Source organism: Stenella coeruleoalba, assembly GCF_951394435.1.
Source record: "Stenella coeruleoalba genome assembly, contig: scaffold_82, whole genome shotgun sequence".
Taxonomy (NCBI): Eukaryota; Metazoa; Chordata; class Mammalia; order Artiodactyla; family Delphinidae; genus Stenella; species Stenella coeruleoalba.
This window is the reverse complement of record NW_027646173.1, coordinates 1,329,389-1,401,477: the sequence shown is the minus strand read 5'-3', so window position 1 is coordinate 1,401,477 and position 72,089 is coordinate 1,329,389.

Below are 72,089 nucleotides of genomic sequence, written 5' to 3'. Positions count from 1 at the left end.
CTAACACTAACCCGCGCCCTCACACGCACGCTCCCCCTAAAGCGTTGCCGTACCCTCACCTGGAGCCGAAACCGTCCCCGTCCCCTAACCCTAACCCTAGCCCGAACCCTAACCCTAACCCTTCCCCGAAGCCTGACCCTCACCCATCCCCTAATCCTAACCCGTACGCTAACACTAACCCGTGCACTCACACGCACGCTCCCCCTAAAGCGTTGCCGTACCCTCACCTGGACCCTAAACCGTCCCCGTCCCCTAAACCTAACCCTAGCCCAAACCCTAACCCTAAACCTTCCCCGAAGCCTGACCCTCACCCGTCCCCTAATCCTAAGCCGTACGCTAACACTAACACGTGCCCTCACACCCACACTCCCCATAAAGCGTTGCCGTACCCTCACCTGGACCCTAAACCGTCCCCGTCCCCTAACCCTAACACTAGCCCGAACCCTAACCCTAACCCTTCCCCGAATTCTGACCCTCACCCGTCCCCTAATCCTAACCCGTACGCTAACACTAACCCGTGCCCTCACACGCACACTCCCCCTAAAGCGTTGCTGTACCCTCACCTGGACCCTAAACCGTCCCCGTCCCCTAAACCTAACCCTAACCCGAACCCTAACCCTAACCCTTCCCCGAAGCCTGACCCTCACCCGTCCCCTAATCCTAACGCATACCCTAACACTAACACGCGCCCTCACACGCACTCTCCCCCTAAAGCGTTGCCGTACCCTCACCTGGACCCTAAACTGTCCCCGTCCCCGAACCCTAACCCTAGCCCGAAACCAAACCCTAACGCTTCCCCGAAGCCTGACCCTCACCCGTCCCCTATTCCTAACCCGTACGCTAACACTAACCCGTGCCCTCACACGCACGCTCCCCGTAAAGCATTGCCGTACCCTCACCTGGACACTAAACGGTCCCCGTCCCCTAACACTAACCCTAGCCCGAACCCTAACCCTAACCCTTCCCCGAAGCCTGACCCTCACCCGTCCCCTAATCCTAACCCGTACGCTAACACTAACCCGCGCCCTCACACGCACCCTCCCCCTAAAGCATTGCCGTACCCTCACCTGGACCCTAAACCGTCCCCGTCCCCTAACCCTAACCCTAGCCCGAACCCTAACCCTAACCCTTCCCCGAAGCCTGACCCTCACCCGTCCCCTAATCCTAACCCCTACGCTAACACTAACCCGCGCCGTCACACGCACGCTCCCCCTAAAGCGTTGCCGTACCCTCACCTGGACCCTAAACCGTCCCCGTCCCCTAACCCTAACCCTAGCCCGAACCCTAACCCTAACCCTTCCCCGAAGCCTGACCCTCACCCGTCCCCTAATCCTAACCCGTACGCTAACACTAACCTGCGCCCTCACACGCACGCTCCCCCTAAAGCGTTGCCGTACCCTCACCTGGACCGTAAACCGTCCCCGTCCCCTAACCCTAACCCTAGCCCGAACCCTAACCCTAACCCTTCCCCGAAGCCTGACCCTCACCCGTCCCCTAATCCTAACCCGTACGCTAACAGTAACCCGCGCCCTCACACGCACGCTCCCCCTAAATCGTTGCCGTACCCTCACCTGGACCCTAAACCGTCCCCGTCCCCTAACCCTAACCCTAGCCCGAACCCTAACCCTAACCCTTCCCCGAAGCCTGACCCTCACCCGTCCCCTAATCCTAACCCGTACGCTAACACTAACCCGCGCCCTCACACGCACGCTCCCCCTAAAGCGTTGCCGTACCCTCACCTGGACCCTAAACCGTCCCCGTCCCCTTACCCTAACCCTAGCCCGAACCCTAACCCTAATAATTCTTCGAAGCCTGACCCTCACCCGTCCTATAATTCTAACCCGTACGCTAACACTAAACAGCGCCCTCACACGCACGCTCCCCGTAAAGCGTTGCCGTACCCTCACCTGGACCCTAAACCGTCCCCGTCCCCTAACCCTAACCCTAGCCTGAACCATAAACCTAACCCTTCCCAGAAGCCTGACCCGCACCCGTCGCCTAATCCTAACCCGTACGCTAACACTACCCCGCGCCCTCACACGCACGCTCACCCTAAAGCATTGCCGTACCCTCACATGGACCCTAAAGCATCCCCATCCCCTAAACGTAACCCTAGCCCGAACCCTAACCCTAACCCTTCCCCGAAGCCTGACCCTCACTCGTCCCCTAATCCTAACCCGTACGCTAACACTACCCCGCGCCCTCACACGCACGCTCCCCGTAAAGCGTTGCCGTACCCTCACCTGGACCCTAAACCGTCCCCGTCCCCTAACCCTATCCCTAGCCCGAACCCTAACCCTAACCCTTCCCCGAAGCCTGACCCTCACCCGTCCCCTAATCCTAACCCGCACGCTAACACTAACCCGCGCCCTCACACGCACGCTCCCCCTAAAGCGTTGCCGTACCCTCACCTGGAGCCGAAACCGTCCCCGTCCCCTAAGCCTAACCCTAGCCCGAACCCTAACCCTAACCCTTCCCCGAAGCCTGACCCTCACCCATCCCCTAATCCTAACCCGTACGCTAACACTAACCCATGCCCTCACACGCACGCTCCCCCTAAAGCGTTGCTGTACCCTCACCTGGACCCTAAACCGTCCCCGTCCCCTAAACCTAACCCTAACCCGAACCCTAACCCTAACCCTTCCCCGAAGCCTGACCCTCACACGTCCCCTAATCCTAACCCCTACGCTAACATTAACCCGCGCCGTCACACGCACGCTCCCCCTAAAGCGTTGCCGTACCCTCACCTGGACCCTAAACCGTCCCCGTCCCCTAACCCTAACCCTAACCCGAACCCTAACCCTAACCCTTCCCCGAAGCCTGACCCTCACCCGTCCCCTAATCCTAACCCGTACGCTAACACTAACCTGCGCCCTCACACGCACGCTCCCCCAAAAGCGTTGCCGTACCCTCACCTGGATCGTAAACCGTCCCCGTCCCCTAACCCTAACCCTAGCCCGAACCCTAACCCTAACCCTTCCCCGAAGCCTGACCCTCACCCGTCCCCTAATCCTAACCCGTACGCTAACACTAACCCGCGCCCTCACAGGCACGCTCCCCCTAAAACGTTGCCGTACCCTCACCTGGACCCTAAACCGTCCCCGTCCCCTAACCCTAACTCTAGCCCGAACCCTAACCCTAACCCTTCCCCGAAGCCTGACCCTCACCCGTCCCCTACTCCTAACCCGTACGCTAACACTAACCCGCGCCCTCACACGCACGCTCCCCCTAAAACGTTGCCGTACCCTCACCTGGACCCTAAACCGTCCCCGTCCCCTAACCCTAACCCTAGCCCGAACCCTAACCCTAACCCTTCCCCGAAGCCTGACCCTCACCCGTCCCCTAATCCTAACCCGTACGCTAACACTAACCCGCGCCCTCACACGCACGCTCCCCCTAAAGCGTTGCCGTACCCTCACCTGGAGCCGAAACCGTCCCCGTCCCCTAAACCTAACCCTAGCCCGAACCCTAACCCTAACCCTTCCCCGAAGCCTGACCCTCACCCGTCCCCTAATCCTAACCCGTACGCTAACACTAACCCGCGCCCTCACACTCACGCTCCCCCTAAAGTGTTGCTGTACCCTCACCTGGACCCTAAACCGTCCCTGTCCCCTAACCCTAACCCTAGCCCGAACCCTAAGCCTTACCCTTCCCCGAAGCCTGACCCTCACCCGTCCCCTAATCCTAAGCCGTACGCTAACACTAACGCGCGCCCTCACACGCACGCTCCCCCTAAAGCGTTGCCGTACCCTCACCTGGACCCTAAACCGTCCCCGTCCCCTAACCCTAACCCTAGCCCGAACCCTAACCCTAACCCTTCCCTGAAGCCTGACCCTCACCCGTCCCCTAATCCTAACCCGTACGCTAACACTAACCCTCGCCCTCACACGCACGCTCCCCCTAAAGCGTTGCCATACCCTCACCTGGACCCTAAACCGTCCCCGTCCCCGAACCCTAACCCTAGCCCGAAACCTAACCCTAACCCTTCCCCGAAGCCTGACCCTCTCACGTCCCCTAATCCTAACCCGTACGCTAACACTAACCCGCGCCCTCACACGCACGCTCCCCGTAAAGCGTTGCCGTACCCTCACCTGGACTCTAAACCGTCCCCGTCCCCTAACCCTATCCCTAGCCCGAACCCTAACCCTAACACTTCCCCGAAGCCTGACCCTCGCCCGTCCCCTAATCCTAACCCGTACGCTAACACTAACCCGCGCCCTCACACGCACGCTCCCCCTAAAGCGTTGCCGTACCCTCACCTGGACCCTAAACCGTCCCTGTCCCCTAAGCCTAACCCTAGCCCGAACCCTAACCCTAACCCTTCCCCGAAGCCTGACCCTCACCCGTCCCTTAATCCTAACCCGTACACTAACACTAACCCGCGCCCTCACACGCACGCTCCCCCTAAAGCGTCGCCGTACCCTCACCTGGACACTAAACCGTCCCCGTCCCCTAACCCTAACCCTAGCCTGAACCATAAACCTAACCCTTCCCAGAAGCCTGACCCGCACGCGTCGCCTAATCCTAAGCCGTAAATAACACTAACCCGCGCTCTCACACGCACTCTCCCCCTAAAGCGCTGCCGTACCCTCACCTGGACCCTAAACCATCCTCGTCCCCTAACACTAACCCTAGCCCGAAACCTAACCCTAATCCTTCCCCGAAGCCTGACCCTCACCCGTCCCCTAATCCTAACCAGTACGCTAACACTAACCCGTGCCCTCACACGCACGCTCCCCCTAAAGTGTTGCCGTACCCTCACCTGGACCCTAAAACGTCCCCGTCCCCTTACCCTAACCCTAGCCCGAACCCTAACCCTAACCCTTCCCCGAAGCCTGACCCTCACCCGTCCCATAATCCTAACCCGTACGCTAACACTACCCCGCGCCCTCACACGCACGCTCACCCTAAAGCATTGCCGTACCCTCACATGGACCCTAAAGCATCCCCATCCCCTAAACGTAACCCTAGCCCGAACCCTAACCCTAACACTTCCCCGAAGCCTGACCCCCACTCGTCCCCTAATCCTAACCCGTACGCTAACACTAACCCGCGCCCTCACACGCACGCTCCCCCTAAAGCATTGCCGTACCCTCACCTGGACCCTAAACCGTCCCCGTCCCCTTACCCTAACCCTAGCCCGAACCCTAACCCTAAAAATTCCTCGAAGCCTGACCCTCACCCGTCCCATAATTCTAACCCGTACGCTAACACTACCCCACGCCCTCACACGCACGCTCCCCCTAAAGCGTTGCCGTACCCTCACCTGGACCCTAAACCGTCCCCGTCCCCTAACCCTAACCCTAGCCCGTACCCTAACCCTAACCCTTCCCCGAAGCCTGAACCTAACCCGTCCCCTAATCCTAACCCGTACGCTAACACTAACCCGCACCCTCACACGCAGGCTCCCCCTAAAGTGTTGCCGTACACTCACCTGGACCCTAAACCATCCCCGTCCCCTAACCCTAACCCTAGCCCGAACCCTAACCCTAACACTTCCCCGAAGACTGACCCTCGCCCGTCCCCTAATCCTAACCCGTACGCTAACACTAACACGCGCCTTCACACGCACGCTCCCCCTAAAGCGTTGCCGTACCCTCACCTGGACCCTAAACCGTCCCCGTCCCCTAAGCCTAACCCTACCCCGTACCCTAACCCTAACCCTTCCCCGAAGCCTGACCCTCACCCGTCCCCTAATCCTAACCCGTACGCTAACACTAACCCGCGCCCTCACACTCACGCTCCCCCTAAAGTGTTGCTGTACCCTCACCTGGACCCTAAACCGTCCCTGTCCCCTAACCCTAACCCTAGCCCGAACCCTAAGCCTTACCCTTCCCCGAAGCCTGACCCTCACCCGTCCCCTAATCCTAAGCCGTACGCTAACACTAACGCGCGCCCTCACACGCACGCTCCCCCTAAAGCGTTGCCGTACCCTCACCTGGACCCTAAACCGTCCCCGTCCCCTAACCCTAACCCTAGCCCGAACCCTAACCCTAACCCTTCCCTGAAGCCTGACCCTCACCCGTCCCCTAATCCTAACCCGTACGCTAACACTAACCCTCGCCCTCACACGCACGCTCCCCCTAAAGCGTTGCCATACCCTCACCTGGACCCTAAACCGTCCCCGTCCCCGAACCCTAACCCTAGCCCGAAACCTAACCCTAACCCTTCCCCGAAGCCTGACCCTCTCACGTCCCCTAATCCTAACCCGTACGCTAACACTAACCCGCGCCCTCACACGCACGCTCCCCGTAAAGCGTTGCCGTACCCTCACCTGGACCCTAAACCGTCCCCGTCCCCTAACCCTATCCCTAGCCCGAACCCTAACCCTAACACTTCCCCGAAGCCTGACCCTCGCCCGTCCCCTAATGCTAACCCGTACGCTAACACTAACCCGCGCCCTCACACGCACGCTCCCCCTAAAGCGTTGCCGTACCCTCACCTGGACCCTAAACCGTCCCTGTCCCCTAAGCCTAACCCTAGCCCGAACCCTAACCCTAACCCTTCCCCGAAGCCTGACCCTCACCCGTCCCTTAATCCTAACCCGTACACTAACACTAACCCGCGCCCTCACACGCACGCTCCCCCTAAAGCGTCGCCGTACCCTCACCTGGACACTAAACCGTCCCCGTCCCCTAACCCTAACCCTAGCCTGAACCATAAACCTAACCCTTCCCAGAAGCCTGACCCGCACGCGTCGCCTAATCCTAAGCCGTAAATAACACTAACCCGCGCTCTCACACGCACTCTCCCCCTAAAGCGCTGCCGTACCCTCACCTGGACCCTAAACCATCCTCGTCCCCTAACCCTAACCCTAGCCCGAACCCTAACCCTAACCCTTCCCCGAAGCCTGACCCTCACCCGTCCCCTAATCCTAACCAGTACGCTAACACTAACCCGTGCCCTCACACGCACGCTCCCCCTAAAGTGTTGCCGTACCCTCACCTGGACCCTAAAACGTCCCCGTCCCCTTACCCTAACCCTAGCCCGAACCCTAACCCTAACCCTTCACCGAAGCCTGACCCTCACCCGTCCCATAATCCTAACCCGTACGCTAACACTACCCCGCGCCCTCACACGCACGCTCACCCTAAAGCATTGCCGTACCCTCACATGGACCCTAAAGCATCCCCATCCCCTAAACGTAACCCTAGCCCGAACCCTAACCCTAACACTTCCCCGAAGCCTGACCCCCACTCGTCCCCTAATCCTAACCCGTACGCTAACACTAACCCGCGCCCTCACACGCACGCTCCCCCTAAAGCATTGCCGTACCCTCACCTGGACCCTAAACCGTCCCCGTCCCCTTACCCTAACCCTAGCCCGAACCCTAACCCTAAAAATTCCTCGAAGCCTGACTCTCACCCGTCCCATAATTCTAACCCGTACGCTAACACTACCCCACGCCCTCACACGCACGCTCCCCCTAAAGCGTTGCCGTACCCTCACCTGGACCCTAAACCGTCCCCGTCCCCTAACCCTAACCCTAGCCCGTACCCTAACCCTAACCCTTCCCCGAAGCCTGAACCTAACCCGTCCCCTAATCCTAACCCGTACGCTAACACTAACCCGCACCCTCACACGCAGGCTCCCCCTAAAGTGTTGCCGTACACTCACCTGGACCCTAAACCATCCCCGTCCCCTAACCCTAACCCTAGCCCGAACCCTAACCCTAACACTTCCCCGAAGCCTGACCCTCACCCGTCCCTTAATCCTAACCCGTACACTAACACTAACCCGCGCCCTCACACGCACGCTCCCCCTAAAGCGTCGCCGTACCCTCACCTGGACACTAAACCGTCCCCGTCCCCTAACCCTAACCCTAGCCTGAACCATAAACCTAACCCTTCCCAGAAGCCTGACCCGCACGCGTCGCCTAATCCTAAGCCGTAAATAACACTAACCCGCGCTCTCACACGCACTCTCCCCCTAAAGCGCTGCCGTACCCTCACCTGGACCCTAAACCATCCTCGTCCCCTAACACTAACCCTAGCCCGAACCCTAACCCTAACCCTTCCCCGAAGCCTGACCCTCACCCGTCCCCTAATCCTAACCAGTACGCTAACACTAACCCGTGCCCTCACACGCACGCTCCCCCTAAAGTGTTGCCGTACCCTCACCTGGACCCTAAAACGTCCCCGTCCCCTTACCCTAACCCTAGCCCGAACCCTAACCCTAACCCTTCCCCGAAGCCTGACCCTCACCCGTCCCATAATCCTAACCCGTACGCTAACACTACCCCGCGCCCTCACACGCACGCTCACCCTAAAGCATTGCCGTACCCTCACATGGACCCTAAAGCATCCCCATCCCCTAAACGTAACCCTAGCCCGAACCCTAACCCTAACACTTCCCCGAAGCCTGACCCCCACTCGTCCCCTAATCCTAACCCGTACGCTAACACTAACCCGCGCCCTCACACGCACGCTCCCCCTAAAGCATTGCCGTACCCTCACCTGGACCCTAAACCGTCCCCGTCCCCTTACCCTAACCCTAGCCCGAACCCTAACCCTAAAAATTCCTCGAAGCCTGACCCTCACCCGTCCCATAATTCTAACCCGTACGCTAACACTACCCCACGCCCTCACACGCACGCTCCCCCTAAAGCGTTGCCGTACCCTCACCTGGACCCTAAACCGTCCCCGTCCCCTAACCCTAACCCTAGCCCGTACCCTAACCCTAACCCTTCCCCGAAGCCTGAACCTAACCCGTCCCCTAATCCTAACCCGTACGCTAACACTAACCCGCACCCTCACACGCAGGCTCCCCCTAAAGTGTTGCCGTACACTCACCTGGACCCTAAACCATCCCCGTCCCCTAACCCTAACCCTAGCCCGAACCCTAACCCTAACACTTCCCCGAAGCCTGACCCTCGCCCGTCCCCTAATCCTAACCCGTACGCTAACACTAACACGCGCCTTCACACGCACGCTCCCCCTAAAGCGTTGCCGTACCCTCACCTGGACCCTAAACCGTCCCCGTCCCCTAAGCCTAACCCTACCCCGTACCCTAACCCTAACCCTTCCCCGAAGCCTGACCCTCACCCGTCCCCTAATCCTAACCCGTACGCTAACACTAACCCGCGCCCTCACACTCACGCTCCCCCTAAAGTGTTGCTGTACCCTCACCTGGACCCTAAACCGTCCCTGTCCCCTAACCCTAACCCTAGCCCGAACCCTAAGCCTTACCCTTCCCCGAAGCCTGACCCTCACCCGTCCCCTAATCCTAAGCCGTACGCTAACACTAACGCGCGCCCTCACACGCACGCTCCCCCTAAAGCGTTGCCGTACCCTCACCTGGACCCTAAACCGTCCCCGTCCCCTAACCCTAACCCTAGCCCGAACCCTAACCCTAACCCTTCCCTGAAGCCTGACCCTCACCCGTCCCCTAATCCTAACCCGTACGCTAACACTAACCCTCGCCCTCACACGCACGCTCCCCCTAAAGCGTTGCCATACCCTCACCTGGACCCTAAACCGTCCCCGTCCCCGAACCCTAACCCTAGCCCGAAACCTAACCCTAACCCTTCCCCGAAGCCTGACCCTCTCACGTCCCCTAATCCTAACCCGTACGCTAACACTAACCCGCGCCATCACACGCACGCTCCCCCTAAAGCGTTGCCGTACCCTCACCTGGACCCTAAACCGTCCCCGTCCCCTAACCCTATCCCTAGCCCGAACCCTAACCCTAACACTTCCCCGAAGCCTGACCCTCGCCCGTCCCCTAATCCTAACCCGTACGCTAACACTAACCCGCGCCCTCACACGCACGCTCCCCCTAAAGCGTTGCCGTACCCTCACCTGGACCCTAAACCGTCCCTGTCCCCTAAGCCTAACCCTAGCCCGAACCCTAACCCTAACCCTTCCCCGAAGCCTGACCCTCACCCGTCCCTTAATCCTAACCCGTACACTAACACTAACCCGCGCCCTCACACGCACGCTCCCCCTAAAGCGTCGCCGTACCCTCACCTGGACACTAAACCGTCCCCGTCCCCTAACCCTAACCCTAGCCTGAACCATAAACCTAACCCTTCCCAGAAACCTGACCCGCACGCGTCGCCTAATCCTAAGCCGTAAATAACACTAACCCGCGCTCTCACACGCACTCTCCCCCTAAAGCGCTGCCGTACCCTCACCTGGACCCTAAACCATCCTCGTCCCCTAACACTAACCCTAGCCCGAACCCTAACCCTAACCCTTCCCCGAAGCCTGACCCTCACCCGTCCCCTAATCCTAACCAGTACGCTAACACCAACCCGTGCCCTCACACGCACGCTCCCCCTAAAGTGTTGCCGTACCCTCACCTGGACCCTAAAACGTCCCCGTCCCCTTACCCTAACCCTAGCCCGAACCCTAACCCTAACCCTTCCCCGAAGCCTGACCCTCACCCGTCCCATAATCCTAACCCGTACGCTAACACTACCCCGCGCCCTCACACGCACGCTCACCCTAAAGCATTGCCGTACCCTCACATGGACCCTAAAGCATCCCCATCCCCTAAACGTAACCCTAGCCCGAACCCTAACCCTAACACTTCCCCGAAGCCTGACCCCCACTCGTCCCCTAATCCTAACCCGTACGCTAACACTAACCCGCGCCCTCACACGCACGCTCCCCCTAAAGCATTGCCGTACCCTCACCTGGACCCTAAACCGTCCCCGTCCCCTTACCCTAACCCTAGCCCGAACCCTAACCCTAAAAATTCCTCGAAGCCTGACCCTCACCCGTCCCATAATTCTAACCCGTACGTTAACACTACCCCACGCCCTCACACGCACGCTCCCCCTAAAGCGTTGCCGTACCCTCACCTGGACCCTAAACCGTCCCCGTCCCCTAACCCTAACCCTAGCCCGTACCCTAACCCTAACCCTTCCCCGAAGCCTGAACCTAACCCGTCCCCTAATCCTAACCCGTACGCTAACACTAACCCGCACCCTCACACGCAGGCTCCCCCTAAAGTGTTGCCGTACACTCACCTGGACCCTAAACCATCCCCGTCCCCTAACCCTAACCCTAGCCCGAACCCTAACCCTAACACTTCCCCGAAGCCTGACCCTCGCCCGTCCCCTAATCCTAACCCGTACGCTAACACTAACACGCGCCTTCACACGCACGCTCCCCCTAAAGCGTTGCCGTACCCTCACCTGGACCCTAAACCGTCCCCGTCCCCTAAGCCTAACCCTACCCCGTACCCTAACCCTAACCCTTCCCCGAAACCTGACCCTCACCCGTCCCCTAATCCTAACCCGTACGCTAACACTAACCCGCGCCCTCACACGCACGCTCCCCCTAAAGCGTTGCCGTACCCTCACCTGGACCCTAAACCGTCTCCGGTCCTAACCCTAACCCTAGCCCGAACCCTAACCCTAACCCTTCCCCGAAGCCTGACCCTCACCCGTCCCCTAATCCTAACCCGTACGCTAACACTAACCCGCGCCCTCACACGCACTCTCCCCCTAAAGCGTTGCCGTACCCTCACCTGGACCCTAAACTATCCCCGTCCCCGAACCCTAACCCTAGCCTGAAACCAAACCCTAACCCTTCCCCGAAGCCTGACCCTCACCCGTTCCCTAATCCTAACCCGTACGCTAACACTAACCCGCGCCCTCACACGCACGCTCCCCCTAAAGCGTTGCCGTACCCTCACCAGGACCCTAAACCGTCCCCGTCCCCTAACACTAACCCTAGCCCGAACCCTAACCCTAACCCTTCCCCGAAGCCTGACCCTCACCCGTCCCCTAATCCTAACCCGTACGCTAACACTAACCCGCGCCCTCACACGCACGCTCCCCCTAAAGCATTGCAGTACCCTCACCTGGACCCTAAACCGTCCCCGTCCCCTAACCCTAACCCTAGCCCGAACCCTAACCCTAACCCTTCCCCGAAGCCTGACCCTCACCCGTCCCCTAATCCTAACCCCTACGCCAACACTAACCCGCGCCGTCACACGCACGCTCCCCCTAAAGCGTTGCCGTACCCTCACCTGGACCCTAAACCGTCCCCGTCCCCTAACCCTAACCCTAACCCGAACCCTAACCCTAACCCTTCCCCGAAGCCTGACCCTCACCCGTCCCCTAATCCTAACCCGTACGCTAACACTAACCTGCGCCCTCACACGCACGCTCCCCCAAAAGCGTTGCCGTACCCTCACCTGGACCGTAAACCGTCCCCGTCCCCTAACCCTAACCCTAGCCCGAACCCTAACCCTAACCCTTCCCCGAAGCCTGACCCTCACCCGTCCCCTAATCCTAACCCGTACGCTAACACTAACCCGCGCCCTCACACGCACGCTCCCCCTAAAACGTTGCCGTACCCTCACCTGGACCCTAAACCGTCCCCGTCCCCTAACCCTAACCCTAGCCCGAACCCTAACCCTAACCCTTCCCCGAAGCCTGACCCTCACCCGTCCCATAATCCTAACCCGTACGCTAAAACTAACCCGCGCCCTCACACGCACACTCCCCCTAAAGCGTTGCCGTACCCTCACCTGGACCCTAAACCGTCCCCGTCCCCTAACCCTAACCCTAGCCCGAACCCTAACCCTAACCCTTCCCCGAAGCCTGACCCTCACCCGTCCCCTAATCCTAACCCGTACGCTAACACTAACCCGCGCCCTCATACGCACGCTCCCCCTAAAGCGTTGCCATACCCTCACCTGGACCCTAAGCCGTCCCCGTCCCCGAACCCTAACCCTAGCCCGAAACCTAACCCTAACCCTTCCCCGAAGCCTGACCCTCTCACGTCCCCTAATCCTAACCCGTACGCTAACACTAACCCGCGCCCTCACACGCACGCTCCCCGTAAAGCGTTGCCGTACCCTCACCTGGACCCTAAACCGTCCCCGTCCCCTAACCCTATCCCTAGCCCGAACCCTAACCCTAACACTTCCCCGAAGCCTGACCCTCGCCCGTCCCCTAATCCTAACCCCTACGCTAACACTAACCCACGCCCTCACACGCACGCTGCCCCTAAAGCGTCGCCGTACCCTCACCTGGACACTAAACCGTCCCCGTCCCCTAACCCTAACCCTAGCCTGAACCATAAACCTAACCCTTCCCAGAAGCCTGACCCGCACCCGTCGCCTAATCCTATGCCGTAAATAACACTAACCCGCGCTCTCACACGCACTCTCCCCCTAAAGCGTTGCCGTACCCTCACCTGGACCCTAAACCATCCTCGTCCCCTAACACTTACCCTAGCCCGAACCCTAACCCTAACGCTTCCCCGAAGCCTGACCCTCACCCGTCCCCTAATCCTAACCCGTACGCTAACACTAACCCGCGCCCTCACACGCACGCTCCCCCTAAAGTGTTGCCGTACCCTCACCTGGACCCTAAAACGTCCCCGTCCCCTTACCCTAACCCTAGCACGAACCCTAACCCTAACCCTTCCCCGAAGCCTGACCCTCACCCATCCCCTAATCCTAACCCGTACGCTAACACTACCCCGCGCCCTCACACGCACGCTCACCCTAAAGCATTGCCGTACCCTCACATGGACCCTAAAGCATCCCCATCCCCTAAACGTAACCCTAGCCCGAACCCTAACCCTAACACTTCCCTGAAGCCTGACCCCCACTCGTCCCCTAATCCTAACCCGTACGCTAACACTAACCCGCGCCCTCACACGCACGCTCCCCCTAAAGCGTTGCCGTACCCTCACCTGGACCCTAAACCGTCCCCGTCCCCTAACCCTAACCCTAGCCCGAACCCTAACCCTAACTCTTCCCCGAAGCCTGACACTCACCTGTCCCCAAATCCTAACCCGTACGCTAACACTAACCCGCGCCCTCACACGCACGCTCCCCCTAAAACGTTGCCGTACCCTCACCTGGACCCTAAACCGTCCCCGTCCCCTAACCCTAACCCTAGCCCGAACCCTAATCCTAAACCTTCCCCGAAGCCTGACCCTCACCCATCCCCTAATCCTAACCCGTACGCTAACACTAACCCGTGCCCTCACATGCACGCTCCCCCTAAAGCGTTGCCGTACCCTCACCTGGACCCTAAACCGTCCCTGTCCCCTAACCCTAACCCTAGTCCGAACCCTAACCGTAACCCTTCCCCGAAGCCTGACCCTCACCCGTCCCCTAATCCTAACCCGTACGCTAACACTAACTTGCGCCCTCACACGCACGCTCCCCCTAAAGCGTTGCCGTACACTCACCTGGACCCTAAACCGTCCCCGTCCCCTAACCCTAACCCTAGCCCGAACCCTAACCCTAACACTTCCCCGAAGCCTCACCCTCACCCTTCCCATAATCCTAACCCGTACACTAACACTACCCCGCGCCCTCACACGCACGCTCCCCCTAAAGCGTTGCCGTACCCTCAACCTGGACCCTAAACCGTCCCCGTCCCCTAACCCTAACCCTAGCCCGAACCCTAACCCTAGCCCTTCCCCGAAGCCTGACCCTCACCCGTCCCCTAATCCTAACCCGTACGCTAACACTAACCCGCGCCCTCACACGCACGCTCCCCCTAAAGCGTTGCCGTACCCTCACCTGGACCCTAAACCGTCTCCGGTCCTAACCCTAACCCTAGCCCGAACCCTAACCCTAACCCTTCCCCGAAGCCTGACCCTCACCCGTCCCCTAATCCTAACCCGTACGCTAACACTAACCCGCGCCCTCACACGCACGCTCCCCCTAAAGCTTTGCCGTACCCTCACCTGGACCCTAAACCGTCCCTGTCCCCTAACCCTAACCCTAGACCGAACCCTAACCGTAACCCTTCCCCGAAGCCTGACCCTCACCCGTCCCCTAATCCTAACCCGTACGCTAACACTAACTCACGCCCTCACACGCACGCTCCCCCTAAAGCGTTGCCGTACCCTCACCTGGACCCTAAACCGTCCCCGTTCCCTAAACCTAACCCTAGCCCGAACCCTAACCCTAACTCTTCCCTGAAGCCTGACCCTCACCCGTTCCCTAATCCTAACCCGTACGCTAACACTAACCCGCGCCCTCACACGCACGCTCCCCCTAAAGCGTTGCCGTACCCTCACCTGGACCCTAAACCATCCCCGTCCCCTAACCCTAACCCTAGCCCGAACCCTTACCCTAACCCTTCCCCGAAGCCTGACCCTCACCCGTCCCCTAATCCTAACCCATACGCTAACACTAACCCGCGCCCTCACACGCACGCTCCCCCTAAAGCGTTGCCGTACCCTCACCTGGACCCTAAACCGTCCCCGTCCCCTAACCCTAACCCTAGCCCGAACCCTAACCCTAACACTTCCCCGAAGCCTGACCCTCACCCGTCCCCTAATCCTAACCCGTACGCTAACACTAACACGCGCCCTCACACGCACGCTCCCCCTAAAGCGTTGCCGTACCCTCACCTGGACCCTAAACCGTCCCCGTCCCCTAACCCTAACCCTAGCCCGAACCCTAACCCTAACCCTTCCCCGAAGCCTGACCCTCACCCGTCCCCTAATCCTAAACCGTACGCTAACAGTAACCCGCGCCCTCACACGCACGCTCCCCCTAAAACGTTGCCGTACCCTCACCTGGACCCTAAACCGTCCCCGTCCCCTAACCCTAACCCTAGCCCGAACCCTAACCCTAACCCTTCCCCGAAGCCTGACCCTCACCCGTCCCCTAATCCTAACCCGTACGCTAACACTAATCCACGCCCTCACACGCACGCTCCCCCTAAAACGTTGCCGTACCCTCACCTGGACCCTAAACCGTCCCCGTCCCCTAACCCTAACCCTAGCCCGAACCCTAACCCTAACCCTTCCCCGAAGCCTGACCCTCACCCGTCCCCTAATCCTAACCCGTACGCTAACACTAACCCGCGCCCTCACACGCACGCTCCCCCTAAAGCGTTGCCGTACCCTCACCTGGAGCCAAAACCGTCCCCGTCCCCTAAACCTAACCCTAGCCCGAACCCTAACCCTAACCCTTCCCCGAAGCCTGACCCTCACCCGTCCCCTAATCCTAACCCGTACGCTAACACTAACCCACGCCCTCACATGCACGCTCCCCCTAAAGAGTTGCCGTACCCTCACCTGGACCCTAAACCGTCCCCGTCCCCTAACCCTAACCCTAGCCCGAACCCTAACCCTAACCCTTCCCCGAAGCCTGACCCTCACCCGTCCCCTAATCCTAACCCGTACGCTAACACTAACCCGCGCCCTCACACGCACGCTCCCCCTAAAGCGTTGCCGTACCCTCAACTGGACCCGAAGCCGTCCCCGTCCCCTAACCCTAACCCTAGCCCGAACCCTAACCCTAACCCTTCCCCGAAGCCTGACCCTCACCCGTCCCCTAATCCTAAACCGTACGCTAACAGTAACCCGCGCCCTCACACGCACGCTCCCCCTAAAACGTTGCCGTACCCTCACCTGGACCCTAAACCGTCCCCGTCCCCTAACCCTAACCCTAGCCCGAACCCTAACCCTAACCCTTCCCCGAAGCCTGACCCTCACCCGTCCCCTAATCCTAACCCGTACGCTAACACTAATCCACGCCCTCACACGCACGCTCCCCCTAAAACGTTGCCGTACCCTCACCTGGACCCTAAACCGTCCCCGTCCCCTAACCCTAACCCTAGCCCGAACCCTAACCCTAACCCTTCCCCGAAGCCTGACCCTCACCCGTCCCCTAATCCTAACCCGTACGCTAACACTAACCCGCGCCCTCACACGCACGCTCCCCCTAAAGCGTTGCCGTACCCTCACCTGGAGCCAAAACCGTCCCCGTCCCCTAAACCTAACCCTAGCCCGAACCCTAACCCTAACCCTTCCCCGAAGCCTGACCCTCACCCGTCCCCTAATCCTAACCCGTACGCTAACACTAACCCACGCCCTCACACGCACGCTCCCCCTAAAGAGTTGCCGTACCCTCACCTGGACCCTAAACCGTCCCCGTCCCCTAACCCTAACCCTAGCCCGAACCCTAACCCTAACCCTTCCCCGAAGCCTGACCCTCACCCGTCCCCTAATCCTAACCCGTACGCTAACACTAACCCGCGCCCTCACACGCACGCTCCCCCTAAAGCGTTGCCGTACCCTCAACTGGACCCTAAGCCGTCCCCGTCCCCTAACCCTAACCCTAGCCCGAACCCTAACCCTAACCCTTCCCCAAAGCCTGACCCTCACCCGTCCCCTAATCCTAACCCGTACGCTAACACTAACCCGCGTCCTCACATGCACGCTCCCCCTAAAGCGTTGCCGTACCCTCACCTGGACCCTAAACCGTCCCCGTCCCCTAACCCTAACCCTAGCCCGAACCCTAACCCTAACCCTTCCCCGAAGCCTGACCCTCACCCGTCCCCTAATCCTAACCCGTACGCTAACACTAACCCGCGCCCTCAGACGCACGCTCCCCCTAAAGCGTTGCCGTACCCTCACCTGGACCCTAAACCGTCCCCGTCCCCTAACCCTAACCCTAGCCCGAACCCTAACCCTAACCCTTCCCCGAAGCCTGACCCTCACCCGTCCCCTAATCCTAACCCGTACGCTAACACTAACCTGCGCCCTCACAGGCAGCTCTCCCTAAAGCGTTGCCGTACCCTCACCTGGACCCTAAACCGTCCCCGTCCCCTAACCCTAACCCTAGCCCGAACCCTAACCCTAACCCTTCCCCGAAGCCTGACCCTCACCGGTCCCCTAATCCTAACCCGTACGCTAACACTAACCTGCGCCCTCACACGCACGCTCCCCCTAAAGCGTTGCCATACCCTCACCTGGACCCTAAACCGTCCCCTCCCCTAACCCTAACCCTAGCCCGAACCCTAACCCTAACCCTTCCCCGAAGCCTGACCCTAACCCGTCCCCTAATCCTAACCCGTACGCTAACACTAACCCGCGCCCTCACACGCACGCTCCCCCTAAGCGTTGCCGTACCCTCACCTGGACACTAAACCGTCCCCATCCCCTAACCCTAACCCTAGCCCGAACCCTAACCCTAACCCTTCCCCGAAGCCTGACCCTCATCCGTCCCCTAATCCTAACCCGTACGCTAACACTAACCCGAACCGTCACACGCACGCTCCCCCAAAGCGTTGCCGTACACTCACCTGAACCCGAAACCGTCCCCGTCCCCTAACCCTAACCCTAGCCCAAACCCTAACCCTAACCCTTCCCCGAAGCCTGACCCTCACCCGTCCCCTAATCCTAACCCGTACGCTAACACTAACCCACGCCCTCACACGCACGCTCCCCCTAAATCGTTGCCGTACCCTCACCTGGACCCGAAACCGTCCCCGTTCCCTAACTCTAACCCTAGCCCGAACCCTAACCCTAATCCTTCCCCGAAGCCTGACCCTCACCCGTCCCCTAATCCTAACCCGTACGCTAACACTAAGCCGCGCCCTCATACGCAGCTCCCCCTAAAGCGTTGCCGTACCCTCACCTGGACCGTAAACCGTCCCCTAACCCTAACCCTAACCCTAGCCCGAACCCTAACCCTAACCCTTCCCCGAAGCCTGACCCTCACCCGTCCCCTAATCCTAACCCGTACGCTAACACTAACCCGCGCCCTCACACGCACGCTCCCCCTAAAGCGTTGCCGTACCCTCACCTGGACCCTAAACCGTCCCCGTCCCCTAACCCTAACCCTAGCCCGAACCCTAACCCTTACCCTTCCCCGAAGCCTGACCCTCACCCGTCCCCTAATCCTAACCCGTACGCTAACACTAACCCGCGCCCTCACACGCACGCTCCCCCTAAAGCGTTGCCATACCCTCACCTGGACCCTAAACCGTCCCCGTCCCCTAACCCTAACCCTAGCCCGAACCCTAACCCTAACCCTTCCCCGAAGCCTGACCCTCACCCGTCCCCTAATCCTAACCCGTACGCTAACACTAACCCGCGCCCTCACATGCAGCTCCCCCTAAAGCGTTGCCGTACCCTCAACTGGACCCTAAACCGTCCCCGTCCCCTAACCCTATCCCTAGCCCGAACCCTAACCCTAACCCTTCCCCGAAGCCTGACCCTCACCCGTCCCCTAATCCTAACCCGTACGCTAACACTAACCCACGCCCTCACACGCACGCTCCCCCTAAAGCGTTGCCGTACCCTCACCTGGACCCTAAACCGTCCCCATCCCCTAACCCTAACCCTAGCCCGAACCCTAACCCTAACCCTTCCCCGAAGCCTGACCCTCACCCGTCCCCTAATCCTAACCCGTACGCTAACACTAACCCGAGCCCTCACACGCACGCTCCCCCTAAAGCGTTGCCGTACCCTCACCTGGACCCGAAACCGTCCCCGTACACTAACCCTAACCCTAGCCCGAACCCTAACCCTAACCCTTCCCCGAAGCCTGACCCTCACCCGTCCCCTAATCCTAACCCGTACGCTAACACTAACCCACGCCCTCACACGCACGCTCCCCCTAAAGCGTTGCCGTACCCTCACCTGGACCCGAATCCGTCCCCGTTCCCTAACCCTAACCCTAGCCCGAACCCTAAACCTAACGCTTCCCCGAAGCCTGACCCTCACCCGTCCCCTAATCCTAACCCGTACGCTAACACTAACCCGCGCCCTCACACGCACGCTCCCCCTAAAGCGTTGCCGTACCCTCACCTGGACCCTAAACCGTCCCCGTCCCCTAACACTAACCCTAGCCCGAACCCTAAACCTAACCCTTCCCCGAAGCCTGACCCTCACCCGTCCCCTAATCCTAACCCGTACGCTAACACTAACCCGCGCCCTCACACGCACGCTCCCCCTAAAGCATTGCCGTACCCTCACCTGGACCCTAAACCGTCCCCGTCCCCTAACCCTAACCCTAGCCCGAACCCTAACCCTAACGCTTCCCCGAAGCCTGACCCTCACCCGTCCCCTAATCCTAACCCGTACGCTAACACTAACCTGCGCCGTCACACGCACGCTCCCCCTAAAGCGTTGCCGTACCCTCACCTGGACCCTAAACCGTCCCCGTCCCCTAACCCTAACCCTAGACCGAACCCTAACCCTAACCCTTCCCCGAAGCCTGACCCTCACCCGTCCCCTAATCCTAACCCGTACGCTAACACTAACCTGCGCCCTCACACGCACGCTCCCCCTAAAGCGTTGCCGTACCCTCACCTGGACCGTAAACCGTCCCCGTCCCCTAACCCTAACCCTAGCCCGAACCCTAACCCTAACGCTTCCCCGAAGCCTGACCCTCACCCGTCCCCTAATCCTAACCCGTACGCTATCACTCACCCGCGCCCTCACACGCACGCTCCCCCTTAAGCGTTGCCGTATCCTCACCTGGACCCTAAACCGTCCCCGTCCCCTAACCCTAACCCTAGCCCGAACCCTAACGCTAACCCTTCCCCGAAGCCTGACCCTCACCCGTCCCCTAATCCTAACCCGTACGCTAACACTAACCCACGCCCTCACACGCACGCTCCCCCTAAAGCGTTGCTGTACCCTCACCTGGACCCTAAACAGTCTCCGTCCCCTAAACCTAACCCTAGACCGAACCCTAACCCTAACCCTTCCCCGAAGCCTGACCCTCACCCATCCCCTAATCTTAACCCGTACGCTAACACTAACCCGAGCCCTCACACGCACGCTCCCCCTAAAGCGTTACCGTACCCTCACCTGGACCCGAAACCGTCCCCGTCCCCTAACCCTAACCCTAGCCCGAACCATAACCCTAACCCTTCCCCGAAGCCTGACCCTCACCCGTCCCCTAATCCTAACCCGTACGCTAACACTAACCCGCGCCCTCACACGCACGCTCCCCCTAAAGCGTTGCCGTACCCTCACCTGGACCCTAAACCGTCCCCGTCCCCTAACCCTAACCCTAGCCCGAACCCTAACCCTAACCCTTCCCCGAAGCCTGACCCTCACCCGTCCCCTAATCCTAACCCGTACGCTAACACTAACCCGCGCCCTCACACGCACGCTCCCCCTAAAGCGTTGCCGTACCCTCACCTGGACCCTAAACCGTCCCCGTCCCCTAACCCTAGCCCTAGCCCGAACCCTAACCCTAACCCTTCCCCGAAGCCTGACCCTCACCCGTCCCCTAATCCTAACCCGTACGCTAACACTAACCCGCGCCCTCACACGCACGCTCTCCCTAAAGCGTTGCCGTACCCTCACCTGGAGCCGAAACCGTCCCCGTCCCCTAACCCTAACCCTAGCCTGAACCCTAACCCTAACCCTTCCCCGAAGCCTGACCCTCACCCGTCACCTAATCCTAACCCGTACGCTAACACTAACCCGCGCCCTCACACGCACGCTCCCCCTAAAGTGTTGCCGTACCCTCACCTGGACCCTAAACCGTCCCCGTCCCCTAAACCTAACCCTAGCCCGAGCCCTAACCCTAACCCTTCCCCGAAGCCTCACCCTCACCCGTCCCCTAATCCTAACCCGTACGCTAACACTAACCCGCGCCCTCACATGCACGCTCCCCCTAAAGCGTTGCCGTACCCTCACCTGGACCCTAAACAGTTCCCATCCCCTAACCCTAACCCTAGCCCGAACCCTAACCCTAACCCTTCCCCGAAGTTGACCCTCACCCGTCCCCTAATCCTAAGCCGTACGCTAACACTAACGCGCGCCCTCACACGCAATCTCCCCCTAAAGCGTTGCCGTACCCTCACCTGGACCCTAAACCGTCCCCGTCCCCTAACCCTAACCCTAGACCGAACCCTAACCCTAACCCTTCCCCGTAGCCTGACCCTCACCCGTCCCCTAATCCTAACCCGTACGCTAACACTAACCCGCGCCCTCACACGCACTCTCCCCCTAAAGCGTTGCCGTACCCTCAACTGGACCCTAAACCGTCCCCGTCCCCTAAACCTAACCCTAGCCCGAACCCTAAACCTAACCCTTCCCCGAAGCCTGACCCTCACCCGTCCCCTAATCCTAACCCGTACGCTAACACTAACCCGCGCCCTCACACGCACGCTCCCCCTAAAGCGTTGCCGTACCCTCACCTGGACCCTAAACCGTCCCCGTCCCCTAACCCTAACCCTAGCCTGAACCCTAACCCTAACCCTTGCCCGAAGCCTGACCCTCACCCGTCCCCTAATCCTAACCCGTACGCTAACACTAACCCACGCCCTCACACGCACGCTCCCCCTAAAGCGTTGCTGTACCCTCACCTGAACCCTAAACAGTCTCCGTCCCCTAAACCTAACCCTAGACCGAACCCTAACCCTAACCCTTGCCCGAAGCCTGACCCTCACCCATCCCCTAATCTTAACCCGTACGCTAACACTAACCCGAGCCCTCACACGCACGCTCCTCCTTAAGCGTTGCCGTATCCTCCCCTGGACCCTAAACCGTCCCCGTCCCCTAACCCTAACCCTAGCCCGAACCCTAACCCTAACCCTTCCCCGAAGCCTGACCCTCACCCGTCCCTTAATCCTAACCCGTACGCTAACAATAACCCGCGCCCTCACACGCACGCTCCCTCTAAAGCGTTGCCGTACCCTCACCTGGACCCTAAACCGTCCCCGTCCCCTAACCCTAACCCTAGCCCGAACCCTAACCCTAACCCTTCCCCGAAGCCTGACCCTCACCCGTCCCCTAATCCTAACCCGTACGGTAACACTAACCCGCGCCCTCACACGCACGCTCCCCCTAAAGCGTTGCCGTACCCTCACCTGGACCCTAAACCATCCCCGACTCCTAATCATAACCCTAGCCCGAACCCTAACCCTAACACTTCCCCGAAGCCTGACCCTCACCCGTTCCCTAATCCTAACCCGTACGCTGACACTAACCAACGCCCTGACACGCACGCTCCCCCTAAAGCGTTGCCGTACCCTCACCTGGACCCTAAATCGTCCCTGTCCCCGTCCCCTAACCCTAGCCCGAACCCTAACCCTAACCCTTCCCCGAAGCCTGACCCTCACCCGTCACCTAATCCTAACCCGTACGCTAACACTGACCCGCGCCCTCACACGCACGCTCCCCCTAAAGTGTAGCCGTACCCTCACTTGGACCCTAAACCGTCCCTGTCCCCTAACCCTAACCCTAGCCCGAACCATAACCCTAACCCTTCCCCGAAGCCTGACCCTCACCCGTCCCCTAATCCTAACCCGTACACTAACACTAACCCGCGCCCTCACACGCACGCTCCCCCTAAAGCGTTGCCGTACCCTCACCTGGACCCTAAACCATCCCCGTCCCCTAACCCTAAACCTAGCCCGAACCCTAACCCTAACCCTTCCCCGAAGCCTGACCCTCACCCGTCCCCTAATCCTAACCCGTACGCTTTCACTCACCCGCGCCCTCACACGCACGCTCCCCCTAAAGCGTTGCCGTACCCTCACCTGGACCCTAAACCGTCCCCGTCCCCTAACCATAACCCTAGCCTGAACCCTAACCCTAACCCTTGCCCGAAGCCTGACCCTCACCCATCCCCTAATCCTAACCCGTACGCTAACACTAACCCACGCCCTCACACGCACGCTCCCCCTAAAGCGTTGCTGTACCCTCACCTGAACCCTAAACAGTCTCCGTCCCCTAAACCTAACCCTAGACCGAACCCTAACCCTAACCCTTGCCCGAAGCCTGACCCTCACCCATCCCCTAATCTTAACCCGTACGCTAACACTAACCCGAGCCCTCACACGCACGCTCCCCCTAAAGCGTTACCGTACCCTCACCTGGACCCGAAACCATCCCCGTTCCCTAACCCTAACCCTAGCCCGAACCCTAACCCTAACCTTTCCCCGAAGCCTGACCCTCACCCGTCACCTAATCCTAACCCGTACGCTAACACTAACCGGCACCCTCACACGCACGCTCCCCCTAAAGCGTTGCCGTACCCTCACCTGGACCCTAAACCGTCCCCGTCCCCGAACCCTAACCCTAGCCCGAACCCTAACCCTAACCCTTCCCCGAAGCCTGACCCTCACCTGTCCCCTAATCCTAACCCGTACGCTAACACTAACCCGCGCCCTCACACGCACGCTCCCCCTAAAGCGTTGCCATACGCTCACCTGGACCCGAAACCGTCCCCGTCCCCTAAGCCTAACCCTAGCCCGAACCCTAACCCTAACCCTTCCCCGAAGCCTGACCCTCACCCGTCCCCTAATCCTAACCCGTACGCTAACACTAACCCGCACCCTCACACGCACGCTCCCCCTAAAGCGTTGCCGTACCCTCACCTGGACCCTAAACCGTCCCCGTCCCCGAACCCTAACCCTAGCCCGAACCCTAACCCTAACCCTTCCCCGAAGCCTGACCCTCACCCGTCCCCTAATCCTAACCCGTACGCTAACACTAACCCGCGCCCTCACACGCACGCTCCCACTAAAGCGTTGCCGTACCCTCACCTGGACCCTAAACCGTCCCCGTCCCCTAACCCTAACCCTAGCCCGAACCCTAACCCTAACCCTTCCCCTAATCCTAACCTGTACGCTAACACTAACCCGAGCCCTCACACGCACGCTCCCCCTAAAGCGTTACCGTACCCTCACCTGGACCCGAAACCGTCCCCATGCGCTAACTCTAACCCTAGCCCGAACCCTAACCCTAACCCTTCCCCGAAGCCTGACCCTCACCCGTCCCCTAATCCTAACCCGTACGCTAACACTAACCCGCGCCCTCACACGCACGCTCCCCCTAAAGCGTTGCCGTACCCTCACCTGGACCCTAAACCGTCCCCGTCCCCTAAGCCTAACCCTAGCCTGAACCCTAACCCTAACCCTTTCCCGAAGCCTGACCCTCACCCGTCCCCTAATCCTAACCCGTACGCTAACACTAACCCGCGCCCTCACACGCACGCTCCCCCTAAAGCGTTGCCGTACCCTCACCTGGACCCTAAACCGTCCCCGTCCCCTAAACCTAACCCTAGCCCGAACCCTAACCCTAACCCTTCCCCGAAGCCTGACCCTCACCCGTCCCCTAATCCTAACCCGTACGCTAACACTAACCCGCGCCCTCACACGCACGCTCCCCCTAAAGCGTTGCCATACCCTCACCTGAACCCGAAACCGTCCCCGTCCCCTAACCCTAACCCTAGCCCGAACCCTAACCCTAACCCTTCCCCGAAGCCTGACCCTCACCCGTCCCCTAATCCTAACCCGTACGCTAACACTAACCCGCGCCCTCACACGCACGCTCTCCTTAAAGCGTTGCCGTACCCTCATCTGGACCCTAAACCGTCCCCGTCCCCTAACCCTAACCCTAGCCCGAATCCTAACCTTAACCCTTCCCCGAAGCCTGAACCTCACCCGTCCCCTAATCCTAACCCGTACGCTAACACTAACCCACGCCCTCACACGCACGCTCCCCCTAAAGCGTTGCCGTACACTCACCTGGACCCTAAACCGTCCCCGTCCCCTAACCCTAACCCTAGACCGAACCCTAACCCTAACCCTTCCCCGTAGCCTGACCCTCACCCGTCCCCTAATCCTAACCCGTACGCTAACACTAACCCGCGCCCTCACACGCACGCTCCCCCTAAAGCGTTGCCGTACCCTCAACTGGACCCTAAACCGTCCCCGTCCCCTAAACCTAACCCTAGCCCGAACCCTAACCCTAACCCTTCCCCGAAGCCTGACCCTCACCCGTCCCCTAATCCTAACCCGTACGCTAACACTAACCCGCGCCCTCACATGCACGCTCCCCCTAAAGCGTTGCCGTACCCTCACCTGGACCCTAAACCATCCCCGTCCCCTAACCCTAACCCTAGCCTGAACCCTAACCCTAACCCTTCCCTGAAGCCTGACCCTCACCCGTCCCCTAATCCTAACCCGTACGCTAACACTAACCCACGCCCTCACACGCACGCTCCCCCTAAAGCGTTGCTGTACCCTCACCTAGACCCTAAACAGTCTCCGTCCCCTAAACCTAACCCTAGACCGAACCCTAACCCTAACACTTCCCCGAAGCCTGACCCTCACCCATCCCCTAATCTTAACCCGTACGCTAACACTAACCCGAGCCCTCACACGCACGCTCCCCCTAAAGCGTTACCGTACCCTCACCTGGACCCGAAACCGTCCCCGTCCCCTAACCCTAACCCTAGCCCGAACCATAACCCTAACCCTTCCCCGAAGCCTGACCCTCACCCGTCCCCTAATCCTAACCCGTACGCTAACACTAACCCGCGCCCACACGCAGGCTCCCCCTAAAGCGTTGCCGTACCCTCACCTGGACCCTAAACCGTCCCCGTCCCCTAAACCTAACCCTAGCCCGAACCCTAACCCTAACCCTTCCCCGAAGCCTGACCCTCACCCGTCCCCTACTCCTAACCCGTACGCTAACACTAACCCGCGCCCTCACACGCACGCACCCCCTAAAGCGTTGCCGTACCCTCACCTGGACCCTAAACCGTCCCCGTCCCCTAACCCTAACCCTAACCCGAACCCTAACCCTTACCCTTCCCCGAAGCCTGACCCTCACCCGTCCCCTAATCCTAACCCGTACGCTAACACTAACCCGCGCCCTCACACACACGCTCCCCCTAAAGCGTTGCCGTACCCTCACCTGGACCCTAAACCGTCCCCGTCCCCTAACCCTAACCTTAGCCCGAACCCTAAACCTAACCCTTCCCCGAACCCTGACCCTCACCCGTCCCCTAATCCTAACCCGTACGCTAACACTAAGCCGCGCCCTCACACGCACGCTCCCCCTAAATCGTTGCCGTACCCTCACCTGGACCCTAAACCGTCCCCGTCCCCTACCCTAACCCTAGCCCGAACCCTAACCCTAACCCTTCCCCGATGCCTGACCCTCACCCGTCCCCTAATCCTAACCCGTACGCTAACACTAACCCGCGCCCTCACACGCACGCTCCACCTAAAGCGTTGCCGTACCCTCACCTGGACCCTTAACCGTCCCCGTCCCCTAACCCTAACCCTAGCCCGAACCCTAACCCTAACCCTTCCCCGAAGCCTGACCCTCACCCGTCCCCTAATCCTAACCCGTACGCTAACACTAACCCGCGCCCTCACACGCACGCTCCACCTAAAGCGTTGCCGTACCCTCACCTGGACCCTAAACCGTCCCCGTCCTCTAACCCTAACCCTAGCCCGAACCCTAACCCTAACCCTTCCCCGAAGCCTGACCCTCACCCGTCCCCTAATCCTAACCCTTACGCTAACACTAACCCGCGCCCTCTCACGCACGCTCCCCCTAAAGCGTTGCCGTACCCTCACATGGACCCTAAACCGTCCCCGTCCCCTAACCCTAACCCTAGCCCGAACCCTAACCCTAACCCTTCCCCGAAGCCTGACCCTCACCCGTCCCCTAACCCTAACCCGTACGCTAACACTAACCCGCGCCCTCACACGCACGCTCCCCCTAAAGTGTTGCCGTACCCTCACCTGGACCCTAAACCGTCCCCGTCCCCTAACCCTAGCCCTAGCCCGAACCCTAACCCTAACCCTTCCCCGAAGCCTGACCCTCACCCGTCCCCTAATCCTAACCCGTACGCTAACACTAACCCGCGCCCTCACACGCACGCTCCCCATAAAGCGTTGCCGTACCCTAACCTGGACCCTAAACCGTCCCTGTCCCCTAACCCTAACCCTAGCCCGAAACCTAACCCTAACCCTTCCCCGAAGCCTGACCCTCACCCGTCCCCTAATCCTAACCCGTACGCTAACACTAACCCGCGCCCTCACACGCACGCTCCACCTAAAGCGTTGCCGTACCCTCACCTGGACCCTAAACCGTCCCCGTCCTCTAACCCTAACCCTAGCCCGAACCCTAACCCTAACCCTTCCCCGAAGCCTGACCCTCACCCGTCCCCTAATCCTAACCCTTACGCTAACACTAACCCGCGCCCTCTCACGCACGCTCCCCCTAAAGCGTTGCCGTACCCTCACATGGACCCTAAACCGTCCCCGTCCCCTAACCCTAACCCTAGCCCGAACCCTAACCCTAACCCTTCCCCGAAGCCTGACCCTCACCCGTCCCCTAATCCTAACCCGTACGCTAACACTAACCCGCGCCCTCACACGCACGCTCCCCCTAAAGCGTTGCCGTACCCTCACCTGGACCCTAAACCGTCCCCGTCCCCTAACCCTAGCCCTAGCCCGAACCCTAACCCTAACCCTTCCCCGAAGCCTGACCCTCACCCGTCCCCTAATCCTAACCCGTACGCTAACACTAACCCGCGCCCTCACACGCACGCTCCCCCTAAAGCGTTGCCGTACCCTCACCTGGACCCTAAACCGTCCCCGTCCCCTAACCCTAACCCTAGCCCGAACCCTAACCCTAACCCTTCCCCGAAGCCTGACCCTCACCCGTCCCCTAATCCTAACCCGTACGCTAACACTAACCCGCGCCCTCACACGCACGCTCCCCCTAAAGCGTTGCCGTACCCTCACCTGGACCCTAAACCGTCCCCGTCCCCTAACCCTAGCCCTAGCCCGAACCCTAACCCTAACCCTTCCCCGAAGCCTGACCCTCACCCGTCCCCTAATCCTAACCCGTACGCTAACACTAACCCGCGCCCTCACACGCACGCTCCCCCTGAAGCGTTGCCGTACCCTCACCTGGAGCCGAAACCGTCCCCGTCCCCTAACCCTAACCCTAGCACGAACCCTAACCCTAACCCTTCCCCGAAGCCTGACCCTCACCCGTCACCTAATCCTAACCCGTAGGCTAACACTAACCCGCGCCCTCACACGCACGCTCCCCCTAAAGCGTTGCTGTACCCTCACCTAGACCCTAAACAGTCTCCGTCCCCTAAACCTAACCCTAGACCGAACCCTAACCCTAACACTTCCCCGAAGCCTGACCCTCACCCATCCCCTAATCTTAACCCGTACGCTAACACTAACCCGAGCCCTCACACGCACGCTCCCCCTAAAGCGTTACCGTACCCTCACCTGGACCCGAAACCGTCCCCGTCCCCTAACCCTAACCCTAGCCCGAACCATAACCCTAACCCTTCCCCGAAGCCTGACCCTCACCCGTCCCCTAATCCTAACCCGTACGCTAACACTAACCCGCGCCCACACGCAGGCTCCCCCTAAAGCGTTGCCGTACCCTCACCTGGACCCTAAACCGTCCCCGTCCCCTAAACCTAACCCTAGCCCGAACCCTAACCCTAACCCTTCCCCGAAGCCTGACCCTCACCCGTCCCCTACTCCTAACCCGTACGCTAACACTAACCCACGCCCTCACACGCACGCACCCCCTAAAGCGTTGCCGTACCCTCACCTGGACCCTAAACCGTCCCCGTCCCCTAACCCTAACCCTAACCCGAACCCTAACCCTTACCCTTCCCCGAAGCCTGACCCTCACCCGTCCCCTATTCCTAACCCGTACGCTAACACTAACCCGCGCCCTCACACACACGCTCCCCCTAAAGCGTTGCCGTACCCTCACCTGGACCCTAAACCGTCCCCGTCCCCTAACCCTAACCTTAGCCCGAACCCTAAACCTAACCCTTCCCCGAACCCTGACCCTCACCCGTCCCCTAATCCTAACCCGTACGCTAACACTAACCCGCGCCCTCACACGCACGCTCCCCCTAAATCGTTGCCGTACCCTCACCTGGACCCTAAACCGTCCCCGTCCCCTACCCTAACCCTAGCCCGAACCCTAACCCTAACCCTTCCCCGATGCCTGACCCTCACCCGTCCCCTAATCCTAACCCGTACGCTAACACTAACCCGCGCCCTCACACGCACGCTCCCCCTAAAGCGTTGCCGTACCCTCACTTGGACCCTAAACCGTCCCCGTCCCCTAACCCTAACCCTAGCCCGAACCCTAACCCTAACCCTTCCCCGAAGCCTGACCCTCACCCGTCCCCTAATCCTAACCCGTACGCTAACACTAACCCGCGCCCTCACACGCACGCTCCACCTAAAGTGTTGCCGTACCCTCACCTGGACCCTAAACCGTCCCCGTCCTCTAACCCTAACCCTAGCCCGAACCCTAACCCTAACCCTTCCCCGAAGCCTGACCCTCACCCGTCCCCTAATCCTAACCCTTACGCTAACACTAACCCGCGCCCTCTCACGCACGCTCCCCCTAAAGCGTTGCCGTACCCTCACCTGGACCCTAAACCGTCCCCGTCCCCTAACCCTAACCCTAGCCCGAACCCTAACCCTAACCCTTCCCCGAAGCCTGACCCTCACCCGTCCCCTAATCCTAACCCGTACGCTAACACTAACCCGCGCCCTCACACGCACGCTCCCCCTAAAGCGTTGCCGTACCCTCACCTGGACCCTAAACCGTCCCCGTCCCCTAACCCTAGCCCTAGCCCGAACCCTAACCCTAACCCTTCCCCGAAGCCTGACCCTCACCCGTCCCCTAATCCTAACCCGTACGCTAACACTAACCCGCGCCCTCACACGCACGCTCCCCCTAAAGCGTTGCCGTACCCTCACCTGGACCCTAAACCGTCCCCGTCCCCTAACCCTAACCCTAGCACGAACCCTAACCCTAACCCTTCCCCGAAGCCTGACCCTCACCCGTCACCTAATCCTAACCCGTAGGCTAACACTAACCCGCGCCCTCACACGCACGCTCCCCCTAAAGCGTTGCCGTACCCTCACCTGGACCCTAAACCGTCCCCGTCCCCTAACCCTAACCCTAGCCCGAACCCTTACCCTAACCCTTCCCCGAAGCCTGACCCTCACCCGTCCCCTAATCCTAACCCGTACGCTAACACTAACCCGCGCCCTCACACGCACGCTCCCCCTAAAGCGTTGCCGTACCCTCACCTGGACCCTAAACCGTCCCCGTCCCCTAACCGTAACCTTAGCCCGAACCCTAAACCTAACCCTTCCCCGAACCCTGACCCTCACCCGTCCCCTAATCCTAACCCGTACGCTAACACTAAGCCGCGCCCTCACACGCACGCTCCCCCTAAATCGTTGCCGTACCCTCACCTGGACCCTAAACCGTCCCCGTCCCCTAACCCTAACCCTAGCCCGAACCCTAACCCTAACCCTTCCCCGATGCCTGACCCTCACCCGTCGCCTAATCCTAACCCGTACGCTAACACTAACCCGCGCCCTCACATGCACGCTCCCCCTAAAGCGTTGCCGTACCCTCACCTGGACCCTAAACCGTCCCCGTCCCCTAACCCTAACCCTAGCCTGAACCCTAACCCTAACCCTTCCCCGAAGCCTGACCCTCACCCGTCCCCTAATCCTAACCCGTACGCTAACACTAACCCGCGCCCTCACACGCACGCTCCCCCTAAAGCGTTGCCGTACCCTCACCTGGACCCTAAACCGTCCCCGTCCTCTAACCCTAACCCTAGCCCGAACCCTAACCCTAACCCTTTCCCGAAGCCTGACCCTCACCCGTCCCCTAATCCTAACCCTTACGCTAACACTAACCCGCGCCCTCTCACGCACGCTCCCCCTAAAGCGTTGCCGTACCCTCACCTGGACCCTAAACCGTCCCCGTCCCCTAACCCTAACCCTAGCCCGAACCCTAACCCTAACCCTTCCCCGAAGCCTGACCCTCACCCGTCCCCTAATCCTAACCCGTACGCTAACACTAACCCGCGCCCTCACACGCACGCTCCCCCTAAAGCGTTGCCGTACCTTCACCTGGACCCTAAACCGTCCCCGTCCCCTAACCCTAGCCCTAGCCCGAACCCTATCCCTAACCCTTCCCTGAAGCCTGACCCTCACCCGTCCCCTAATCCTAACCCGTACGCTAACACTAACCCGCGCCCTCACACGCACGCTCCCCCTAAAGCGTTGCCGTACCCTCACCTGGAGCCGAAACCGTCCCCGTCCCCTAACCCTAACCCTAGCCCGAACCCTAACCCTAACCCTTCCCCGAAGCCTGACCCTCACCCGTCACCTAATCCTAACCCGTACGCTAACACTAACCCGCGCCCTCACAGGCACGCTCCACCTAAAGCGTTGCCGTACCCTCACCTGGACCCTAAACCGTCCCCGTCCCCTAACCCTAACCCTAGCCCGAACCCTTACCCTAACCCTTCCCCGAAGCCTGACCCTCACCCGTCCCCTAATCCTAACCCGTACGCTAACACTAACCCGTGCCCTCACACGCACGCTCCCCCTAAAGCGTTGCCGTACCCTCACCTGGACCCTAAACCGTCCCCGTCCCCTAACCCTAACCCTAGCCCGAACCCTAACCCTAACACTTCCCCGAAGCCTGACCCTCACCCGTCCCCTAATCCTATCACGTACGCTAACACTAACCCGCGCCCTCACACGCACGCTCCCCCTAAAACGTTGCCGTACCCTCACCTGGACCCTAAACCGTCCCCGTCCCCTAACCCTAACCCTAGCCCGAACCCTAATCCTAAACCTTCCCCGAAGCCTGACCCTCACCCGTCCCCTAATCCTAACCCGTACGCTAACACTAACCCGTTCCCTCACATGCACGCTCCCACTAAAGCGTTGCCGTACCCTCACCTGGACCCTAAACCGTCCCTGTCCCCTAACCCTAACCCTAGTCCGAACCCTAACCGTAACCCTTCCCCGAAGCCTGACCCTCACCCGTCCCCTAATCCTAACCCGTACGCTAACACTAACTCGCGCCCTCACACGCACGCTCCCCCTAAAGCGTTGCCGTACCCTCACCTGGACCCTAAACCGTCCCCGTCCCCTAACCCTAACCCTAGCCCGAACCCTAACCCTAACACTTCCCCGAAGCCTCACCCTCACCCGTCCCATAATCCTAACCCGTACACTAACACTACCCCGCGCCCTCACACGCACGCTCCCCCTAAAGCGTTGCCGTACCCTCACCTGGACCCTAAACCGTCCCCGTCCCCTAACCCTAACCCTAGCCCGAACCCTAACCCTAACCCTTCCCCGAAGCCTGACCCTCACCCGTCCCCTAATCCTAACCCGTACGCTAACACTAACCCGCGCCCTCACACGCACGCTCCCCCTAAAGCGTTGCCGTACCCTCACCTGGACCCTAAACCGTCCCCGGTCCTAACCCTAACCCTAGCCCGAACTCTAACCCTAACCCTTCCCCGAACCCTGACCCTCACCCGTCCCCTAATCCTAACCCGTACGCTAACACTAAGCCGCGCCCTCACACGCACGCTCCCCCTAAATCGTTGCCGTACCCTCACCTGGACGCTAAACCGTCCCCGTCCCCTAACCCTAACCCTAGCCCGAACCCTAATCCTAAACCTTCCCCGAAGCCTGACCCTCACCCGTCCCCTAATCCTAACCCGTACGCTAACACTAACCCGCGCCCTCACACGCACGCTCCCCCTAAAGCGTTGCCGTACCCTCACCTGGAGCCGAAACCGTCCCCGTCCCCTAACCCTAACCCTAGCCCGAACCCTAACCCTAACCCTTCCCCGAAGCCTGACCCTCACCCGTCACCTAATCCTAACCCGTACGCTAACACTAACCCGCGCCCTCACACGCATGCTCCCCCTAAAGCGTTGCCGTACCCTCACCTGGACCCTAAACCGTCCCCGTCCCCTAACCCTAACCCTAGCCCGAACCCTTACCCTAACCCTTCCCCGAAGCCTGACCCTCACCCGTCCCCTAATCCTAACCCGTACGCTAACACTAACCCGCGCCCTCACACGCACGCTCCCCCTAAAGCGTTGCCGTACCCTCACCTGGACCCTAAACCGTCCCCGTCCCCTAACCCTAACCCTAGCCCGAACCCTAACCCTAACACTTCCCCGAAGCCTGACCCTCACCCGTCCCCTAATCCTATCCCGTACGCTAACACTAACCCGCGCCCTCACACGCACGCTCCCCCTAAAACGTTGCCGTACCCTCACCTGGACCCTAAACCGTCCCCGTCCCCTAACCCTAACCCTAGCCCGAACCCTAATTCTAAACCATCCCCGAAGCCTGACCCTCACCCGTCCCCTAATCCTAACCCGTACGCTAACACTAACCCGTTCCCTCACATGCACGCTCCCCCTGAAGCGTTGCCGTACCCTCACCTGGACCCTAAACCGTCCCTGTCCCCTAACCCTAACCCTAGTCCGAACCCTAACCGTAACCCTTCCCCGAAGCCTGACCCTCACCCGTCCCCTAATCCTAACCCGTACGCTAACACTAACTCGCGCCCTCACACGCACGCTCCCCCTAAAGCGTTGCCGTACCCTCACCTGGACCCTAAACCGTCCCCGTCCCCTAACCCTAACCCTAGCCCGAACCCTTACCCTAACACTTCCCCGAAGCCTGACCCTCACCCGTCCCCTAATCCTAACCCGTACGCTAACACTAACCCGCGCCCTCACACGCACGCTCCCCCTAAAGCGTTGCCGTACCCTCACCTGGACCCTAAACCGTCCCCGTCCCCTAACCCTAACCCTAGCCCGAACCCTAACCCTAACACTTCCCCGAAGCCTCACCCTCACCCGTCCCATAATCCTAACCCGTACACTAACACTACCCCGCGCCCTCACACGCACGCTCCCCCTAAAGCGTTGCCGTACCCTCACCTGGACCCTAAACCGTCCCCGTCCCCTAACCCTAACCCTAGCCCGAACCCTAACCCTAACCCTTCCCCGAAGCCTGACCCTCACCCGTCCCCTAATCCTAACCCGTACGCTAACACTAACCCGCGCCCTCACACGCACGCTCCCCCTAAAGCGTTGCCGTACCCTCACCTGGACCCTAAACCGTCCCCGGTCCTAACCCTAACCCTAGCCCGAACTCTAACCCTAACCCTTCCCCGAACCCTGACCCTCACCCGTCCCCTAATCCTAACCCGTACGCTAACACTAAGCCGCGCCCTCACACGCACGCTCCCCCTAAATCGTTGCCGTACCCTCACCTGGACCCTAAACCGTCCCCGTCCCCTAACCCTAACCCTAGCCCGAACCCTAACCCTAACCCTTCCCCGATGCCTGACCCTCACCCGTCCCCTAATCCTAACCCGTACGCTAACACTAACCCGCGCCCTCACATGCACGCTCCCCCTAAAGCGTTGCCGTACCCTCACCTGGACCCTAAACCGTCCCCGTCCCCTAACCCTAACCCTAGCCCGAACCCTAACCCTAACCCTTCCCCGAAGCCTGACCCTCACCCGTCCCCTAATCCTAACCCGTACGCTAACACTAACCCGCGCCCTCACACGCACGCTCCCCCTAAAGCGTTGCTGTACCCTCACCTGGACCCTAAACCGTCCCCGTCCTCTAACCCTAACCCTAGACCGAACCCTAACCCTAACCCTTCCCCGAAGCCTGACCCTCACCCGTCCCCTAATCCTAACCCTTACGCTAACACTAACCCGCGCCCTCTCACGCACGCTCCCCCTAAAGCGTTGCCGTACCCTCACCTGGACCCTAAACCGTCCCCGTCCCCTAACCCTAACCCTAGCCCGAACCCTAACCCTAACCCTTCCCCGAAGCCTGACCCTCACCCGTCCCCTAATCCTAACCCGTACGCTAACACTAACCCGCGCCCTCACACGCACGCTCCCCCTAAAGCGTTGCCGTACCCTCACCTGGACCCTAAACCGTCCCCGTCCCCTAACCCTAGCCCTAGCCCGAAACCTAACCCTAACTCTTCCCCGAAGCCTGACCCTCACCCGTCCCCTAATCCTAACCCGTACGCTAACACTAACCCGCGCCCTCACACGCACGCTCTCCCTAAAGCGTTGCCGTACCCTCACCTGGAGCCGAAACCGTCCCCGTCCCCTAACCCTAACCCTAGCCCGAACCCTAACCCTAACCCTTCCCCGAAGCCTGACCCTCACCCGTCACCTAATCCTAACCCGTACGCTAACACTAACCCGCGCCCTCACACGCACGCTCCCCCTAAAGTGTTGCCGTACCCTCACCTGGACCCTAAACCGTCCCCGTCCCCTAAACCTAACACTAGCCCGAGCCCTAACCCTAACCCTTCCCCGAAGCCTCACCCTCACCCGTCCCCTAATCCTAACCCGTACGCTAACACTAACCCGCGCCCTCACATGCACGCTCCCCCTAAAGCGTTGCCGTACCCTCACCTGGACCCTAAACAGTTCCCATCCCCTAACCCTAACCCTAGCCCGAACCCTAACCCTAACCCTTCCCCGAAGTTGACCCTCACCCGTCCCCTAATCCTAAGCCGTACACTAACACTAACGCGCGCCCTCACACGCACGCTCCCCCTAAAGCGTTGCCGTACCCTCACCTGGACCCTAAACCGTCCCCGTCCCCTAACCCTAACCCTAGACCGAACCCTAACCCTAACCCTTGCCCGAAGCCTGACCCTCACCCATCCCCTAATCTTAACCCGTACGCTAACACTAACCCGAGCCCTCACACGCACGCTCCCCCTTAAGCGTTGCCGTATCCTCACCTGGACCCTAAACCGTCCCCGTCCCCTAACCCTAACCCTAGCCCGAACCCTAACCCTAACCCTTCCCCGAAGCCTGACCCTCACCCGTCCCTTAATCCTAACCCGTACGCTAACAATAACCCGCGCCCTCACACGCACGCTCCCTCTAAAGCGTTGCCATACCCTCACCTGGACCCTAAACCGTCCCCGTCCCCTAACCCTAACACTAGCCCGAACCCTAACCCTAACCCTTCCCCGAAGCCTGACCCTCACCCGTCCCCTAATCCTAACCCGTACGGTAACACTAACCCGCGCCCTCACACGCACGCTCCCCCTAAAGCGTTGCCGTACCCTCACCTGGACCCTAAACCATCCCCGACTCCTAACCATAACCCTAGCCCGAACCCTAACCCTAACTCTTCCCCAAAGCCTGACCCTCACCCGTTCCCTAATCCTAACCCGTACGCTGACACTAACCCACGCCCTGACACGCACGCTCCCCCTAAAGCGTTGCCGTACCCTCACCTGGACCCTAAATCGTCCCTGTCCCCGTCCCCTAACCCTAGCCCGAACCCTAACCCTAACCCTTCCCCGAAGCCTGACCCTCACCCGTCCCCTAATCCTAACCCGTACGCTAACACTGACCCGCGCCCTCACACGCACGCTCCCCCTAAAGTGTAGCCGTACCCTCACTTGGACCCTAAACCGTCCCCGTCCCCTAACCCTAACCCTAGCCCGAACCATAACCCTAACCCTTCCCCGAAGCCTGACCCTCACCCGTCCCCTAATCCTAACCCGTACACTAACACTAACCCGCGCCCTCACACGCACGCTCCCCCTAAAGCGTTGCCGTACCCTCACCTGGACCCTAAACCATCCCCGTCCCCTAACCCTAAACCTAGCCCGAACCCTAACCCTAACCCTTCCCCGAAGCCTGACCTTCACCCGTCCCCTAATCCTAACCCGTACGCTATCACTCACCCGCGCCCTCACACGCATGCTCCCCCTTAAGCGTTGCCATATCCTCACCTGGACCCGAAACCGTCCCCGTCCCCTAAACCTAACCCTAGCCCGAACCCTAACCCTAACCCTTCCCCGAAGCCTGACCCTCACCCGTCCCCTAATCCTAACCTGTACGCTAACACTAACCCGCGCCCTCACACGCACGCTCCCCCTAAAGCGTTGCCGTACCCTCACCTGGACCCTAAACCGTCCCCGTCCCCTAACCCTAACCCTAGCCTGAACCCTAACCCTAACCCTTGCCCGAAGCCTGACCCTCACCCGTCCCCTAATCCTAACCCGTACGCTAACACTAACCCACGCCCTCACACGCACGCTCCCCCTAAAGCGTTGCTGTACCCTCACCTGAACCCTAAACAGTCTCCGTCCCCTAAACCTAACCCTAGACCGAACCCTAACCCTAACCCTTGCCCGAAGCCTGACCCTCACCCATCCCCTAATCTTAACCCGTACGCTAACACTAACCCGAGCCCTCACACGCACGCTCCCCCTAAAGCGTTACCGTACCCTCACCTGGACCCCAAACCGTCCCCGTTCCCTAACCCTAACCCTAGCCCGAACCCTAACCCTAACCTTTCCCCGAAGCCTGACCCTCACCCGTCACCTAATCCTAACCCGTACGCTAACACTAACCGGCACCCTCACACGCACGCTCCCCCTAAAGCGTTGCCGTACCCTCACCTGGACCCTAAATCGTCCCCGTCCCCGAACCCTAACCCTAGCCCGAACCCTAACCCTAACCCTTCCCCGAAGCCTGACCCTCACCTGTCCCCTAATCCTAACCGGTACGCTAACACTAACCCGCGCCCTCACACGCACGCTCCCCCTAAAGCGTTGCCATACGCTCACCTGGACCCGAAACCGTCCCCGTCCCCTAAGCCTAACCCTAGCCCGAACCCTAACCCTAACCCTTCCCCGAAGCCTGACCCTCACCCGTCCCCTAATCCTAACCCGTACGCTAACACTAACCCGCACCCTCACACGCACGCTCCCCCTAAAGCGTTGCCGTACCCTCACCTGGACCCTAAACCGTCCCCGTCCCCGAACCCTAACCCTAGCCCGAACCCTAACCCTAACCCTTCCCCGAAGCCTGACCCTCACCCGTCCCCTAATCCTAACCCGTACGCTAACACTAACCCGCGCCCTCACACGCACGCTCCCACTAAAGCGTTGCCGTACCCTCACCTGGACCCTAAACCGTCCCCGTCCCCTAACCCTAACCCTAGCCCGAACCCTAACCCTAACCCTTCCCCTAATCCTAACCCGTACGCTAACACTAACCCGAGCCCTCACACGCACGCTCCCCCTAAAGCGTTACCGTACCCTCACCTGGACCCGAAACCGTCCCCATGCCCTAACTCTAACCCTAGCCCGAACCCTAACCCTAACCCTTCCCCGAAGCCTGACCCTCACCCGTCCCCTACTCCTAACCCGTACGCTAACACTAACCCGCGCCCTCACACGCACGCACCCCCTAAAGCGTTGCCGTACCCTCACCTGGACCCTAAACCGTCCCCGTCCCCTAACCCTAACCCTAACCCGAACCCTAACCCTTACCCTTCCCCGAAGCCTGACCCTCACCCGTCCCCTAATCCTAACCCGTACGCTAACACTAACCCGCGCCCTCACACACACGCTCCCCCTAAAGCGTTGCCGTAACCTCACCTGGACCCTAAACCGTCCCCGTCCCCTAACCCTAACCTTAGCCCGAACCCTAAACCTAACCCTTCCCCGAACCCTGACCCTCACCCGTCCCCTAATCCTAACCCGTACGCTAACACTAAGCCGCGTCCTCACACGCACGCTCCCCCTAAATCGTTGCCGTACCCTCACCTGGACCCTAAACCGTCCCCGTCCCCTAACCCTAACCCTAGCCCGAACCCTAACCCTAACCCTTCCCCGATGCCTGACCCTCACCCGTCCCCTAATCCTAACCCGTACGCTAACACTAACCCGCACCCTCACACGCACGCTCCCCCTAAAGCGTTGCCGTACCCTCACCTGGACCCTAAACCGTCCCCGTCCCCTAACCCTAACCCTAGCCCGAACCCTAACCCTAACCCTTCCCCGAAGCCTGACCCTCACCCGTCCCCTAATCCTAACCCGTACGCTAACACTAACCCGCGCACTCACACGCACGCTCCACCTAAAGCGTTGCCGTACCCTCACCTGGACCCTAAACCGTCCCCGTCCTCTAACCCTAACCCTAGCCCGAACCCTAACCCTAACCCTTCCCCGAAGCCTGACCCTCACCCGTCCCCTAATCCTAACCCTTACGCTAACACTAACCCGCGCCCTCTCACGCACGCTCCCCCTAAAGCGTTGCCGTACCCTCACCTGGACCCTAAACCGTCCCCGTCCCCTAACCCTAACCCTAGCCCGAACCCTAACCCTAACCCTTCCCCGAAGCCTGACCCTCACCCGTCCCCTAATCCTAACCCGTACGCTAACACTAACCCGCGCCCTCACACGCACGCTCCCCCTAAAGCGTTGCCGTACCCTCACCTGGACCCTAAACCGTCCCCGTCCCCTAACCCTAGCCCTAGCCCGAACCCTAACCCTAACCCTTCCCCGAAGCCTGACCCTCACCCGTCCCCTAATCCTAACCCGTACGCTAACACTAACCCACGCCCTCACACGCACGCTCCCCCTAAAGCGTTGCCGTACCCTCACCTGGAGCCGAAACCGTCCCCGTCCCCTAACCCTAACCCTAGCCCGAACCCTAACCCTAACGCTTCCCCGAAGCCTGACCCTCACCCGTCACCTAATCCTAACCCGTAGGCTAACACTAACCCGCGCCCTCACACGCACGCTCCCCCTAAAGTGTTGCCGTACCCTCACCTGGACCCTAAACCGTCCCCGTCCCCTAACCCTAACCCTAGCCCGAACCCTTACCCTAACACTTCCCCGAAGCCTGACCCTCACCCGTCCCCTAATCCTAACCCGTACGCTAACACTAACCCGCGCCCTCACACGCACGCTCCCCCTAAAGCGTTGCCGTACCCTCACCTGGACCCTAAACCGTCCCCGTCCCCTAACCCTAACCCTAGCCCGAACCCTAACCCTAACACTTCCCCGAAGCCTCACCCTCACCCGTCCCATAATCCTAACCCGTACACTAACACTACCCCGCGCCCTCACACGCACGCTCCCCCTAAAGCGTTGCCGTACCCTCACCTGGACCCTAAACCGTCCACGTCCCCTAACCCTAACCCTAGCCCGAACCCTAACCCTAACCCTTCCCCGAAGCCTGACCCTCACCCGTCCCCTAATCCTAACCCGTACGCTAACACTAACCCGCGCCCTCACACGCACGCTCCCCCTAAAGCGTTGCCGTACCCTCACCTGGACCCTAAACCGTCCCCGGTCCTAACCCTAACCCTAGCCCGAACTCTAACCCTAACCCTTCCCCGAATCCTGACCCTCACCCGTCCCCTAATCCTAACCCGTACGCTAACACTAAGCCGCGCCCTCACACGCACGCTCCCCCTAAATCGTTGCCGTACCCTCACCTGGACCCTAAACCGTCCCCGTCCCCTAACCCTAACCCTAGCCCGAACCCTAACCCTAACCCTTCCCCCATGCCTGACCCTCACCCGTCCCCTAATCCTAACCCGTACGCTAACACTAACCCGCGCCCTCACATGCACGCTCCCCCTAAAGCGTTGCCGTACCCTCACCTGGAGCCGAAACCGTCCCCGTCCCCTAACCCTAACCCTAGCCCGAACCCTAACCCTAACCCTTCCCCGAAGCCTGACCCTCACCCGTCACCTAATCCTAACCCGTACACTAACACTAACCCGCGCCCTCACACGCACGCTCCCCCTAAAGTGTTGCCGTACCCTCACCTGGACCCTAAACCGTCCCCGTCCCCTAAACCTAACCCTAGCCCGAGCCCTAACCCTAACCCTTCCCCGAAGCCTGACCCTCACCCGTCCCCTAATCCTAACCCGTACGCTAACACTAACCCGCGCCCTCACATGCACGCTCCCCCTAAAGCGTTGCCGTACCCTCACCTGGACCCTAAACCGTTCCCATCCGCTAACCCTAACCCTAGCCCGAACCCTAACCCTAACCCTTCCCCGAAGTTGACCCTCACCCGTCCCCTAATCCTAAGCCGTACGCTAACACTAACGCGCGCCCTCACACGCACGCTCCCCCTAAAGCGTTGCCGTACCCTCACCTGGACCCTAAACCGTCCCCGTCCCCTAACCCTAACCCTAGCCCGAACCCTAACCCTAACACTTCCCCGAAGCCTGACGCTCACCCGTCCCCTAATCCTAACCCGTACGCTAACACTAACCCGTGCCCTCACACGCACGCTCCCCCTAAAGCGTTGCCGTACCCTCACCTGGACCCTAAACCATCCCCGTCCCCTACCCCTAACCCTAGCCCGAACCCTAACCCTAACCCTTCCCCGAAGCCTGACCCTCACCCGTCCCCTAATCCTAACCCGTACGCTAACACTAACCAGCGCCCTCACACGCACGCTCCCCCTAAAGCGTTGCCATACCCTCACCTGGACCCTAAACCGTCCCCGTCCCCTAACCCTAACCCTAGCCCGAACCCTTACCCTAACCCTTCCCCGAAGCCTGACCCTCACCCGTCCCCTAATCCTAACCCGTACGCTAACGCTAACCCGCGCCCTCACACGCACGCTCCCCCTAAAGCGTTGCCGTACCCTCACCTGGACCCTAAACCGTCCCCGTCCCCTAACCCTAACCCTAGCCCGAACCCTAAGCCTAAAACTTCCCCGAAGCCTGACCCTCACCCGTCCCCTAATCCTAACCCGTACGCTAACACTAACCCGCGCCCTCACACGCACGCTCCCCCTAAAACGTTGCCGTACCCTCACCTGGACCCTAAACCGTCCCCGTCCCCTAACCCTAACCCTAGCCCGAACCCTAATACTAAACCTTCCCCGAAGCCTGACCCTCACCCGTCCCCTAATCCTAACCCGTACGCTAACACTAACCCGTGCCCTCACATGCACGCTCCCCCTAAAGCGTTGCCGTACCCTCACCTGGACCCTAAACCGTCCCTGTCCCCTAACCCTAACCCTAGTCCGAACCCTAACCGTAACCCTTCCCCGAAGCCTGACCCTCACCCGTCCCCTAATCCTAACCCGTACGCTAACACTAACTCGCGCCCTCACACGCACGCTCCCCCTAAAGCGTTGCCGTACCCTCACCTGGACCCTAAACCGTCCCCGTCCCCTAACCCTAACCCTAGCCCGAACCCTAACCCTAACCCTTCCCCGAAGCCTGACCCTCACCCGTCCCCTAATCCTAACCCGTACGCTAACACTAACCCACGCCCTCACACGCACGCTCCCCCTAAAGCGTTGCCGTACCCTCACCTGGACCCTAAACCGTCCCCGGTCCTAACCCTAACCCTAGCCCGAACTCTAACCCTAACCCTTCCCCGAAGCCTGACCCTCACCCGTCCCCTAATCCTAACCCGTACGCTAACACTAACCCGCGCCCTCACACGCACGCTCCCCCTAAAGCGTTGCCGTACCCTCACCTGGACCCTAAACCGTCCCCGTCCCCTAACCCTAACCCTAGCCCGAACGCTAACCCTAACTCTTCCCCGAAGCCTGACACTCACCCGTCCCCTAATCCTAACCCGTACGCTAACACTAACCTGCGCCCTCACACGCACGCTCCCCCTAAAGCGTTGCCGTACCCTCACCTGGAGCCGTACCCGTCCCCGTCCCCTAACCCTAACCCTAGCCCGAACCCTATCCCTAACCCTTCCCCGAAGCCTGACCCTCACCCGTCCCCTAATCCTAACCCGTACGCTAACACTAACCCGCGCCCTCACACGCACGCTCCCCCTAAAGCGTTGCCGTACCCTCACCTGGACCCTAAACCGTCCCTGTCCCCTAACCCTAACCCTAGACCGAACCCTAACTGTAACACTTCCCTGAAGCCTGACCCTCACCCGTCCCCTAATCCTAACCCGTACACTAACACTAACTCGCTCCCTCACACGCACGCTCCCCCTAAAGCGTTGCCGTACCCTCACCTGGACCCTAAACCGTCCCCGTTCCCTAAACCTAACCCTAGCCCGAACCCTAACCCTAACTCTTCCCCGAAGCCTGACCCTCACCCGTCCCCTAATCCTAACCCGTACGCTAACACTAACCCGCGCCCTCACACGCACGCTCCCCCTAAAGCGTTGCCGTACCCTCACCTGGACCCTAAACCGTCCCCGTCCCCTAACCCTAACCCTAGCCCGAACCCTTACCCTAACCCTTCCCCGAAGCCTCACCCTCACCCGTCCCCTAATCCTAACCCGTACGCTAACACTAACCCGCGCCCTCACACGCACGCTCCCCCTAAAGCGTTGCCGTACCCTCACCTGGACCCTAAACCGTCCCCGTCCCCTAACCCTAACCCTAGCCCGAACCCTAACCCTAACCCTTCCCCGAAGCCTGACCCTCACCCGTCCCCTAATCCTAACCCGTACGCTAACACTAACCCGCGCCCTCACACGCACGCTCCCCCTAAAGCGTTGCCGTACCCTCACCTGGACCCTAAACCGTCCCCGTCCCCTAACCCTAACCCTAGCCCGAACCCTAACCCTAACCCTTCCCCGAAGCCTAACCCTCACCCGTCCCCTAATCCTAAACCGTACGCTAACACTAACCCGCGCCCTCACACGCACGCTCCCCATAAAGCGTTGCCGTACCCTAACCTGGACCCTAAACCGTCCCTGTCCCCTAACCCTAACCCTAGCCCGAAACCTAACCCTAACCCTTCCCCGAAGCCTGACCCTCACCCGTCCCCTAATCCTAACCCGTACGCTAACATTAACCCGCGCCCTCACACGCACGCTCCCCCTAAAGCGTTGCCGTACCCTCACCTGGACCCTAAACCGTCCCTGTCCCCTAACCCTAACCCTAGCCCGAACCCTAACCCTAACCCTTCCCCGAAGCCTGACCCTCACCCGTCCCCTAATCCTAACCCGTACGCTAACACTACCCTGCGCCCTCACACGCACTCTCCCCTTAAAGCATTGCCGTACCCTCACCTGGACCCTAAACCGTCCCCGGTCCTAACCCTAACCCTAGCCCGAACCCTACCCCTAACCCTTCCCCGAAGCCTGACCCTCACCCGTCCCCTAATCCTAACCCGTACGATAACACTAACCCGCGCCCTCACACGCACGCTCCCCCTAAAGCGTTGCCGTACCCTCACCTGGACCCTAAACCGTCCCCGTCCCCTAACCCTAACCCTAGCCCGAACCCTAACCCTAACACTTCCCCGAAGCCTGACCCTAGCCCGTCCCCTAATCCTAACCCGTATGCTAACACTAACCCGCGCCCTCACACGCACGCTCCCCCTAAAGCGTTGCCGTACCCTCACCTGGACCCTAAACCGTCCCCGTCCCCTAAGCCTAACCCTAGCCCGAACCCTAACCCTAACCCTTCCCCGAAGCCTGACCCTCACCCGTCCCTTAATCCTAACCCGTACACTAACACTAACCCGCGCCCTAACACGCACGCTCCCCCTAAAGCGTCGCCGTACCCTCACCTGGACACTAAACCGTCCCCGTCCCCTAAGCCTAACCCTAGCCTGAACCATAACCCTAACCCTTCCCAGAAGCCTGACCCGCATCCGTCGCCTAATCCTAAGCCGTAAATAACACTAACCCGCGCTCTCACACGCACTCTCCCCCTAAAGCGTTGCCGTACCCTCACCTGGACCCTAAACCATCCTCGTCCCCTAACACTAACCCTAGCCCGAACCCTAACCCTAACCCTTCCCCGAAGCCTGACCCTCACCCGTCCCCTAATCCTAACCGGTACGCTAACACTAACCCGCGCCCTCACACGCACGCTCCCCCTAAAGCGTTGCCGTACCCTCACCTGGACCCTAAACCGTCCCCGTCCCCTTACCCTAACCCTAGCCCGAACCCTAACCCTAACCCTTCCCCGAAGCCTGACCCTCACCCGTCCCATAATTCTAACCCGTACGCTAACACTACACCGCGCCCTCACACGCACGCTCACCCTAAAGCATTGCCGTACCCTCACATGGACCCTAAAGCATCCCCATCCCCTAAACGTAACCCTAGCCCGACCCTAACCCTAACACTTCCCCGAAGCCTGACCCTCACCCGTCCCCTAATCCTAACCCGTACGCTAACACTAAGCCGCGCCCTCACACGCACGCTCCCCCTAAATCGTTGCCGTACCCTCACGTGGACCCTAAACCGTCCCCGTCCCCTAACCCTAACCCTAGCCCGAACCCTAACCCTAACCCTTCCCCGAAGCCTGACCCTCACCCGTCCCCTAATCCTAACCCGTACGCTAACACTAACCCGCGACCTCACACGCACGCTCCCCCTAAAGTGTTGCCGTACCCTCACCTGGACCCTAAACCGTCCCCGTCCCCTAACCCTAACCCTAGCCCGAACCCTAACCCTAACCCTTCCCCGAAGCCTGACCCTCACTCGTCCCCTAATCCTAACCCGTATGCTAACACTAACCCGCGCCCTCACACGCACGCTCCCCCTAAAGCGTTGCCGTACCCTCACCTGGACCCTAAACCGTCCCCGTCCCCTTACCCTAACCCTAGCCCGAACCCTAACCCTAACAATTCTTCGAAGCCTGACCCTCACCCGTCCCATAATTCTAACCCGTACGCTAACACTACCCCGCGCCCTCACACGCACGCTCCCCCTAAAGCGTTGCCGTACCCTCACCTGGACCCTAAACCGTCTCCGTCCCCTAACTCTAACCCTAGCCCGTACCCTAACCCTAACCCTTCCCCGAAGCCTGACCCTAACCCGTCCCCTAATCCTAACCCGTACGCTAACACTAACCCGCACCCTCTCACGCACGCTCCCCCTAAAGCGTTGCCGTACCCTCACCTGGACCCTAAACCGTCCCCATCCCCTAACCCTAACCCTAGCCCGAACCCTAACCCTAACCCTTCCCCGAAGCCTGACCCTCACCCGTCCCATAATCCTAACCCGTACGCTAACACTAACCCGCGCCCTCACACGCACGCTCCCCCTAAAGCGTTGCCGTACCCTCACCTGGACCCTAAACCGTCCCCGTCCCCTAACCCTAGCCCTAGCCCGAACCCTAACCCTAACCCTTCCCCGAAGCCTGACCCTCACCCGTCCCCTAATCCTAACCCGTACGCTAACACTAACCCGCGCCCTCACACGCACGCTCCCCCTAAAGTGTTGCCGTACCCTCACCTGGACCCTAAACCGTCCCCGTCCCCTAACCCTAACCCTAGCCCGAACCCTAACCCTAACCCTTCCCCGAAGCCTGACCCTCACTCGTCCCCTAATCCTAACCCGTACGCTAACACTAACCCGCGCCCTCACACGCACGCTCCCCCTAAAGCGTTGCCGTACCCTCACCTGGACCCTAAACCGTCCCCGTCCCCTTACCCTAACCCTAGCCCGAACCCTAACCCTAACAATTCTTCGAAGCCTGACCCTCACCCGTCCCATAATTCTAACCCGTACGCTAACACTACCCCGCGCCCTCACACGCACGCTCCCCCTAAAGCGTTGCCGTACCCTCACCTGGACCCTAAACCGTCTCCGTCCCCTAACTCTAACCCTAGCCCGTACCCTAACCCTAACCCTTCCCCGAAGCCTGACCCTAACCCGTCCCCTAATCCTAACCCGTACGCTAACACTAACCCGCGCCCTCACACGCAGGCTCCCCCTAAAGCGTTGCCGTACCCTCACCTGGACCCTAAACCGTCCCCGTCCCCTAACCCTAACCCTAGCCCGAACCCTAACCCTAACACTTCCCCGAAGCCTGACCCTCGCCTGTCCCCTAATCCTAACCCGTACGCTAACACTAACCCACGCCTTCACAGGCACGCTCCCCCTAAAGCGTTGCCGTACCCTCACCTGGACCCTAAACCGTCCCCGTCCCCTAAGCCTAACCCTAGCCCGTACCCTAACCCTAACCCTTCCCCGAAGCCTGACCCTCACCCGTCCCCTAATCCTAACCCGTACGCTAACACTAACCCGCGCCCTCACACGCACGCTCCCCCTAAAGCGTTGCCGTACCCTCACCTGGACCCTAAACCGTCCCCGGTTCTAACCCTAACCCTAGCCCGAACCCTAACCCTAACCCTTCCCCGAAGCCTGACCCTCACCCGTCCCCTAATCCTAACCCGTACGCTAACACTAACCCGCGCCCTCACACGCACGCTCCCCCTAAAGCGTTGCCGTACCCTCACCTGGACCCTAAACCGTCCCCGTCCCCTAACCCTAACCCTAGCCCGAACCCTAACCCTAACTCTTCCCCGAAGCCTGACACTCACCCGTCCCCAAATCCTAACCCGTACGCTAACACTAACCCGCGCCCTCACACGCACGCTCCCCCTAAAGCGTTGCCATACCCTCACCTGGAGCCGTACCCGTCCACGTCCCCTAACCCTAACCCTAGCCCGAACCCTATCCCTAACCCTTCCCCGAAGCCTGACCCTCACCCGTCCCCTAATTCTAACCCGTACACTAACACTAACCCGCGCCCTCACACGCACGCTCCCCCTAAAGCGTTGCCGTACCCTCACCTGGACCCTAAACCGCCCCGTCCCCTAAACCTAACCCTAGCCCGAAACCTAACCCTAACACTTCCCCGAAGCCTGACACTCACCCGTCCCCAAATCCTAACCCGTACGCTAACACTAACCCGCGCCCTCACACGCACGCTCCCCCTAAAGCGTTGCCGTACCCTCACCTGGACCCTAAACCGTCCCTGTCCCCTAACCCTAACCCTAGACCGAACCCTAACCGTAACCCTTCCCCGAAGCCTGACCCTCACCTGTCCCCTAATCCTAACCCGTACGCTAACACTAACTCGCGCCCTCACACGCACGCTCCCCCTAAAGCGTTGCCGTACCCTCACCTGGACCCTAAACCGTCCCCGTTCCCTAAACCTAACCCTAGCCCGAACCGTAACCCTAACTCTTCCCCGAAGCCTGACCCTCACCCGTCCCCTAATCCTAACCCGTACGCTAACACTAACCCGCGACCTCACACGCACGCTCCCCCTAAAGCGTTGCTGTACCCTCACCTGGACCCTAAACCGTCCCCGTCCCCTAACCCTAACCCTAGCCCGAAACCTAACCCTAACCCTTCCCCGAAGCCTGACCCTCACCCGTCCCCTAATCCTAACCCGTACGCTAACACTAACCCGCGCCCTCACACGCACGCTCCCCCTAAAGCGTTGCCGTACCCTCACCTGGACCCTAAACCGTCCCCGTCCCCTAACCCTAACCCTAGCCCGAACCCTAACCCTAACCCTTCCCCGAAGCCTGACCCTCACCCGTCCCATAATCCTAACCCGTACGCTAACACTAACCCGCGCCCTCACACGCACGCTCCCCCTAAAGCATTGCCGTACCCTCACCTGGACCCGAAACCGTCCCCGTCCCCTAACCCTAACATTAGCCCGAACCCTAACCCTAACACTTCCCCGAAGCCTGACCCTCTCACGTCCCCTAATCCTAACCCGTACGCTAACACTAACCCGCGCCCTCACACGCACGCTCCCCGTAAAGCGTTGCCGTACCCTCACCTGGACCCTAAACCGTCCCCGTCCCCTAACCCTATCCCTAGCCCGAACCCTAACCCTAACACTTCCCCGAAGCCTGACCCTCGCCCGTCCCCTAATCCTAACCCGTACGCTAACACTAACCCGCGCCCTCACACGCACGCTCCCCTTAAAGCGTTGCCGTACCCTCACCTGGACCCTAAACCGTCCCCGTCCCCTAAGCCTAACCCTAGCCCGAACCCTAACCCTAACACTTCTCCGAAGCCTGACCCTCACCCGTCCCTTAATCCTAACCCGTACACTAACACTAACCCGCGCCCTCACACGCACGCTCCCCCTAAAGCGTCGCCGTACCCTCACCTGGACACTAAACCGTCCCCGTCCCCTAACCCTAACCCTAGCCTGAACCATAACCCTAACCCTTCCCAGAAGCCTGACCCGCACCCGTCGCCTAATCCTAAGCCATAAATAACACTAACCCGCGCTCTCATACACACTCTCCCCCTAAAGCGTTGCCGTACCCTCACCTGGACCCTAAACCGTCCCCGTCCCCTTACCCTAACCCTAGCCCGAACCCTAACCCTAACCCTTCCCCGAAGCCTGACCCTCACCCGTCCCATAATCCTAATCCGTACGCTAACACTACCCCGCGCCCTCACACGCACGCTCACCCTAAAGCATTGCCGTACCCTCACATGGACCCTAAAGCATCCCCATCCCCTAAACGTAACCCTAGCCCGAACCCTAACCCTAACACTTCCCCGAAGCCTGACCCTCACTCGTCCCCTAATCCTAACCCGTACGCTAACACTAACACGCGCCCTCACTCGCACGCTCCCCCTAAAGCGTTGCCGTACCCTCACCTGGACCCTAAACCGTCCCCGTCCCCTTACCCTAACCCTAGCCCGAACCCTAACCCTAACAATTCTTCGAAGCCTGACCCTCACCCGTCCTATAATTCTAACCCGTACGCTAACACTACCCCGCGCCCTCACACGCACGCTCCCCCTAAAGCGTTGCCGTACCCTCACCTGGACCCTAAACCATCCCCGTCCCCTAACCCTAACCCTAGCCCGTACCCTAACCCTAACCCTTCCCCGAAGCCTGACCCTCACCCGTCCCCTAATCCTAACCCGTACGCTAACACTAACCCGCGCCCTCACACGCACGCTCCCCCTAAAGCGTTGCCGTACCCTCACCTGGACCCTAAACCGTCCCCGTCCCCTAACTCTAACACTAGCCCGAACCCTAACCCTAACACTTCCCCGAAGCCTGACCCTCTCACGTCCCCTAATCCTAACCCGTACGCTAACACTAACCCGCGCCCTCACACGCACGCTCCCCGTAAAGCGTTGCCGTACCCTCACCTGGACCCTAAACCGTCCCCGTCCCCTAACCCTATCCCTAGCCCGAACCCTAACCCTAACACTTCCCCGAAGCCTGACCCTCGCCCGTCCCCTAATCCTAACCCGTACGCTAACACGAAGCCGCGCCCTCACACGCACGCTCCCCCTAAAGCGTTGCCGTACCCTCACCTGGACCCTAAACCGTCCCCGTCCCCTAAGCCTAACCCTAGCCCGAACCCTAACCCTAACCCTTCCCCGAAGCCTGACCCTCACCCGTCCCTTAATCCTAACCCATACACGAACACTACCCCGCGCCCTCACACGCACGCTCCCCCTAAAGCGTCGCCGTACCCTCACCGGTACACTAAACCGTCCCCGTCCCCTAACCCTAACCCTAGCCTGAACCATAACCCTAACCCTTCCCAGAAGCCTGACCCGCACCCGTCGCCTAATCCTAACCCGTACGCTAACACTACCCCGCGCCCTCACACGCACGCTCACCCTAAAGCATTGCCGTACCCTCACATGGACCCTAAAGCATCCCCATCCCCTAAACGTAACCCTAGCCCGAACCCTAAACCTAACACTTCCCCGAAGCCTGACCCTCACTCGTCCCCTAATCCTAACCCGTACGCTAACACTACCCCGCGCCCTCACACGCACGCTCCCCGTAAAGCGTTGCCGTACCCTCACCTGGACCCTAAACCGTCCCCGTCCCCTAACCCTATCCCTAGCCCGAACCCTAACCCTAACCCTTCCCCGAAGCCTGACCCTCACCCGTCCCCTAATCCTAACCCGCACGCTAACACTAACCCGCGCCCTCACACGCACGCTCCCCCTAAAGCGTTGCCGTACCCTCACCTGGAGCCGAAACCGTCCCCGTCCCCTAACCCTAACACTAGCCCGAACCCTAACCCTAACCCTTCCCCGAATTCTGACCCTCACCCGTCCCCTAATCCTAACCCGTACGCTAACACTAACCCGTGCCCTCACACGCACACTCCCCCTAAAGCGTTGCTGTACCCTCACCTGGACCCTAAACCGTCCCCGTCCCCTAAACCTAACCCTAACCCGAACCCTAACCCTAACCCTTCCCCGAAGCCTGACCCTCACCCGTCCCCTAATCCTAACGCATACCCTAACACTAACCCGCGCCCTCACACGCACTCTCCCCCTAAAGCGTTGCCGTACCCTCACCTGGACCCTAAACTGTCCCCGTCCCCGAACCCTAACCCTAGCCCGAAACCAAACACTAACGCTTCCCCGAAGCCTGACCCTCACCCGTCCCCTATTCCTAACCCGTACGCTAACACTAACCCGCGCCCTCACACGCACGCTCCCCGTAAAGCATTGCCGTACCCTCACCTGGACACTAAACCGTCCCCGTCCCCTAACACTAACCCTAGCCCGAACCCTAACCCTAACCCTTCCCCGAAGCCTGACCCTCACACGTCCCCTAATCCTAACCCGTACGCTAACACTAACCCGCGCCCTCACACGCACCCTCCCCCTAAAGCATTGCCGTACCCTCACCTGGACCCTAAACCGTCCCCGTCCCCTAACCCTAACCCTAGCCCGAACCCTAACCCTAACCCTTCCCCGAAGCCTGACCCTCACCCGTCCCCTAATCCTAACCCCTACGCTAACACTAACCCGCGCCGTCACACGCACGCTCCCCCTAAAGCGTTGCCGTACCCTCACCTGGACCCTAAACCGTCCCCGTCCCCTAACCCTAACCCTAGCCCGAACCCTAACCCTAACCCTTCCCCGAAGCCTGACCCTCACCCGTCCCCTAATCCTAACCCGTACGCTAACACTAACCTGCGCCCTCACACGCACGCTCCCCCTAAAGCGTTGCCGTACCCTCACCTGGACCGTAAACCGTCCCCGTCCCCTAACCCTAACCCTAGCCCGAACCCTAACCCTAACCCTTCCCCGAAGCCTGACCCTCACCCGTCCCCTAATCCTAACCCGTACGCTAACAGTAACCCGCGCCCTCACACGCACGCTCCCCCTAAATCGTTGCCGTACCCTCACCTGGACCCTAAACCGTCCCCGTCCCCTAACCCTAACCCTAGCCCGAACCCTAACCCTAACCCTTCCCCGAAGCCTGACCCTCACCCGTCCCCTAATCCTAACCCGTACGCTAACACTAACCCGCGCCCTCACACGCACGCTCCCCCTAAAGCGTTGCCGTACCCTCACCTGGACCCTAAACCGTCCCCGTCCCCTTACCCTAACCCTAGCCCGAACCCTAACCCTAACACTTCTCCGAAGCCTGACCCTCACCCGTCCCTTAATCCTAACCCGTACACTAACACTAACCCGCGCCCTCACACGCACGCTCCCCCTAAAGCGTCGCCGTACCCTCACCTGGACACTAAACCGTCCCCGTCCCCTAACCCTAACCCTAGCCTGAACCATAACCCTAACCCTTCCCAGAAGCCTGACCCGCACCCGTCGCCTAATCCTAAGCCATAAATAACACTAACCCGCGCTCTCATACGCACTCTCCCCCTAAAGCGTTGCCGTACCCTCACCTGGACCCTAAACCGTCCCCGTCCCCTTACCCTAACCCTAGCCCGAACCCTAACCCTAACCCTTCCCCGAAGCCTGACCCTCACCCGTCCCATAATCCTAATCCGTACGCTAACACTACCCCGCGCCCTCACACGCACGCTCACCCTAAAGCATTGCCGTACCCTCACATGGACCCTAAAGCATCCCCATCCCCTAAACGTAACCCTAGCCCGAACCCTAACCCTAACACTTCCCCGAAGCCTGACCCTCACTCGTCCCCTAATCCTAACCCGTACGCTAACACTAACACGCGCCCTCACTCGCACGCTCCCCCTAAAGCGTTGCCGTACCCTCACCTGGACCCTAAACCGTCCCCGTCCCCTTACCCTAACCCTAGCCCGAACCCTAACCCTAACAATTCTTCGAAGCCTGACCCTCACCCGTCCTATAATTCTAACCCGTACGCTAACACTACCCCGCGCCCTCACACGCACGCTCCCCCTAAAGCGTTGCCGTACCCTCACCTGGACCCTAAACCATCCCCGTCCCCTAACCCTAACCCTAGCCCGTACCCTAACCCTAACCCTTCCCCGAAGCCTGACCCTCACCCGTCCCCTAATCCTAACCCGTACGCTAACACTAACCCGCGCCCTCACACGCACGCTCCCCCTAAAGCGTTGCCGTACCCTCACCTGGACCCTAAACCGTCCCCGTCCCCTAACTCTAACACTAGCCCGAACCCTAACCCTAACACTTCCCCGAAGCCTGACCCTCTCACGTCCCCTAATCCTAACCCGTACGCTAACACTAACCCGCGCCCTCACACGCACGCTCCCCGTAAAGCGTTGCCGTACCCTCACCTGGACCCTAAACCGTCCCCGTCCCCTAACCCTATCCCTAGCCCGAACCCTAACCCTAACACTTCCCCGAAGCCTGACCCTCGCCCGTCCCCTAATCCTAACCCGTACGCTAACACGAAGCCGCGCCCTCACACGCACGCTCCCCCTAAAGCGTTGCCGTACCCTCACCTGGACCCTAAACCGTCCCCGTCCCCTAAGCCTAACCCTAGCCCGAACCCTAACCCTAACCCTTCCCCGAAGCCTGACCCTCACCCGTCCCTTAATCCTAACCCATACACGAACACTACCCCGCGCCCTCACACGCACGCTCCCCCTAAAGCGTCGCCGTACCCTCACCGGTACACTAAACCGTCCCCGTCCCCTAACCCTAACCCTAGCCTGAACCATAACCCTAACCCTTCCCAGAAGCCTGACCCGCACCCGTCGCCTAATCCTAACCCGTACGCTAACACTACCCCGCGCCCTCACACGCACGCTCACCCTAAAGCATTGCCGTACCCTCACATGGACCCTAAAGCATCCCCATCCCCTAAACGTAACCCTAGCCCGAACCCTAAACCTAACACTTCCCCGAAGCCTGACCCTCACTCGTCCCCTAATCCTAACCCGTACGCTAACACTACCCCGCGCCCTCACACGCACGCTCCCCGTAAAGCGTTGCCGTACCCTCACCTGGACCCTAAACCGTCCCCGTCCCCTAACCCTATCCCTAGCCCGAACCCTAACCCTAAACCTTCCCCGAAGCCTGACCCTCACCCGTCCCCTAATCCTAACCCGCACGCTAACACTAACCCGCGCCCTCACACGCACGCTCCCCCTAAAGCGTTGCCGTACCCTCACCTGGAGCCGAAACCGTCCCCGTCCCCTAACCCTAACCCTAGCCCGAACCCTAACCCTAACCCTTCCCCGAAGCCTGACCCTCACCCATCCCCTAATCCTAACCCGTACGCTAACAGTAACCCGTGCACTCACACGCACGCTCCCCCTAAAGCGTTGCCGTACCCTCACCTGGACCCTAAACCGTCCCCGTCCCCTAAACCTAACCCTAGCCCAAACCCTAACCCTAACCCTTCCCCGAAGCCTGACCCTCACCCGTCCCCTAATCCTAAGCCGTACGCTAACACAAACCGTGCCCTCACACCCACACTCCCCATAAAGCGTTGCCGTACCCTCACCTGGACACTAAACCGTCCCCGTCCCCTAACCCTAACACTAGCCCGAACCCTAACCCTAACCCTTCCCCGAATTCTGACCCTCACCCGTCCCCTAATCCTAACCCGTACGCTAACACTAACCCGTGCCCTCACACGCACACTCCCCCTAAAGCGTTGCTGTACCCTCACCTGGACCCTAAACCGTCCCCGTCCCCTAAACCTAACCCTAACCCGAACCCTAACCCTAACCCTTCCCCGAAGCCTGACCCTCACCCGTCCCCTAATCCTAACGCATACCCTAACACTAACCCGCGCCCTCACACGCACTCTCCCCCTAAAGCGTTGCCGTACCCTCACCTGGACCCTAAACTGTCCCCGTCCCCGAACCCTAACCCTAGCCCGAAACCAAACACTAACGCTTCCCCGAAGCCTGACCCTCACCCGTCCCCTATTCCTAACCCGTACGCTAACACTAACCCGCGCCCTCACACGCACGCTCCCCGTAAAGCATTGCCGTACCCTCACCTGGACACTAAACCGTCCCCGTCCCCTAACACTAACCCTAGCCCGAACCCTAACCCTAACCCTTCCCCGAAGCCTGACCCTCACCCGTCCCCTAATCCTAACCCGTACGCTAACACTAACCCGCGCCCTCACACGCACCCTCCCCCTAAAGCATTGCCGTACCCTCACCTGGACCCTAAACCGTCCCCGTCCCCTAACCCTAACCCTAGCCCGAACCCTAACCCTAACCCTTCCCCGAAGCCTGACCCTCACCCGTCCCCTAATCCTAACCCCTACGCTAACACTAACCCGCGCCGTCACACGCACGCTCCCCCTAAAGCGTTGCCGTACCCTCACCTGGACCCTAAACCGTCCCCGTCCCCTAACCCTAACCCTAGCCCGAACCCTAACCCTAACCCTTCCCCGAAGCCTGACCCTCACCCGTCCCCTAATCCTAACCCGTACGCTAACACTAACCTGCGCCCTCACACGCACGCTCCCCCTAAAGCGTTGCCGTACCCTCACCTGGACCGTAAACCGTCCCCGTCCCCTAACCCTAACCCTAGCCCGAACCCTAACCCTAACCCTTCCCCGAAGCCTGACCCTCACCCGTCCCCTAATCCTAACCCGTACGCTAACAGTAACCCGCGCCCTCACACGCACGCTCCCCCTAAATCGTTGCCGTACCCTCACCTGGACCCTAAACCGTCCCCGTCCCCTAACCCTAACCCTAGCACGAACCCTAACCCTAACCCTTCCCCGAAGCCTGACCCTCACCCGTCCCCTAATCCTAACCCGTACGCTAACACTAACCCGCGCCCTCACACGCACACTCCCCCTAAAGCGTTGCCGTACCCTCACCTGGACCCTAAACCGTCCCCGTCCCCTTACCCTAACCCTAGCCCGAACCCTAACCCTAACAATTCTTCGAAGCCTGACCCTCACCCGTCCTATAATTCTAACCCGTACGCTAACACTAAACAGCGCCCTCACACGCACGCTCCCCGTAAAGCGTTGCCGTACCCTCACCTGGACCCTAAACCGTCCCCGTCCCCTAACCCTATCCCTAGCCCGAACCCTAACCCTAACACTTCCCCGAAGCCTGACCCTCGCCCGTCCCCTAATCCTAACCCGTACGCTAACACTAACCCGCGCCCTCACACGCACGCTCCCCCTAAAGCGTTGCCGTACCCTCACCTGGACCCTAAACCGTCCCCGTCCCCTAAGCCTAACCCTAGCCCGAACCCTAACCCTAACCCTTCCCCGAAGCCTGACCCTCACCCGTCCCTTAATCCTAACCCGTACACGAACACTAACCCGCGCCTTCACACGCACGCTCCCCCTAAAGCGTCGCCGTACCCTCACCGGTACACTAAACCGTCCCCGTCCCCTAACCCTAACCCTAGCCTGAACCATAAACCTAACCCTTCCCAGAAGCCTGACCCGCACCCGTCGCCTAATCCTAACCCGTACGCTAACACTACCCCGCGCCCTCACACGCACGCTCACCCTAAAGCATTGCCGTACCCTCACATGGACCCTAAAGCATCCCCATCCCCTAAACGTAACCCTAGCCCGAACCCTAACCCTAACCCTTCCCCGAAGCCTGACCCTCACTCGTCCCCTAATCCTAACCCGTACGCTAACACTACCCCGCGCCCTCACACGCACGCTCCCCGTAAAGCGTTGCCGTACCCTCACCTGGACCCTAAACCGTTCCCGTCCCCTAACCCTATCCCTAGCCCGAACCCTAACCCTAACACTTCCCCGAAGCCTGACCCTCACCCGTCCCCTAATCCTAACCCGCACGCTAACACTAACCCGCGCCCTCACACGCACGCTCCCCCTAAAGCGTTGCCGTACCCTCACCTGGAGCCGAAACCGTCCCCGTCCCCTAAGCCTAACCCTAGCCCGAACCCTAACCCTAACCCTTCCCCGAAGCCTGACCCTCACCCATCCCCTAATCCTAACCCATACGCTAACACTAACCCGCGCACTCACACGCGCGCTCCCCCTAAAGCGTTGCCGTACCCTCACCTGGACCCTAAACCGTCCCCGTCCCCTAAACCTAACCCTAGCCCGAACCCTAACCCTAACCCTTCCCCGAAGCCTGACCCTCACCCGTCCCCTAATCCTAAGCCGTACGCTAACACTAACACGCGCCCTCACACGCACGCTCCCCATAAAGCGTTGCCGTACCCTCACCTGGACCCTAAACCGTCCCAGTCCCCTAACCCTAACCCTAGCCCGAACCCTAACCCTAACCCTTCCCCGAATTCTGACCCTCACCCGTCCCCTAATCCTAACCCGTACGCTAACACTAACCCATGCCCTCACACGCACGCTCCCCCTAAAGCGTTGCTGTACCCTCACCTGGACCCTAAACCGTCCCCGTCCCCTAAACCTAACCCTAACCCGAACACTAACCCTAACCCTTCCCCGAAGCCTGACCCTCACCCGTCCCCTAATCCTAACCCCTACGCTAACATTAACCCGCGCCGTCACACGCACGCTCCCCCTAAAGCGTTGCCGTACCCTCACCTGGACCCTAAACCGTCCCCGTCCCCTAACCCTAACCCTAACCCGAACCCTAACCCTAACCCTTCCCCGAAGCCTGACCCTCACCCGTCCCCTAATCCTAACCCGTACGCTAACACTAACCTGCGCCCTCACACGCACGCTCCCCCAAAAGCGTTGCCGTACCCTCACCTGGATCGTAAACCGTCCCCGTCCCCTAACCCTAACCCTAGCCCGAACCCTAACCCTAACCCTTCCCCGAAGCCTGACCCTCACCCGTCCCCTAATCCTAACCCGTACGCTAACACTAACCCGCGCCCTCACACGCACGCTCCCCCTAAAACGTTGCCGTACCCTCACCTGGACCCTAAACCGTCCCCGTCCCCTAACCCTAACCCTAGCCCGAACCCTAACCCTAACCCTTCCCCGAAGCCTGACCCTCACCCGTCCCCTACTCCTAACCCGTACGCTAACACTAACCCGCGCCCTCACACGCACGCTCCCCCTAAAACGTTGCCGTACCCTCACCTGGACCCTAAACCGTCCCCGTCCCCTAACCCTAACCCTAGCCCGAACCCTAACCCTAACCCTTCCCCGAAGCCTGACCCTCACCCGTCCCCTAATCCTAACCCGTACGCTAACACTAACCCGCGCCCTCACACGCACGCTCCCCCTAAAGCGTTGCCGTACCCTCACCTGGAGCCGAAACCGTCCCCGTCCCCTAAACCTAACCCTAGCCCGAACCCTATCCCTAACCCTTCCCCGAAGCCTGACCCTCACCCGTCCCCTAATCCTAACCCGTACGCTAACACTAACCCGCGCCCTCACACTCACGCTCCCCCTAAAGTGTTGCTGTACCCTCACCTGGACCCTAAACCGTCCCTGTCCCCTAACCCTAACCCTAGCCCGAACCCTAAGCCTTACCCTTCCCCGAAGCCTGACCCTCACCCGTCCCCTAATCCTAAGCCGTACGCTAACACTAACGCGCGCCCTCACACGCACGCTCCCCCTAAAGCGTTGCCGTACCCTCACCTGGACCCTAAACCGTCCCCGTCCCCTAACCCTAACCCTAGCCCGAACCCTAACCCTAACCCTTCCCTGAAGCCTGACCCTCACCCGTCCCCTAATCCTAACCCGTACGCTAACACTAACCCTCGCCCTCACACGCACGCTCCCCCTAAAGCGTTGCCATACCCTCACCTGGACCCTAAACCGTCCCCGTCCCCGAACCCTAACCCTAGCCCGAAACCTAACCCTAACCCTTCCCCGAAGCCTGACCCTCTCACGTCCCCTAATCCTAACCCGTACGCTAACACTAACCCGCGCCCTCACACGCACGCTCCCCGTAAAGCGTTGCCGTACCCTCACCTGGACCCTAAACCGTCCCCGTCCCCTAACCCTATCCCTAGCCCGAACCCTAACCCTAACACTTCCCCGAAGCCTGACCCTCGCCCGTCCCCTAATCCTAACCCGTACGCTAACACTAACCCGCGCCCTCACACGCACGCTCCCCCTAAAGCGTTGCCGTACCCTCACCTGGACCCTAAACCGTCCCTGTCCCCTAAGCCTAACCCTAGCCCGAACCCTAACCCTAACCCTTCCCCGAAGCCTGACCCTCACCCGTCCCTTAATCCTAACCCGTACACTAACACTAACCCGCGCCCTCACACGCACGCTCCCCCTAAAGCGTCGCCGTACCCTCACCTGGACACTAAACCGTCCCCGTCCCCTAACCCTAACCCTAGCCTGAACCATAAACCTAACCCTTACCAGAAGCCTGACCCGCACGCGTCGCCTAATCCTAAGCCGTAAATAACACTAACCCGCGCTCTCACACGCACTCTCCCCCTAAAGCGCTGCCGTACCCTCACCTGGACCCTAAACCATCCTCGTCCCCTAACACTAACCCTAGCCCGAAACCTAACCCTAACCCTTCCCCGAAGCCTGACCCTCACCCGTCCCCTAATCCTAACCAGTACGCTAACACTAACCCGTGCCCTCACACGCACGCTCCCCCTAAAGTGTTGCCGTACCCTCACCTGGACCCTAAAACGTCCCCGTCCCCTTACCCTAACCCTAGCCCGAACCCTAACCCTAACCCTTCCCCGAAGCCTGACCCTCACCCGTCCCATAATCCTAACCCGTACGCTAACACTACCCCGCGCCCTCACACGCACGCTCACCCTAAAGCATTGCCGTACCCTCACATGGACCCTAAAGCATCCCCATCCCCTAAACGTAACCCTAGCCCGAACCCTAACCCTAACACTTCCCCGAAGCCTGACCCCCACTCGTCCCCTAATCCTAACCCGTACGCTAACACTAACCCGCGCCCTCACACGCACGCTCCCCCTAAAGCATTGCCGTACCCTCACCTGGACCCTAAACCGTCCCCGTCCCCTTACCCTAACCCTAGCCCGAACCCTAACCCTAAAAATTCCTCGAAGCCTGACCCTCACCCGTCCCATAATTCTAACCCGTACGCTAACACTACCCCACGCCCTCACACGCACGCTCCCCCTAAAGCGTTGCCGTACCCTCACCTGGACCCTAAACCGTCCCCGTCCCCTAACCCTAACCCTAGCCCGTACCCTAACCCTAACCCTTCCCCGAAGCCTGAACCTAACCCGTCCCCTAATCCTAACCCGTACGCTAACACTAACCCGCACCCTCACACGCAGGCTCCCCCTAAAGTGTTGCCGTACACTCACCTGGACCCTAAACCATCCCCGTCCCCTAACCCTAACCCTAGCCCGAACCCTAACCCTAACACTTCCCCGAAGCCTGACCCTCACCCGTCCCTTAATCCTAACCCGTACACTAACACTAACCCGCGCCCTCACACGCACGCTCCCCCTAAAGCGTCGCCGTACCCTCACCTGGACACTAAACCGTCCCCGTCCCCTAACCCTAACCCTAGCCTGAACCATAAACCTAACCCTTCCCAGAAGCCTGACCCGCACGCGTCGCCTAATCCTAAGCCGTAAATAACACTAACCCGCGCTCTCACACGCACTCTCCCCCTAAAGCGCTGCCGTACCCTCACCTGGACCCTTAACCATCCTCGTCCCCTAACACTAACCCTAGCCCGAACCCTAACCCTAACCCTTCCCCGAAGCCTGACCCTCACCCGTCCCCTAATCCTAACCAGTACGCTAACACTAACCCGTGCCCTCACACGCACGCTCCCCCTAAAGTGTTGCCGTACCCTCACCTGGACCCTAAAACGTCCCCGTCCCCTTACCCTAACCCTAGCCCGAACCCTAACCCTAACCCTTCCCCGAAGCCTGACCCTCACCCGTCCCATAATCCTAACCCGTACGCTAACACTACCCCGCGCCCTCACACGCACGCTCACCCTAAAGCATTGCCGTACCCTCACATGGACCCTAAAGCATCCCCATCCCCTAAACGTAACCCTAGCCCGAACCCTAACCCTAACACTTCCCCGAAGCCTGACCCCCACTCGTCCCCTAATCCTAACCCGTACGCTAACACTAACCCGCGCCCTCACACGCACGCTCCCCCTAAAGCATTGCCGTACCCTCACCTGGACCCTAAACCGTCCCCGTCCCCTTACCCTAACCCTAGCCCGAACCCTAACCCTAAAAATTCCTCGAAGCCTGACCCTCACCCGTCCCATAATTCTAACCCGTACGCTAACACTACCCCACGCCCTCACACGCACGCTCCCCCTAAAGCGTTGCCGTACCCTCACCTGGACCCTAAACCGTCCCCGTCCCCTAACCCTAACCCTAGCCCGTACCCTAACCCTAACCCTTCCCCGAAGCCTGAACCTAACCCGTCCCCTAATCCTAACCCGTACGCTAACACTAACCCGCACCCTCACACGCAGGCTCCCCCTAAAGTGTTGCCGTACACTCACCTGGACCCTAAACCATCCCCGTCCCCTAACCCTAACCCTAGCCCGAACCCTAACCCTAACACTTCCCCGAAGCCTGACCCTCACCCGTCCCTTAATCCTAACCCGTACACTAACACTAACCCGCGCCCTCACACGCACGCTCCCCCTAAAGCGTCGCCGTACCCTCACCTGGACACTAAACCGTCCCCGTCCCCTAACCCTAACCCTAGCCTGAACCATAAACCTAACCCTTCCCAGAAGCCTGACCCGCACGCGTCGCCTAATCCTAAGCCGTAAATAACACTAACCCGCGCTCTCACACGCACTCTCCCCCTAAAGCGCTGCCGTACCCTCACCTGGACCCTAAACCATCCTCGTCCCCTAACACTAACCCTAGCCCGAACCCTAACCCTAACCCTTCCCCGAAGCCTGACCCTCACCCGTCCCCTAATCCTAACCAGTACGCTAACACTAACCCGTGCCCTCACACGCACGCTCCCCCTAAAGTGTTGCCGTACCCTCACCTGGACCCTAAAACGTCCCCGTCCCCTTACCCTAACCCTAGCCCGAACCCTAACCCTAACCCTTCCCCGAAGCCTGACCCTCACCCGTCCCATAATCCTAACCCGTACGCTAACACTACCCCGCGCCCTCACACGCACGCTCACCCTAAAGCATTGCCGTACCCTCACATGGACCCTAAAGCATCCCCATCCCCTAAACGTAACCCTAGCCCGAACCCTAACCCTAACACTTCCCCGAAGCCTGACCCCCACTCGTCCCCTAATCCTAACTCGTACGCTAACACTAACCCGCGCCCTCACACGCACGCTCCCCCTAAAGCATTGCCGTACCCTCACCTGGACCCTAAACCGTCCCCGTCCCCTTACCCTAACCCTAGCCCGAACCCTAACCCTAAAAATTCCTCGAAGCCTGACCCTCACCCGTCCCATAATTCTAACCCGTACGCTAACACTACCCCACGCCCTCACACGCACGCTCCCCCTAAAGCGTTGCCGTACCCTCACCTGGACCCTAAACCGTCCCCGTCCCCTAACCCTAACCCTAGCCCGTACCCTAACCCTAACCCTTCCCCGAAGCCTGAACCTAACCCGTCCCCTAATCCTAACCCGTACGCTAACACTAACCCGCACCCTCACACGCAGGCTCCCCCTAAAGTGTTGCCGTACACTCACCTGGACCCTAAACCATCCCCGTCCCCTAACCCTAACCCTAGCCCGAACCCTAACCCTAACACTTCCCCGAAGCCTGACCCTCGCCCGTCCCCTAATCCTAACCCGTACGCTAACACTAACACGCGCCTTCACACGCACGCTCCCCCTAAAGCGTTGCCGTACCCTCACCTGGACCCTAAACCGTCCCCGTCCCCTAAGCCTAACCCTACCCCGTACCCTAACCCTAACCCTTCCCCGAAGCCTGACCCTCACCCGTCCCCTAATCCTAACCCGTACGCTAACACTAACCCGCGCCCTCACACTCACGCTCCCCCTAAAGTGTTGCTGTACCCTCACCTGGACCCTAAACCGTCCCTGTCCCCTAACCCTAACCCTAGCCCGAACCCTAAGCCTTACCCTTCCCCGAAGCCTGACCCTCACCCGTCCCCTAATCCTAAGCCGTACGCTAACACTAACGCGCGCCCTCACACGCACGCTCCCCCTAAAGCGTTGCCGTACCCTCACCTGGACCCTAAACCGTCCCCGTCCCCTAACCCTAACCCTAGCCCGAACCCTAACCCTAACCCTTCCCTGAAGCCTGACCCTCACCCGTCCCCTAATCCTAACCCGTACGCTAACACTAACCCTCGCCCTCACACGCACGCTCCCCCTAAAGCGTTGCCATACCCTCACCTGGACCCTAAACCGTCCCCGTCCCCGAACCCTAACCCTAGCCCGAACCCTAACCCTAACCCTTCCCCGAAGCCTGACCCTCTCACGTCCCCTAATCCTAACCCGTACGCTAACACTAACCCGCGCCCTCACACGCACGCTCCCCGTAAAGCGTTGCCGTACCCTCACCTGGACCCTAAACCATCCCCGTCCCCTAACCCTATCCCTAGCCCGAACCCTAACCCTAACACTTCCCCGAAGCCTGACCCTCGCCCGTCCCCTAATCCTAACCCGTACGCTAACACTAACCCGCGCCCTCACACGCACGCTCCCCCTAAAGCGTTGCCGTACCCTCACCTGGACCCTAAACCGTCCCTGTCCCCTAAGCCTAACCCTAGCCCGAACCCTAACCCTAACCCTTCCCCGAAGCCTGACCCTCACCCGTCCCTTAATCCTAACCCGTACACTAACACTAACCCGCGCCCTCACACGCACGCTCCCCCTAAAGCGTCGCCGTACCCTCACCTGGACACTAAACCGTCCCCATCCCCTAACCCTAACCCTAGCCTGAACCATAAACCTAACCCTTCCCAGAAGCCTGACCCGCACGCGTCGCCTAATCCTAAGCCGTAAATAACACTAACCCGCGCTCTCACACGCACTCTCCCCCTAAAGCGCTGCCGTACCCTCACCTGGACCCTAAACCATCCTCGTCCCCTAACACTAACCCTAGCCCGAACCCTAACCCTAACCCTTCCCCGAAGCCTGACCCTCACCCGTCCCCTAATCCTAACCAGTACGCTAACACTAACCCGTGCCCTCACACGCACGCTCCCCCTAAAGTGTTGCCGTACCCTCACCTGGACCCTAAAACGTCCCCGTCCCCTTACCCTAACCCTAGCCCGAACCCTAACCCTAACCCTTCCCCGAAGCCTGACCCTCACCCGTCCCATAATCCTAACCCGTACGCTAACACTACCCCGCGCCCTCACACGCACGCTCACCCTAAAGCATTGCCGTACCCTCACATGGACCCTAAAGCATCCCCATCCCCTAAACGTAACCCTAGCCCGAACCCTAACCCTAACACTTCCCCGAAGCCTGACCCCCACTCGTCCCCTAATCCTAACCCGTACGCTAACACTAACCCGCGCCCTCACACGCACGCTCCCCCTAAAGCATTGCCGTACCCTCACCTGGACCCTAAACCGTCCCCGTCCCCTTACCCTAACCCTAGCCCGAACCCTAACCCTAAAAATTCCTCGAAGCCTGACCCTCACCCGTCCCATAATTCTAACCCGTACGTTAACACTACCCCACGCCCTCACACGCACGCTCCCCCTAAAGCGTTGCCGTACCCTCACCTGGACCCTAAACCGTCCCCGTCCCCTAACCCTAACCCTAGCCCGTACCCTAACCCTAACCCTTCCCCGAAGCCTGAACCTAACCCGTCCCCTAATCCTAACCCGTACGCTAACACTAACCCGCACCCTCACACGCAGGCTCCCCCTAAAGTGTTGCCGTACACTCACCTGGACCCTAAACCATCCCCGTCCCCTAACCCTAACCCTAGCCCGAACCCTAACCCTAACACTTCCCCGAAGCCTGACCCTCGCCCGTCCCCTAATCCTAACCCGTACGCTAACACTAACACGCGCCTTCACACGCACGCTCCCCCTAAAGCGTTGCCGTACCCTCACCTGGACCCTAAACCGTCCCCGTCCCCTAAGCCTAACCCTACCCCGTACCCTAACCCTAACCCTTCCCCGAAGCCTGACCCTCACCCGTCCCCTAATCCTAACCCGTACGCTAACACTAACCCGCGCCCTCACACGCACGCTCCCCCTAAAGCGTTGCCGTACCCTCACCTGGACCCTAAACCGTCCCCGGTCCTAACCCTAACCCTAGCCCGAACCCTAACCCTAACCCTTCCCCGAAGCCTGACCCTCACCCGTCCCCTAATCCTAACCCGTACGCTAACACTAACCCGCGCCCTCACACGCACTCTCCCCCTAAAGCGTTGCCGTACCCTCACCTGGACCCTAAACTATCCCCGTCCCCGAACCCTAACCATAGCCTGAAACCAAACCCTAACCCTTCCCCGAAGCCTGACCCTCACCCGTTCCCTAATCCTAACACGTACGCTAACACTAACCTGCGCCCTCACACGCACGCTCCCCCTAAAGCGTTGCCGTACCCTCACCAGGACCCTAAACCGTCCCCGTCCCCTAACACTAACCCTAGCCCGAACCCTAACCCTAACCCTTCCCCGAAGCCTGACCCTCACCCGTCCCCTAATCCTAACCCGTACGCTAACACTAACCCGCGCCCTCACACGCACGCTCCCCCTAAAGCATTGCCGTACCCTCACCTGGACCCTAAACCGTCCCCGTCCCCTAACCCTAACCCTAGCCCGAACCCTAACCCTAACCCTTCCCCGAAGCCTGACCCTCACCCGTCCCCTAATCCTAACCCCTACGCTAACACTAACCCGCGCCGTCACACGCACGCTCCCCCTAAAGCGTTGCCGTACCCTCACCTGGACCCTAAACCGTCCCCGTCCCCTAACCCTAACCCTAACCCGAACCCTAACCCTAACCCTTCCCCGAAGCCTGACCCTCACCCGTCCCCTAATCCTAACCCGTACGCTAACACTAACCTGCGCCCTCACACGCACGCTCCCCCAAAAGCGTTGCCGTACCCTCACCTGGACCGTAAACCGTCCCCGTCCCCTAACCCTAACCCTAGCCCGAACCCTAACCCTAACCCTTCCCCGAAGCCTGACCCTCACCCGTCCCCTAATCCTAACCCGTACGCTAACACTAACCCGCGCCCTCACACGCACGCTCCCCCTAAAACGTTGCCGTACCCTCACCTGGACCCTAAACCGTCCCCGTCCCCTAACCCTAACCCTAGCCCGAACCCTAACCCTAACCCTGCCCCGAAGCCTGACCCTCACCCGTCCCCTACTCCTAACCCGTACGCTAACACTAACCCGCGCCCTCACACGCACGCTCCCCCTAAAACGTTGCCGTACCCTCACCTGGACCCTAAACCGTCCCCGTCCCCTAACCCTAACCCTAGCCCGAACCCTAACCCTAACCCTTCCCCGAAGCCTGACCCTCACCCGTCCCATAATCCTAACCCGTACGCTAAAACTAACCCGCGCCCTCACACGCACACTCCCCCTAAAGCGTTGCCGTACCCTCACCTGGACCCTAAACCGTCCCCGTCCCCTAACCCTAACCCTAGCCCGAACCCTAACCCTAACCCTTCCCCGAAGCCTGACCCTCACCCGTCCCCTAATCCTAACCCGTACGCTAACACTAACCCGCGCCCTCATACGCACGCTCCCCCTAAAGCGTTGCCATACCCTCACCTGGACCCTAAGCCGTCCCCGTCCCCGAACCCTAACCCTAGCCCGAAACCTAACCCTAACCCTTCCCCGAAGCCTGACCCTCTCACGTCCCCTAATCCTAACCCGTACGCTAACACTAACCCGCGCCCTCACACGCACGCTCCCCGTAAAGCGTTGCCGTACCCTCACCTGGACCCTAAACCGTCCCCGTCCCCTAACCCTATCCCTAGCCCGAACCCTAACCCTAACACTTCCCCGAAGCCTGACCCTCGCCCGTCCCCTAATCCTAACCCCTACGCTAACACTAACCCACGCCCTCACACGCACGCTGCCCCTAAAGCGTCGCCGTACCCTCACCTGGACACTAAACCGTCCCCGTCCCCTAACCCTAACCCTAGCCTGAACCATAAACCTAACCCTTCCCAGAAGCCTGACCCGCACCCGTCGCCTAATCCTAAGCCGTAAATAACACTAACCCGCGCTCTCACACGCACTCTCCCCCTAAAGCGTTGCCGTACCCTCACCTGGACCCTAAACCATCCTCGTCCCCTAACACTTACCCTAGCCCGAACCCTAACCCTAACGCTTCCCCGAAGCCTGACCCTCACCCGTCCCCTAATCCTAACCCGTACGCTAACACTAACCCGCGCCCTCACACGCACGCTCCCCCTAAATTGTTGCCGTACCCTCACCTGGACCCTAAAACGTCCCCGTCCCCTTACCCTAACCCTAGCACGAACCCTAACCCTAACCCTTCCCCGAAGCCTGACCCTCACCCATCCCCTAATCCTAACCCGTACGCTAACACTACCCCGCGCCCTCACACGCACGCTCACCCTAAAGCATTGCCGTACCCTCACATGGACCCTAAAGCATCCCCATCCCCTAAACGTAACCCTAGCCCGAACCCTAACCCTAACTCTTCCCCGAAGCCTGACACTCACCTGTCCCCAAATCCTAACCCGTACGCTAACACTAACCCGCGCCCTCACACGCACGCTCCCCCTAAAACGTTGCCGTACCCTCACCTGGACCCTAAACCGTCCCCGTCCCCTAACCCTAACCCTAGCCCGAACCCTAATCCTAAACCTTCCCCGAAGCCTGACCCTCACCCATCCCCTAATCCTAACCCGTACGCTAACACTAACCCGTGCCCTCACATGCACGCTCCCCCTAAAGCGTTGCCGTACCCTCACCTGGACCCTAAACCGTCCCTGTCCCCTAACCCTAACCCTAGTCCGAACCCTAACCGTAACCCTTCCCCGAAGCCTGACCCTAACCCGTCCCCTAATCCTAACCCGTACGCTAACACTAACCCGCGCCCTCACACGCACGCTCCCCCTAAGCGTTGCCGTATCCTCACCTGGACACTAAACCGTCCCCATCCCCTAACCCTAACCCTAGCCCGAACCCTAACCCTAACCCTTCCCCGAAGCCTGACCCTCATCCGTCCCCTAATCCTAACCCGTACGCTAACACTAACCCGAGCCGTCACACGCACGCTCCCCCAAAGCGTTGCTGTACACTCACCTGAACCCGAAACCGTCCCCGTCCCCTAACCCTAACCCTAGCCCAAACCCTAACCCTAACCCTTCCCCGAAGCCTGACCCTCACCCGTCCCCTAATCCTAACCCGTACGCTAACACTAACCCACGCCCTCACACGCACGCTCCCCCTAAATCGTTGCCGTACCCTCACCTGGACCCGAAACCGTCCCCGTTCCCTAACTCTAACCCTAGCCCGAACCCTAACCCTAATCCTTCCCCGAAGCCTGACCCTCACCCGTCCCCTAATCCTAACCCGTACGCTAACACTAAGCCGCGCCCTCATACGCAGCTCCCCCTAAAGCGTTGCCGTACCCTCACCTGGACCGTAAACCGTCCCCTAACCCTAACCCTAACCCTAGCCCGAACCCTAACCCTAACCCTTCCCCGAAGCCTGACCCTCACCCGTCCCCTAATCCTAACCCGTACGCTAACACTAACCCGCGCCCTCACACGCACGCTCCCCCTAAAGCGTTGCCGTACCCTCACCTGGACCCTAAACCGTCCCCGTCCCCTAACCCTAACCCTAGCCCGAACCCTAACCCTTACCCTTCCCCGAAGCCTGACCCTCACCCGTCCCCTAATCCTAACCCGTACGCTAACACTAACCCGCGCCCTCACACGCACGCTCCCCCTAAAGCGTTGCCATACCCTCACCTGGACCCTAAACCGTCCCCGTCCCCTAACCCTAACCCTAGCCCGAACCCTAACCCTAACCCTTCCCCGAAGCCTGACCCTCACCCGTCCCCTAATCCTAACCCGTACGCTAACACTAACCCGCGCCCTCACATGCAGCTCCCCCTAAAGCGTTGCCGTACCCTCAACTGGACCCTAAACCGTCCCCGTCCCCTAACCCTATCCCTAGCCCGAACCCTAACCCTAACCGTTCCCCGAAGCCTGACCCTCACCCGTCCCCTAATCCTAACCCGTACGCTAACACTAACCCACGCCCTCACACGCACGCTCCCCCAAAAGCGTTGCCGTACCCTCACCTGGACCCTAAACCGTCCCCATCCCCTAACCCTAACCCTAGCCCGAACCCTAACCCTAACCCTTCCCCGAAGCCTGACCCTCACCCGTCCCCTAATCCTAACCCGTACGCTAACACTAACCCGAGCCCTCACACGCACGCTCCCCCTAAAGCGTTGCCGTACCCTCACCTGGACCCGAAACCGTCCCCGTACACTAACCCTAACCCTAGCCCGAACCCTAACCCTAACCCTTCCCCGAAGCCTGACCCTCACCCGTCCCCTAATCCTAACCCGTACGCTAACACTAACCCACGCCCTCACACGCACGCTCCCCCTAAAGCGTTGCCGTACCCTCACCTGGACCCGAATCCGTCCCCGTTCCCTAACCCTAACCCTAGCCCGAACCCTAACCCTAACGCTTCCCCGAAGCCTGACCCTCACCCGTCCCCTAATCCTAACCCGTACGCTAACACTAACCCGCGCCCTCACACGCACGCTCCCCCTAAAGCGTTGCCGTACCCTCACCTGGACCCTAAACCGTCCCCGTCCCCTAACACTAACCCTAGCCCGAACCCTAAACCTAACCCTTCCCCGAAGCCTGACCCTCACCCGTCCCCTAATCCTAACCCGTACGCTAACACTAACCCGCGCCCTCACACGCACGCTCCCCCTAAAGCATTGCCGTACCCTCACCTGGACCCTAAACCGTCCCCGTCCCCTAACCCTAACCCTAGCCCGAACCCTAACCCTAACGCTTCCCCGAAGCCTGACCCTCACCCGTCCCCTAATCCTAACCCGTACGCTAACACTAACCTGCGCCGTCACACGCACGCTCCCCCTAAAGCGTTGCCGTACCCTCACCTGGACCCTAAACCGTCCCCGTCCCCTAACCCTAACCCTAGACCGAACCCTAACCCTAACCCTTCCCCGAAGCCTGACCCTCACCCGTCCCCTAATCCTAACCCGTACGCTAACACTAACCTGCGCCCTCACACGCACGCTCCCCCTAAAGCGTTGCCGTACCCTCACCTGGACCGTAAACCGTCCCCGTCCCCTAACCCTAACCCTAGCCCGAACCCTAACCCTAACGCTTCCCCGAAGCCTGACCCTCACCCGTCCCCTAATCCTAACCCGTACGCTATCACTCACCCGCGCCCTCACACGCACGCTCCCCCTTAAGCGTTGCCGTATCCTCACCTGGACCCTAAACCGTCCCCGTCCCCTAACCCTAACCCTAGCCCGAACCCTAACGCTAACCCTTCCCCGAAGCCTGACCCTCACCCGTCCCCTAATCCTAACCCGTACGCTAACACTAACCCACGCCCTCACACGCACGCTCCCCCTAAAGCGTTGCTGTACCCTCACCTGGACCCTAAACAGTCTCCGTCCCCTAAACCTAACCCTAGACCGAACCCTAACCCTAACCCTTCCCCGAAGCCTGACCCTCACCCATCCCCTAATCTTAACCCGTACGCTAACACTAACCCGAGCCCTCACACGCACGCTCCCCCTAAAGCGTTACCGTACCCTCACCTGGACCCGAAACCGTCCCCGTCCCCTAACCCTAACCCTAGCCCGAACCATAACCCTAATCCTTCCCCGAAGCCTGACCCTCACCCGTCCCCTAATCCTAACCCGTACGCTAACACTAACCCACGCCCTCACACGCACGCTCCCCCTAAAGCGTTGCCATACCCTCACCTGGACCCGAAACCGTCCCCGTCCCCTAAACCTAACCCTAGCCCGAACCCTAACCCTAACCCTTCCCCGAAGCCTGACCCTCACCCGTCCCCTACTTCTAACCCGTACGCTAACACTAACCCGCGCCCTCACACGCACGCTCCCCCTAAAGCGTTGCCGTACCCTCACCTGGACCCTAAACCGTCCCCGTCCCCTAACCCTAACCCTAGCCCGAACCCTAACCCTAACCCTTCCCCGAAGCCTGACCCTCACCCGTCCCCTAATCCTAACCCGTACGCTAACACTAACCCGCGCCCTCACACGCACGCTCCCCCTAAAGCGTTGCCGTACCCTCACCTGGACCCTAAACCGTCCCCGTCCCCTAACCCTAACCTTAGCCCGAACCCTAAACCTAACCCTTCCCCGAAGCCTGACCCTCACCCGTCCCCTAATCCTAACCCGTACGCTAACACTAACCCGCGCCCTCACACACACGCTCCCCCTGAAGCGTTGACGTACCCTCACCTGGACCCTAAACCGTCCCCGTCCCCTAACCCTAACCCTAGCCCGAACCCTAACCCTAACCCTTCCCCGAAGCCTGACCCTCACCCGTCCCCTAATCCTAACCCGTACGCTAACACTAACCCGCACCCTCACACGCACGCTCCCCCTAAAGCGTTGCCATACCCTCACCTGGACCCTAAACCGTCCCCTCCCCTAACCCTAACCCTAGCCCGAACCCTAACCCTAACCCTTCCCCGAAGCCTGACCCTAACCCGTCCCCTAATCCTAACCCGTACGCTAACACTAACCCGCGCCCTCACACGCACGCTCCCCCTAAGCGTTGCCGTACCCTCACCTGGACACTAAACCGTCCCCATCCCCTAACCCTAACCCTAGCCCGAACCCTAACCCTAACCCTTCCCCGAAGCCTGACCCTCATCAGTCCCCTAATCCTAACCCGTACGCTAACACTAACCCGAGCCGTCACACGCACGCTCCCCCTAAAGCGTTGCCGTACACTCACCTGAACCCGAAACCGTCCCCGTCCCCTAACCCTAACCCTAGCCCAAACCCTAACCCTAACCCTTCCTCGAAGCCTGACCCTCACCCGTCCCCTAATCCTAACCCGTACGCTAACACTAACACACGCCCTCACACGCACGCTCCCCCTAAATCGTTGCCGTACCCTCACCTGGACCCGAAACCGTCCCCGTTCCCTAACTCTAACCCTAGCCCGAACCCT